This window comes from Oncorhynchus gorbuscha, linkage group LG02 (genome assembly GCF_021184085.1).
Source record: "Oncorhynchus gorbuscha isolate QuinsamMale2020 ecotype Even-year linkage group LG02, OgorEven_v1.0, whole genome shotgun sequence".
In the NCBI taxonomy this organism is placed as follows: domain Eukaryota; kingdom Metazoa; phylum Chordata; class Actinopteri; order Salmoniformes; family Salmonidae; genus Oncorhynchus; species Oncorhynchus gorbuscha.
The window spans coordinates 90,645,174-90,717,262 of NC_060174.1; the positions used below are offsets into that span (position 1 = coordinate 90,645,174).

General features: G+C 42.5%; 3 protein-coding genes across 7 annotated transcripts in view; all 3 read right to left on the reverse strand.

Annotated features, from left to right (window-relative positions):
* LOC124012754 (adapter molecule crk-like) overlaps positions 1-6,544 on the reverse strand; it is an 11,351-nt gene extending 4,807 nt beyond the window's left edge. The window contains exons 1-2 of the mRNA XM_046326694.1: positions 5,704-6,544; positions 3,993-4,579 (exon numbers count right to left, since the gene is read on the reverse strand). Of these exons, the coding sequence (XP_046182650.1) occupies positions 3,993-4,579; positions 5,704-5,923 (807 nt within the window). The 5' untranslated portion in view covers positions 5,924-6,544. The remainder of the gene's footprint in view (positions 1-3,992; positions 4,580-5,703) is intronic.
* An 11,850-nt stretch (positions 6,545-18,394) lies between these two features.
* On the reverse strand, positions 18,395-37,285 carry LOC124012761 (polymerase delta-interacting protein 2-like). 2 transcript variants are annotated; one of them, XM_046326714.1, is made up of 11 exons: positions 36,955-37,285; positions 26,813-26,888; positions 26,471-26,565; positions 26,073-26,175; positions 25,433-25,508; positions 25,231-25,338; positions 24,955-25,091; positions 24,075-24,101; positions 23,508-23,633; positions 23,296-23,375; positions 18,395-19,190 (listed from the first exon to the last, which is right to left on the reverse strand). In XM_046326714.1, exons 1-11 carry the CDS (start codon positions 37,122-37,124, stop codon positions 19,076-19,078), a joined length of 1,113 nt encoding a protein of 370 aa, XP_046182670.1. In that variant the 5' UTR covers positions 37,125-37,285; the 3' UTR covers positions 18,395-19,075. The 2 variants fall into 2 exon arrangements, with proteins under 2 accessions (XP_046182670.1, XP_046182662.1); XM_046326706.1 differs by lacking the exon at positions 18,395-19,190 and adding an exon at positions 20,094-22,337 and having other exon boundaries at positions 36,955-37,263.
* Positions 37,286-42,558: 5,273 nt separating this feature from the next.
* On the reverse strand, positions 42,559-54,903 carry LOC124012772 (smoothelin-like protein 2). Of its 4 annotated transcripts, none has more exons than XM_046326735.1 (13): positions 54,691-54,903; positions 53,671-54,562; positions 47,337-47,412; positions 46,999-47,175; positions 46,680-46,874; positions 46,448-46,519; positions 45,663-46,061; positions 45,467-45,529; positions 44,897-44,942; positions 44,569-44,763; positions 44,038-44,152; positions 43,573-43,724; positions 42,559-43,410 (listed from the first exon to the last, which is right to left on the reverse strand). In XM_046326735.1, exons 2-13 carry the CDS (start codon positions 54,232-54,234, stop codon positions 43,284-43,286), a joined length of 2,181 nt encoding a protein of 726 aa, XP_046182691.1. In that variant the 5' UTR covers positions 54,235-54,562; positions 54,691-54,903; the 3' UTR covers positions 42,559-43,283. The 4 variants fall into 4 exon arrangements, with proteins under 4 accessions (XP_046182691.1, XP_046182683.1, XP_046182707.1 ...); XM_046326727.1 differs by having other exon boundaries at positions 45,467-45,532; XM_046326751.1 differs by lacking the exon at positions 44,569-44,763.
* Between the last annotated feature and the right edge of the window lie 17,186 nt (positions 54,904-72,089).

The window sequence follows — 72,089 nt, forward strand, 5'->3', positions numbered from 1 at the left end:
CATGATGTGAACAGTCTTTAGACAGTTTCAGGCTTTTATTATGAAAAATGAGCGAGAATGATCACATCGCATCAGTGGATAGCTAGGTGTCCCCAGATTTGTGCATGCGCGAGCAAGTCCAGTTGAAATATTATTGATTATTTATTGTAAAAACAACCTGAGGGTAGATTATAAAAAAACATTTGCCATGTTTCTTCGAACTTTACGGATACTATTTGGAATTTTCGTCTGTCCGTCGTGACCTGTGGATCACTAAACAAAACGCGCCAACCAAACAGAGGTTTTTGGATATAAAAATAATCTGTATCAAACAAAACGAACATCTATTGTGTAACTGGGAGTCTCGTGAGTAAAAACATACAAAGCTCATCAAAGGTAAGGGATTAATTTTATTGCTTTTCTGACCAATCTACTTTGCTGCTAGCTGTTTGTAATGTTTTGTCTGCTGAGAGAGCTGTCCTCACATAATCGCATGGTTTGCTTTCACCGTAAATCCTTTTTGAAATCTGACACGCCGGGTGGACTTATGACAAGTTAAGCTGTGTTTTGGTGTATTGCACTTGTGATTTCATGAAAATGTAATATTTTTAGGAATTATGTTTGAATCTGGCGCTCTGCAATTCACCGGATGTTGCTAAAGGGATCGGTGCGCAAAGAGGTTAACTGCTTTGTTCAGGGGCAAAACGACAGATTTTTACCTTGTCAGCTCGGGGATTTAATCTTGCAACCTTACAGAGTTAACTAGTCGAACGCTCTAACCACCTACCTCTCATTGCACTCCACGAGGAGCCTGCCTGTTACACGAATGCAGTAAGAAGCCACGGTAAGTTGCTAGCTAGCATTAAACTTATATTATAAAAAACAATCAATCATAATCACTAGTTATAACTACACATGGTTGATGTTATTACTAGTTTATCTAGCGTGTCCCGCGTTGCATATAATCGATGCGGTGCGCATTCGCGAAAAAGGACTGTCGTTGCTCCAACGTGTACCTAACCATAAACATCAATGCCTTTCTTAAAATCTATACACAAGTATATATTTTTTAAACTTGCATATTTAGTTAATATTGCCTGCTAACATGAATTTCTTTTAACTAGGTAAATTGTGTCACTTCTCTTGCAACAGTCGGGGTATATGCAGCAGTTTGGGCCACCTGGCTCGTTGCGAACTGCGTGAAGACTATTTCTTCCTAACAAAGACAGCCAACTTCGCCAAACGGGGGATGATTTAACAAAGGCGCATTTGCGAAAAAAGCACAATCTTTGCATTACTGTACCTAACCATAAACAGCAATGCCTTTCTTAAAATCAATACACAAGTATATATTTTTTAACCTGCATATTTAGCTAAAAGAAATCCAGGTTAGCAGGGATTATTAATTAATATTTATTAATGTATTTTCGGACCTTCCCTTGGTCGTATTCTCGCGGGGCAGAAATCTCAGAGACGAATTGGTAAACTCTGATTTACCATCCCAAGATATTCCTGAACAATGTCTATTTGCGCCCCTACTGGATGGAAATTACAAATGTAATGGCTGTGCTCAATGCAATGGCACTTAAAAAAATGTAGATCCTTCAAACACCCACAAACAGGGAAATCAATCCCAATAAAAAGTGTTATTACGTGCTCCACTAAGGCAGTTATTTATTTTATAACTTGTCCTTGTGGTAAAAATTATGCAGGTAAAACAAAGCGTGAATTAAAAGTACGTATCTCAGAGCATCGTAGCACCATTAGGTGTAAAAACTTTATTGATAAAACGAGAGGCTGCCTGGATCTTTAATTTAAAGACCCTTGCCGCCTTCGGTCTCAACGTAGACTTTGATCTGAAGCCATTATTGTGATTATTGTGACTTTGCCATTGTAATTGTTTGTAAACTTGTATAGTCAAATTAATCTATGATCGTATGCTATCCATTTGTTTGTATGCTGTTCTTTGTATGACATTTTAATATTTGATTATTAACCAATGATATTAGGCCACTCCTGGCTATGATTACAGACACCTGTGTCTTTTGACACTATATAAACGAGTCATCCCGCAGTGTTTGTGATTATACCCTGATGAAGACAGCTTGGCTGTCGAAACGTTGGTATTACATTTTTGCATCTGAGCTTCTAGAGTGTGCGGCTCTCTTTTATTTTCAAGTTTCCGGATTCAACCATATTAATGACCAAAGTCTTGTATTTATGTGTGTTCTTATGTTATAATTAAGTCTATGATTTGATATTTGATATAGCAGTCTGACTGAGCGGTGGTAGGCAGCAGCAGGCTCGTAAGCATTCATTCAAACAGCACTTTCGTGCGTTTTTGCCAGCAGCTCTTCGCTGTGCTTCAAGCATCGAGCTGTTTATGACTTTAAGTCTATCAACTCCCGAGATTAGGCTGGTGTAACCGATGAGAAATGGCTAGCTAGTTAGCGGGGTGAACGCTAATAGCGTTTCAAACGTCAATCGCTCTGAGACTTGGAGTAGTTGTTCCCCTTGCTCTGCAAGGGCCGCGGATTTTGTGGAGCGATGAGTAACGATGCATCAAGGGTGGCTGTTGTCGATGTGTTCTTGGTTCGAGCCCAGGTAGGGGCGAGGAGAGGGACGGAAGCTATACTGTTACACTGGCAATACTAAAGTGCCTATAAGAACATCCAATAGTCAACAGTATATGAAATACAAATGGTATAGAGGGAATTAGTCCTATAATAACTACAAACCAAAACCTTGTACCTGGGAATATTGAAGACTCATGTTAAAAGTAACCACCAGCTTTCATATGTTCTCATGTTCTGAGCAAGGAACTTAAATGTTAGCTTTCTTTTCATTTTTACTTTCTTCTCCAACACTTTGTTTTTGCATTATTTAAACCAAATTGAACATGTTTCATTATTTATTTGAGGCTAAATTGATTTATTGATATTATATTAAGTTAAAGTGTTCATTCTGTATTGTTGTAATTGTAATTATTACAAATACATTCTCTTCTTAAAAATAAAAAAATGTATAAGAAATATAAAAATATATATATATATATTTTTTTTTAAATCGGCAGATTAATCGGGATCGGCTTTTTTGGTCCTCCAATAATTGGTATCGGTATCAGAGTTGAAGAATCATAATTGGTCGATCTCTATTATCAATACTGACAAATTGGACTCTTAAACTGCAAGCTATGAACTGTGAGGCAACCTTTGTTTGGGCATTTCCATTTCTACTGTACAACTCGCAACCTTCAAACAGCTTCTAATCTTAAAGGGATAGTTCTACAAAACTACATATTTATGTGGAACTGAACTATACCTTTAATAGGTATTTAATAGACGTTTGTCTCATTTTGGCCGTTTGTTTCTCAACTTAATTATACAAGGGGAGTAGAAGAGCACAAAAAGTGTACAGAAAGGGATGAAGGTGAGAGAAATAGAAAGAGAGGGTGCACTTCATCTCTAATCTGTATTTGATAACCAGGACAGTGACCTCTCTGACTCCAGCCAGCCTCATTTATTCATTGTGTTATTATTTTTTAACTGCATTGTTGGGAAGGGCTCGTAAGCAAGTATTTCATGGCCCGTTCTGAAGGTTGGGCGCAGGCGTGTTGACAAAGGGCTGAGCATACTGGCCCGACTCCCCTAGAGGCAGGTAGCAGCTGGGGCACTGCTCCGTCCATAGTACTGCCCCCACTATAATTTATATATTTTTTTACTTTGCTTGTTGTATTTAGCGCATGTGACAGTACTCTCCTCTCGGTCTGCTTTTCTCTATATGCATGAACCCATTATACATGTCATTGTGTATGTGTGTGTGTCTGTGTAAGCATGCAAGTGTGCCTGCCCACATGTGTATGGATGGCTGTGTATACTTACAGGAAAGAGTAAGCAATTACAGCAGCAGCACCCTGGCTCTCTGAGCAGAAAGAACATATAGGGGACATGAAACAGAAAAGAGGGAGAGAGTGCCATGGGGCACAGAGGAAGGCGAAGGGGGTGAACCAATACCTCCAAGGCAAGGGCCGTCTTGTCGTAGGCGTTGGGCACCCTTTTCTGAATGGCGCGGGCATAGACGGGCCCATTCTGCAGGTTGGGCAGGGGAGTGTTGACCATGGGCTGGGCATACTGGCCTGGCTCTCCCAGAGGCGGGGGCAACTGGGGTGCTGCTCCATCTGTAGTGCTACCCCCAACACCCGCCGGCCCTCCCGCCACCGAGGTGGGCGAGGCGGGTCGGTACTTCTCCACATAGGGTACGGGGATCATGCCGGCGCGGCACTCCTGGTTAGCCGCGTTCCACCACTGCTCCTCAGGCTTCTCCAGCACACGCAGCACGTCACCCTTGCGGAAGGGCAGGTCCTCCTCGTCGTTGCCGGGGAAGTCGAAGAGGGCGCGAACAAACTCTGCCTCCTGCAGGGCGCTGCCCGATGCAGTGGGAGGGGCGGTGGCAGCACAGCTCACAAAGCTAGTGTGCTTGGCCTTGCTGATGGGCTCGATCAGCGTGGTGGTGTCCAGGTAGTGGATCTTGTAGAACTCCAGAAGGATGGGCAGGGCGTCAAACTCCTGGTCCCCAATGCGGAACCGCGGAGGGGCCAAACCTGGATGGCAAGAGGATGACAGTTTTATTTTTAAAATTCTCTTGGAACCCCGAGGCTACCGAAACTTAAAGTGGCTCACAGCTGAGCATTCTTCTGACAATCGAGTCCTAACAAAACAATTAGGCTTAAGCCAAGGACTTATCTGAAATAGTTTGTTTAAGCCTCCCACGGCTTCACATACAGCATGTATTCACTCCCTGTTACAACTTTTGCAAGTTTATTAAGAAAAACAATCTGTTCCAGAAGATATAGACCTACTCATTCGATAGTTTTCAATTCAATTTGACAGCTTTGCTAATGGTCACACACTCGCAAAGCCTGCAAGTTAGGACATGTATGGTGAAATTTCCAAAAGGAAGTAGCCTAAACAAATAAAAACGTACTGTGTGTGTGTGTGTGTGTGTGTGTGTGTGTGTGTGTGTGTGTGTGTGTGTGTGTGTAATTAAAACAGGGCAGGACCACATGCATTCCACATACACCATTCGAGAACAGTCATCCTCCAATTGTGACAGCATGTCCATTCATTCATAGGATCAGCCCAATCCGACCACTCACTCACTTTCTACCTGGCTCTTACTACAGACAAAGTACCCGAAAGCCTGCAGCTGACAAAACTAAACAAAGACCTTTAAAAACTCACCATTACTACTGTTACAAAAACCACAGCCAGGTATGTGTAGCAAGGTAAACACACTACAAAATCCCTAAATAAATACTGTATTTCCAAATCTTGGTGACTGTTCAAATGTGAGCTCATTAGCGAGCCCAGACCACGAATATAAGTTAATTGACACAAACTACATGACTGTCAAGTAGTTAACATAACTAGGGGGTTACTCGTTTCTGTGCATAGCCATAGTTTGCCTTCCGTTCCAACTAGCTTCAGTCCGACCGTAACAAGAACGATAGCTAGCTACTGATACTAAGTGTTCATATAGTGTAATACAGTTTTCAAACGTATACTCAATTTTGTTTAGCAAAATAACATTAGCTATGTCTGGTGTAGCCAGCCGAACTAAATGACCGTAGACGTAGTTATGTACCGCTAGCTAGCGCCCGCTAGAACTGGGTCAGTGGCGTTTTCCCACGTTAGCGAGCTAGTATGAGACAGTATCTAATCTTACCTGATCCAGATTGCCGGTTGTTGCTGATGCTGTTGATTATATAATGTGATACTTTTGAGTTCTCTGAGACGGATAGCACGTAGTCCCCGGGACTGGTAATAGAGTCCCTGACGAGAAACACGCCATGTCTCTGACCCTGCAAGAGGAAAACCGCCTCCTGTCGGCTCAACCTTCCCCAGTACCAGCTAGCACGATCCTCCGCATCAAAATTCCCGGCCATTACTGCAAATCCACTCCGAGGCCTTCCCCTTGCCTCTCCCTGTCCACAACTAAGATTCAACTCATACAACTTTGTTTCACTGTAAGAACACGCTCCGGGAAAAGACACGGCATCGATACCGCTTTAAACCGTTAGATGTATATAAATGTAACCGACTACCACAAACAATACTGTCCCCCCTTAATAATTAATTGTTGCAACCAGAACTATATAATTGATTTATCAAGGCGTTTTAAATGAAATCTGAAGTAATTTGCAACGTGAAACTCGGGGGCTGAAATGGCGGATCTTGGGGTAAAGGTTGACTTCATCCCCCTGGATTTAACTGGGCGTAGTTTGTCACGATGGGGCATGTCCGCTAGAGGCTGCCACTGAGGTATGGAATGTCATGATGGGTATCACATCCATCCATTTTGAGAAGGTCGAGAAATGTTGATCAGTCAAAGGTTCACATGCTCTGACTTCAAAACTCAGCTGGCTGCTTGTTAAATATTACAATACCAGGTTATTTCGCCTGGACCGAAATATGTTGTTATTGATAAGTAAAAAAAATAAGAAGACGAATATGCCGTTTCAACAATTTGACACTAGATGTCATTAAAATGTCACTCCTGAACGCTAAGGTAGGTGTGGTGAGAACTCGTTCCGGTGGAATACGAAGACACGAGCGCTTATTTCAAAGAGCGCTCCGTAAGCCACGCCCCAGTGGGTAGAGCTGGACATGTTGAACTGGATCACGTTTTAATACGATTTAAATACTCTCATTTTACAGTGGGTCCGCCATGGTTCTGTGTAGCTAAATTATGCTGGAAACAACAACGATCGAGTCACAGACAGTTCGCAGTAGAACATAACAGAGAAGGGCATCGTTTACTACTTAAAACTACAAAAGCACTCACAAACTTCTACAGATGCACAATCGAGAGCATCCTGGCGGGCTGTATCACCGCCTGGTACGGCAACTGCTCCGCCCTCAACCGTAAGGCTCTCCAGAGGGTAGTGAGGTCTGCACAACGCATCACCGGGGGCAAACTACCTGCCCTCCAGGACACCTACACCACCTGATGTTACAGGAAGGCCATAAAGATCATCAAGGACAACAACCACCCAAGCCACTGCCTGTTCACCCCGCTATCATCCAGAAGGCGAGGTCAGTACAGGTGCATCAAAGCTGGGACCGAGAGACTGAAAAACATCTTCTATCTCATTGCCATCAGACTGTTAAACAGCCACCACTAACATTGAGTGGCTGCTGCCAACACACTGACCCAACTCCAGCCACTCTAATAATGGGAATTGATGGGAAATTATGTAAATATATCACTAGCCACTTTAAACAATGCTACCTTATATAATGTTACTTACCCTACATTATTCATCTCATATGCATACGTATATACTGTACTCTACATCATCAACTGCATCCTTATTTAATACATGTATCACTAGCCACTTTAACTATGCCACTTTGTTTACTTTGTCTACATACTCATCTCATATGTATATACTGTACTCGATACCATCTACTGTATGCTGCTCTGTACCATCACTCATTCATGTATCCTTATGTACATATTCCTTATCCCCTTACAATGTGTATAAGACAGTAGTTTTGGAATTGTTAGTTAGATTACTTGTTGGTTATCACTGCATTGTCTGAACTAGAAGCACAAGCATTTCGCTACACTCTCATTAACATCTGCTAACCATGTGTATGTGACAAATAAAATTTGATTTGATTTGAAATTATTGGGATCATCTGGTTACCGCCAGTGTTTGGAATATGACGAGCTCGTTGACAAAACAGACCACGAGACGCCTTTTTTACACCGATATTTATTTGTTAAAGGTCCGCGGTGGGTCGGTGTAAACTATGTGATTAAATTGGAAGAACGTTTATTGCAGTGAATGTAATCTATTAATGTACTTTTATAGTATTTCTAAGTAACAGCCATACAACAGCCAGGGAAACGTATTGTACTCTAACATTCCGATTTTTCTGCCTGACTGGCGCTCTTTATCTGAATTTATCCATGATTTCCAGGTAATCACAACAAAACTACTTATTTTGCTCAAATAGAGATAATTAAATTGTTTTCTTTGAAAAGATTGGTCAGGCCAGAATACAACATTCTGTTTTCTGCATGAGTTTGGCGCTGTTTATTGCAATTTTCTGGATTGTCTTGTGATCAGAATAAAACGTAAATATTGAAGACTCATCTCTTCAGTAGGTCCTATGATTGAATGTAGTCTGGCCCAGGAGTGTGAAGGTGAATGGAAAGGCACTGGAGCAACGAACCGCCCTTGCTTTCTCTGCCTGACCGGTTCCCCTCTCTCCACTGGGATTCTCTGCCTCTAACCATATTACAGGGGCTGAATCACTGGCTTACTGGTGCTCTTCCATGCCGTCCCTAGGAGGGGTGCATCACTTGAGTGATCTTCCTGTCTGGGTTGGCGCCACCCCCTTGGGTTGTGCCGTGGCGGAGATCTTTGTGGGCTATACTCGGCCTTGTCTCAGGATGGTAAGTTGGTGGTTGAATACCTAGGATAGGATAAGGAATACCTAGGATAGGATAAGTAATCCCTCTCACCCCCCCCTTAAGTTTTAGATGCACTATTGTAAAGTGACTGTTCCACTGGATGTCATAAGGTGAATGCACCAATTTGTAAGTCGCTCTGGATAAGAGCGTCTGCTAAATGACTTAAATGTAAATGTAAAATATCCCTCTAGTGGTGTGGGAGCTGTGCTTTGGCAAAATGGGTGGGGTTATATCCTGCCTGTTTGGCCCTGTCCGGGGGTATCATCGGATGGGGCCACAGTGTCTTCCGACCCCTCCTATCTCAGCCTCCAGTATTTACGCTGCAGTAGATTGTGTCGGGGGGCTAGGGTCAGTCTGTTATATCTGGAGTACTTCTGTCTTATCCGGTGTCCTGTGTGAATTTAAGTATGCTCTCTAATTCTCTCTTTCTCTCTCTCGGAGGACCTGAGCCCTAGGACCATGCCTCAGGACTACCTGGCCTGATGACTCCTTGCTGTCCCCAGTCCACCTGGCTGTGCTGCTGTCCAGTTTCAACTGTTTTGCCTGCAGCTATGGAACCCTGAACTTTTCACCGGATGTGCTACCTGTTTCAGACCTGCTGTTTTCAACTCTCTAGAGACAGCAGGTGCGGTAGAGATACTCTAAATGATCGGCTATGAAAAGCCAACTGACATTTTTTCCTGAGGTGCTGACCTGTTGCACCCTCGACAACGACTGTGATTATTATCATTTGACCATGCTGGTCATCTATGAACATTTGAACATCTTGGCCATGTTCTGTTATAATCTCCACCTGGCACAGCCAGAAGAGGACTTGCCGCCCCTCATGGTTTATTCCTAAGATTTGGCCTTTCTAGAGTTTTTCCTAGCCACTGTGCTTCTACACCTGTATTGCTTGCTGTTTTAGTGTTTCTGTACAGCACTTTGTGACATCAGCTGATGTAAGAAGGGCTTTATAAATACATTTGAAATTTGAATGAATTATTTACTGAACTACAGCTTGAAATAGTGTTTCTTTAAAAAGATGCGCCTGGCTGACATGGACTGTTTCCTTACCTTATTCCCTTTGTGGTTATCCATGGTTGTTGGTTATCTACCAGGTAACAAGTGAAAATGAAACAAGGACCGAAGCAATAGGCTCCTTATTTTACTCAACGAGAGGGTTTCTTTGAAGAGATTGTCCATGGCTGACTTTAAAAATGCATTAAGGGTTAAAGGATCCACAGAGAGGCTGATTATCTTTCTGCACATCTCTTTATGTCCAATGCTGGCTGCCATTGATATCACAGGGGCACAACTTTGATTTTTAAAGTGGGGGGGCATAACCTGGTGAGGATCTGGGGGAGGACTTTTTTTGGCCATCTAAAGCTACTTTCCTGCATTTCTACACAATCCAATATGTTGTATTTCTGTCTGTAATAAAGCCCTTTTGTGGGGAACAACTTTGGCTGGGTCTGGGTGATGCCTGTGTACCTGCCTAGTAATTTGAAATCCTTAAATTAGTGACTGATTAACTTATAATGAATACTTTCATGTGATATCCTCTGGGTCCACATTGGGTGTTATGTATGTCTGTTGCGCAAAATAAATTAAATTGAAAAAAAATCTAATCTTTTAAATGGTTGCATGTTGTTCAGTATAATTAATATCACTGTTGAGCTCTTTTTACTTGCACACAATACAGCTGGATCCACCGCCCTGCAGCACCCCAACCCAACACACCCTACTCAGCTTTAGGATCTTAGTGAAACATTCATTACTGGTTTCAGGTGTGTTACGCCAAGGCCAGAGTGACAACACACAGGACAAGCAGCTAGGGACTGCCTAAATAGATATCTCCCCTGAGATATGTTTTCAATACAGACTCCTTTCTATTGTTCACTGATATTGTTAATATACTGCAAAAGTCACAAGCTCAATAGACTGGTCTTCCCTGGCTGTCTGTCCCTGCTGGGACACCTGTCACCATCTGATTCTGCTTAGACATGATGAGCATAGTGTTGTGTACTGACTGCACCATGACAGTGAAGCCAGTAGAGATGTTAATTACTGTGTTTGAAAAGTAGGGAATTAGCCAGGGAAACTACTGACAGATCAATAACGTTACATTGCTATACTAACTAATATAAATTCACATTGCACTGAAAAAAAATTTGACCGCTGGTTTCATAGTTTGATTCAGGTATAGTGTGATTCAGGAAAAAAAAAATAGCTAGCGTTAGCCAACATTTGTCCAACTCTCTAACGGTACATTAACTGGTGAAAGCTAGCCAAGTTAATTTACGTATGTTGAAACAGGACAAAGCTATGGATAAAAACCATTTCCATGCAAACAGATTTTTAGATAGCGATATGAGGTTATTATTACTATTACTATCTGACATAGCTAGAGGCTAGAGCTGAACTGGCTGTTAGGTAATTTAGCTACTAGCTAGCTCATGTATTAATCTCAGTGAAGAGGGGATGAAACATTAGCTAACATTACATGTTAGTTACACTAGCGAATAGCTCAGCACTGGGAATAAACACTAGTTTAGTTTTTTTCTTTGAAGTTAACCAGCAGTTACCTTGCCAGCTGCATCACTGATGATGATCAGTCAACAAAAGAGTGGCCTATTTCTGCTCTGCTTGCTTTAACAAAACAAAGTGCACAACATACAGACAGCAGCTGCCTCTGATCAATTCTCCTGTGCTGGTCCAGCCACCCTTCCAGAAGCTTTGCCTTTCACACAGCCTGTCCGCCCGCTCTGCACTGTCCTCGTAGTCCTAAATCCAGACTGCTGAAAACTAAACAGCCTACCCGACCGTTCTGAGGCGCCCGAATGGTCCAAAAGCACAACCCAGTATCTCTTCTTGTATCACATTGCAATGATAAAACTGGGAGAGACAAAAGTGCAATTTTAGAATGTGGAGGGGGACATGAACCCCCCCCCCCATCCCCAGTGAAAGTTGCGCCCCCGTTATATCATATGGTTATTATTCTAATGCTTAAGACATGCAAATGTACAGAAAATATGAACATTCCAGATGTTTTCATATACAGTTGGTCTGTTATGTCACCAAAGACCATTCTTCTAAAACTACATGAGATCCAACTGAATCAAGAGAACTTGACCTCGTAAGAATGACTTTCTGGGCTAGAGATAATGAAACTAATTCAATGGGGTAAAATGTACAAGCAGACCAATAGGATAGTCACAGATTCTTAACAAATGTACTGTGCATATAAAAATATACATACTTAAATGGAATAAAAATATTGGTAGTTACATTTGGCATAATGTTTATGCTTAAGCCATGCATAGGCCTATAAACAAGCAAAGCATGTGTTCCATTCTTTTCGTTACTTTGACATTAGCAAACAAAATGACCTTTCTCAGACATTGTAGATCCCCTCTAACTTGGATACAGTGCACGTGGAAAGTATTTAGACCCCTTCCCCTTTTACACATTTTGTTACATTACAGCCTTGTTCTAAAATGGAATTTAAAAAAAATCCCAATCTACACACAATAACCCATAATGATAAATCGAAAACAGGTTTTTAGACAATTTTGCTTATTTATTTAAAAAACACAAAACAGTAATACCTTCTTTACATAAGTATTCAGACCCTTTTGTATGAGACTCGAAATTGAGCTTGTGCATCCTGTTTCCATTCATTGGAGTCCACCTGTTGTGAATTCAGTTGATTGAACATGATTTGGAATGGTACACACCTGTCTATATGGTTGACAGTGCATGTCAGAGCAAAAACCAAGCCATGATGTCGAAGAAATCGTCCGTAGAGCTCCAAGACAGGATTGTGTGGAGGCGCAGATCTGGGGAAGGGTACCAAAACATTTATGCAGCATTGAAGGTCCCCAAGAAAAGTGGCTTCCATCATTCCTAAATGGAAAGCTTTTGGAACCACCAAGACTCTTCCTAGATCTGGCTGCCCAACCAAACTGAGCAATTGTGGGAGAAGGGCCTTGGTCAGGGAGGTGAGAACAAGATGGTCACTCTGACAGAGGTCCAGAGATCTTCTGTGGCGATGGGAAAACTTTCCAGAAGGACAACCATCTCTACATCACTCCACCAATCAGGCCTTTATGGTAGAATGGCCAGACGGAAGCCACTCCTCAGTAAAATGCACATGACAGCCCTCTTGGAATTTGCCAAAAGGAACCTAAAGGACTCTTAGACCATGAGATACAAGATTCTCTGTTCTGATGAAACCAAGATTGAACTCTTTGGCCTGAATGCAAAGAGTCACATCTGGAAGAAACGTGGCACCATCCCTACTGTGAAGCATGGTGGTGGCAGCATCTTGCTGTGGGGATGTTTTTCAGCGGCAAGGACTGGTAGACTAGTCAGGATCGAGGGAAAGGTGAACGGAGCGAAGTACAGAGAGATTCTTGAGGAAAACCTGTTCCAGAGCGCTCAGGACCTCAGACTTGGGCAAAGGTTCACCATCCAAGAGGACAACGTCCCTAAGCACACAGGACAACACAGAAGTGGCTTCAGGACTAGTCTTTGAATGTCCTAGAGTGGCCCAGCCAGAGCCTGGACCTGAACCCGATTGATCTCTGGAGAGACCTGAAAATATCTGTCAAGCGATGCTCCACATCCAACCTGATAGAGCTTGAGGATCTGCAGAGAATAATGGGAAAAACTCCCCAGATAAAGGTGTGCCAAGCTTGTAGTGTCACCCAAGACTCAAGGCTGTAATTGCTGCCAAAGGTGCTTCAATAAAGTACTTAGTAAAGGGTCTGAATACATTTGTAAATGTATTTCAGTTTATAGTTTTTATTTTTGATACATTTTCAAAAGATTATAAAATCTGTTTTTGCATTGTGATTATGGGGTATTGTGTGTATTGACGTCACAACAAAACAATTGCTGGCCTTCTAGGCAGAGTTGCAAAGAAAAAGCCATATCTCAGACTGGACAATAAAAATAAAAGATTAAAATGGGCAAAAGAACACAGACACTGGACAGAGGAACTCCCGGAGTCACCTCTTCACTGTTGACGTTGAGACTGGTGATTTGCGGGTACTATTTTTAATGAAGCTGCCAGTTGAGGACTTGTGAGGCATCTGATTCTCAAACTAGACACTCTAATGTACTTGTCCTATTGCTCAGTTGTGCACCGGGGCCTCCCACTCCTCTTTCTATTCTGGTTAGAGACAGTTTGCGCTGTTCTGTGAAGGGAGTAGTACACAGCATTGTACGAGATCTTCAGTTTCTTGGCAATTTCTCACATGGATAGCCTTAATTTCCCAGAACAAGAATAGACTGACGAGTTTCAGAAGAAAGTCTGTATCTGACCATTTTGAGCCTGTAATCGAACCCACAAATGATGATGCTCCAGATACTCAACTATTCTAAATAAGGCCAGTTTTATTGCTTCTGTAATCAGGACAACAGTTTTCAGCTGTGCTAACATAATTGCAAAATGTTTTTCTAATGATCAACTAGCCTTTTAAAATGATAAATTTGGATTAGCTACAGACAGACAGAAATAGTCCTGTTGCGTTAATATTTTTGTTCAGTATAGATAATATGAAACTGAAGGCCAATCCATACTTGCACTGTGGAACCACCGGTGGCAGTTATCACAGTCATTCATAAATCGAAAAAAGGGGCCATTGAAGAAACCATGTGTACCCAAGTCTCTTTATAAGAGACTACAGTGTTACTGAAGTATGTTGTTTTAATGTAATCTTACACATATAGTTTCTATTGTTCCACCAGGTGAGGCTCTTTCTCCCCATACACCCTGCACACACTGTAGATTGTCTCTGTGGATAGAGACATACAGTGGGGCAAAAAAGTATTTAGTCAGCCACCAATTGTGCAAGTTCTCCCACTTAAAAAGATGAGGCCTGTAATTTATCATAATAAATACACTTCAACTATGACAGACAATGAGAAAAAAAAATACAGAAAATCACATTGTAGGATTTTGTATTAATTAATTTGCAAATTATGGTGGAAAATAAGTATTTGGTCACCTACAAACAAGCAAGATTTCTGGCTCTCACAGACCTGTAACTTCTTCTTTAAGAGGCTCCTCTGTCCTCCACTCATTACCTGTATTAATGGCACCTGTTTGAACTTGTTATCAGTATAAAAGACACTTGTCCACAACATCAAACAGACACACTCAAAACTCCACTATGACCAAGACCAAAGAGCTCTCAAAGGACACCAGAAACTAAATTGTAGACCTGCACCAGGCTGGGAACACTGAATCTGCAATAGGTAAGCAGCTTGGTTTGAAGAAATCAACTGTGGGAGCAATTATTAGGAAATGGAAGACATACAAGACCACTGATAATCTCCCTCGATCTGGGGCTCCACGCAAGATCTCAAACCGTGGGGTCAAAATGATCACAAGAACGGTGAGCAAAAATCCCAGAACCACACGGGGGGACCTAGTGAATGACCTGCAGAGAGCTGGGATCAAGGTAACAAAGCCTACCATCAGTAACACACTATGCCGCCAGGGACTCAAATCCTGCAGTGCCAGACATGTCCCCCTGCTTAAGCCAGTACATGTCCAGGCCCGTCTGAAGTTTGCTAGAGAGCATTTGGATGATCCAGAAGAAGATTGGGAGAATGTCATATGGTCAGATGAAACCAAAATACAACTTTTTGGTAAAAACTCAACTCGTTGTGTTTATAGGACAAAGAATGCTGAGTTGCATCCAAAGAACACCATACCTACTGTGAAACATGGGGGTGGAAACATCATGCTTTGGGGCTGTTTTTCTGCAAAGGGACCAGGACGACTGATCCGTGTAAAGGAAAGAATGAATGGGGCCATGTATCGTGAGATTTTGAGTGAAAACCTCCTTCCATCAGCAAGGGCATTGAATATGAAACGTGGCTGGGTCTTTCAGCATGACAATGATCCCAAACACACCGCCCGGGCAACGAAGGAGTGGCTTCGTAAGAAGCATTTCAAGGTCCTGGAGTGGCCTAGCCAGTCTCCAGATCTCAACCCCATAGAAAATCTTTGGGGGAGTTGAAAGTCTGTGTTGCCCAGCAACAGCCCTAAAACATCATTGCTCTAGAGGAGCTCTGCATGGAGGAATGGGCCAAAATACCAGCAACAGTGTGTGAAAACCTTGTGAAGACTTACAGAAAACATTTGACCTCTGTCATTGCCAACAAAGGGTATATAACAAAGCATTGAGATAAACTTCTGTTATTGACCAAATACTTATTTTCCACCATAGTTTGCAAATAAATTAATTAAAAATACTACAATGTGATTTTCTGGATTTTTTTTTCTAAATTTGTCTGTCATAGTTGAAGTGTACCTATGATGAAAATTACAGGCCTCTCCCATCTTTTAAGTGGGAGAACTTGCACAATTGGTGGCTGACTAAATACTTTTTTGCCCCACTGTATTTCATAATTTTGACATCTATTATTCCACAATGTAGAAAATAGTAAAAATGAATGCCCAGAGATACCGTGACGAGATCCTGAAAACCCCCACTTCAGAGTTAAAATTAGGTCTGCATTTTATCAAACACAACCAACATTTATGCACAATTACTATGACAGGCCATTGGACAAATTCTTCGGTAACTGGCCATCACAGTTGTATGTCGAGACTTACGGACAAAAAGGACAACCAGATATGAAGTCACTTTGACATGTTTATTAGTTACAGAATTACTATAAATCCCATTCAGAGCTATCCTGTATATAGTGTGAAGGAGAAATAGGGCTAAGTTTCACATGCCATGTCGTCTGTTCACAATATGAAAATACATAAAACCAGTTTTTAAAAGGCATCTAATATTTGTCTGTTACACTGCAGTGTACAACAGTTACCAGATAAAAATGGTGTGAGCGTACTGGAGGCTTTGAACCAGTCGCATACACTACAAGCTGTAACCTAGGAGGGTAGTCAAACTGCCCACATCACCCAAGTCAAAAGAACAAATGTCTATTTAAAACACTAGTTAAGTTTATAAGTGCTCTGGGTACTTGATAACATCATGTAATGTTTTCTCATTGTGGCCCTTTAAAATATTCAGACTATTTCTTAATTTCTTGTGGGCAGATGTACAAAAAGTTGTCCGGAGGCCAGCGCTCACGGATGATTCCGAATAGTTTCCGAGATAACTATGACCTAATACAGACTGTCAGCATGGTCAATTAATTATCCCTGATGACATTCAAAGTGAAGAGGCAATTTCCCATGTAACAGGATGCAGCCACATGCACTCCCATGCTGCAAACATCACATACAATTTTAAAACAGCTATAATTCTCAAACCCATGATTTCTTTCCATTGGTTCTTAACCATCTTAAAGATAGAATTCGCAGTATGGTGAAACAGCACCACTGTCTGCCCCACGGCCATTGTTTTGTTGACGAAGCAGAGCTGGGGAGAGTCGTGCATTGTAATAATAACTTTTAAAAATCATCACTACATACAGTAGTGTTCTATTGCACTGTCTATGGCTGTTTGCAGTAACTTTGTTGTAATATCAGGCAGATGTGACAGTTTCACTATTAAGAACTCCAGCTTTAATATCACTGAGCAAGAAATATATTTTTACTGTTAAAATACATGTTGGAGAGTATACTGCACAAGTAGTCACAGTGAGAGAGGTAGGTTTACAGAGGTAAAGGAGGCCCACTGAAGGAACAGAAAAGAAATTGAAAGTGTGCTCATCTTGTCCAAAATTGTAGTTAGTGAAATAAAATAGTTGAAAAGCTAAACTAAAAAAAAAAAATGTAAAAAAAACTTTTCATATATGCTAGATACATTTAAACAGACTATGTAGAAGTGATTTGAGTGTAAAAAAAAAAAAGTGTGGTATGAATCTTAAATGAAAACCATAAATTCTAAACATAATTTTAAAAAGTGTCTGAGTAGTAACATATAATAAAGTAAGCAACGACAGCGTCTTCAGAAAGTAGTCACAGCCCTAGACTTTCTCCACATTGTTTTACAGACTGAATTTTTGATTAAATTGAAATTGTGTCACTGACCTACACACAATGTCAAAGTGGAATTACATATTTTTTTATGAAAAGCTGAAATGTCTTGAGTCAATAAGTATTCAACCCTTGTTATGTTATGCCTGCATAAGTTCAGGAGTAAAAATGTGCTTAACAAGTCACATGATAAGTTACAAGACTCACTCTGTGCTTAACACAATTTTTATACTAAACAAAAATATAAATGCAACATGTAAAATTGTTGGTCCCATGTTTCATGAGCTGAAATAAAAGATCCCAGATAATTTCCATATGCAGAAAAAGCATCTCTCTCAAATGTCGTTTACATACCGGTTAGTGAGCCTTCCTCCGTTGCCAAGATAATCCATCCACCTGACTGGTGTTGCACATCAAGAAGCTGATTAAGCAGCATGATCATTACACAGGTGCACCTTGTGCTGGGGCCAATAACACACTAAAATGTGCAGTTGTCACCCAACACAATGCCACATCTGCAATTCGCATGCTGACAGCAGGAATATCCACCAGACCAGTTTCCAGAATTTCTCTACCATAAGCCGCCTCCGTCATTTTAGAGAATTTGGCATTACGTCCAACTGGCTTCACAAACGCAGACCATGAATAACCACGCCTGCCTAGGACCTCCACATCCGGCTTCTTCACCAGCAGGATCATCTAAGACCTGCCACCCAGACAGCTGATGGAACTGTGGGTTTGCACAACCAATCTGTATTCCCAGTCATGTGAAATCCATAGATTAGGGCCTAATACATTCATTTCAATTGACTGATTTCCTTTAAATTAACTGTCACTCAGTAAAATCTTTGAACAAATTTCAGTGTAAATGACTACCCCATCTCTGTACTGAGTGGCACAGCGGTTTAAGGCACTGCATCTCAGGGCAAGAGACGTCAATAGTCCCTGGTTCAAATCCAGGCTGTATCACAGCCGGCCGTGATTGGGTGTCCCATAGGGCGGTGCACAATTGGCCCAGCATCATCCGGGTTTGGCCGTCATTTTAAGTTTTAAACTGACTTGCCTAGTTAAATAAAGTCAAGGGGTGTGAATACTTTCTGAAGGCACCATGTGCACGTAGTCTTTGCTCCCTCACACTCGGCTGTATGTGCATCTTGCTAGCCGTCACTCAAATAGCAAGGGGCTGAACCTCTTTGGCTAGAACTCAAATTGTTAGGGGGCTGGCCCACGTGGGGGAAAATGTTTTTCTGGAAGATCAGCTCTTTCAAACTCAGGATTTCATAGCTAATTGAGGTAAGACAGTAATTTTGTGCATTGATTATACAGGGATGACCTACACATTGAGTCATCCAGCCCAAAGTGTACAAAACAATTAAAATACTTAGTCGCCAATGTGCCACTGCAGGTCTTGAACAGCTTTACACAACCTCAGTGTGAGGTGTGTAACTTGTCTAATATCAGACCTCTGGCTGCGTGCATAAAGGATTGCCTTAAAGGTGAAAGTGTAAATAAAGTCCCCGAGAAGAGATAAAATACAAATGTGGGGGGGGGACACTGAGCCTGGACCCATTTCCACCATAAAGAAGAGGAGCCAGTATTGGCAGCCTATGTAGCAGTCAGTCTCTCCCAGCAGACAGTCTCTCTCTCTTTCCCCCCTCTCCCTCAGAAGAGGAAGGAGTAGGGGCTGTCCCTACGGCCGTGGCTCTCCAGTGAGAAGGAGGGGATGGCCACCTCGAACATGGCGCCGCCATGAGCCCGTTGGCAAGTAAAAGTCCCCCTGCAGAAGGCGGAAAATACCAATCAGCAGGCGCAGAAAAAAATATTTTCAAAAAACAATTAAATTCAACAAGGATATGGCGGAGCATTCTCTTTTGCCCACTCACTCAGGGGAAATGGCTTCAGTCCCTGTGCTATGAACATTTTTGCTGAGGTACTAGACCAAGGGTGGGTAACTCCAGTCCTCGAGGGCCTGATTGATGTCACTTTCCTCCATCGCTAGCAAACACAGCTGATTGCACATTTCATTCTAAATGGAAGATCATGATTAGGTGATTATTGGAGTCAGGTGTGTTAGCTGGGACAAAACTGACACCAATCAGGCCCTCGAGGACTGGAATTGCCCATCCCTGTACTAGACTGTAGTAGCCTGTACCACTGTTGCCACTAGCCACAGAAATACAGTATCTAGCACAGCCACAGCATGCTGGCTAGTCTTTCAGACTTAAACAGTAAACATCTCACTGAAAAGCTAAATGGGATCTATTCTGCCAGTGCCAACAAAGCATGTTTCCATGTGTGAATCCTGAGTCAAAAAGGCTGTTGATCATTCAACATAAAAATGATAATTGTAAAGTTGAGTGTTATCAACTGTTTTGGCCACAGTGCCATCCTCACATCAGGACCTGCTAGTGGATGTAATGCAGAACAAATGAAAAAGACTAGGCAAAAGCGAGCAGGTCTAATTTTGGGGGAAAACATTTGTAAAATGAGCAAAAGTGGCAGCCGGGCTGTGACTTTTGCACAGAATGAGCATTTGGCTGCTGTCCCTTTTCAGATACTGACTCCAAATGGTCCGCAGTCATTATTATATTATCAGAAATACCCGATTTGTGGTCCCAGTCCGCCCCTAATGCATTCAGATTAAAATGGGAGTACCCTTAGATAGTGATAGACAGAACAATTTCAATGATTCACAGAAGCGTTTATTTAGGATTCCCAAACTGAAGTCCACAAATCCAGTCACTGATTCATTTAGCCAGTCACATTCACACAAATTTGACATTTCCATTCAAATGCATTGACTAATCAGTGTCACTTCAGTCACATTAATGCTATACAAAACTGATTCCATCACATAAAATTGTATGTATATATATATACACATATATACATATACACACACACAAACACACTAAAGTATAAATTAACATTAAGAAATATACACGTGACCTCAGTTGTGGTCACGGTGTGGCAGTGCCTTGCCTTTACTGGAGAAACAGGAAAGTGCCAAAAAGACGAGCAAGAATACTTAAATCATCATGAAATTACTAGATATACAGTAACACATTGACAACAACTTCAAATGTCTGCCATTGATTGAACAATCTAGTAATTGAGCATCTATGATTAGTGACTGGCTATTTGATCAGCAGTGAATCAGCTGTCATATCATAGCAGCACAAATTAAAGCGGGAATCCTTAATAGTGAATCTGCCACGTTCGTTTTAGATATTACAACAAAAAAGTTACTACAAATGAACAAACCGTTTGACGCACCTCACCTCCATTTCATCAACAAAACAAAACAAGTTGCTGGGGCAGAAAGTGGGCTGTTACCCCTAATGCGGATTCCATCATTAAAAGGGGATGTACAATATTTTACAACTTAATGTTAGATCTTGAAAGTAGTCTCTGGCCCAGGAGAAACTATAATCCCTGGTTAAATTCTTTAAACAGCCAACACAAAAATGGAAGCGATAGGGTCATGCAGCATACTTTCAGGGTGAGGAACCATTTAACATTAAGTTGTAAAATACTGAACTTCCCCTTTAACAGCTCATGTGATAAACAAAGCAGCATGATTATAACTAGTAGTCGTGTACTACGTCACAGCTTTGCTGCCTCTGTGTTAGAGGGTTGAGGTCCTGATAAGTACAGCACTGATAGGGAGTAGAAAACACAGATTATGTAGTCACCTCGGTTCTTTTTGGGAGTAGGTCTCTACTATGAGCGGTGTTTAGGAAGATGTTAAGCAACATACTATTATAGGTGCTATGATGTTCAAATAAAACACTATACTCATGTTCCTCATTGCAAACAGTCAACTGCTCTTCTTCATTTGTGTACACACACAGTATGTTGTTGACCGACAAAACATAATAGATAGTGTTTCATTCACAATGAGTTATACTTATTGATTCACTATGGCTTGGCGAGAAATGGGCTTAAAATGTCTGGGGAAACGTGTCAGAGCACAGACTCAAATAACATTTTCTTTTAAACTAACGTACCATTGGAAATGTAAAGAGATGATCCAAAAACAGAACGGGTCACTCAGTAGGATACTGAATACCATGTTTGTGTTCCTCTCAGCCTGAGCTTCTACTCGGTTTGTCCTTTTCAGTCAAACCGGCACTGGCCTAGTTAAAAATAGTCTAACAGTATTAGGCCTAATGGTTTCAAGTGTCTAAAAGTCTTATTCTGGAATAGATGCAAAAGTCAGAATAGTCAGATGGTTTCCTTTCCTCATCCACTGCTGAGCCTGCCCTGCATAAGACTGGTGAAAAACAGGATGGCAGAAACCTAGCTCTCTAAGCCATAGGAGTTGTACTGAAAGGCAGGAGACTGGAGGAGAAAAGGAAGCAATTTAATAGTATTGACTCGTCTAGGCGGCTGACTAAATGTTGGGTAGACTACTTTTCATTAGAGAACCACAGACTGCACCTGTCTTGACCACACTGCCATGTGCTACCAAAGCAAAGGTCACTATTGAAGTGCCACTGTAGATGTAGTGCAGACAAGGTAGTCCCCGGGTATGTGCACAATGCTTAGCTCCACAGGGCTCTCTGCAAGGTTTGGCATAGTCGCATTCACACTTCCCAATGACTTAGTCTTGACATCGATCCAAGAGCCTAGTGCATTTGTGTGGGCAGGAGGGGCTACAGTTGTTGATTAGGTGGTACAGCCTATGTGGAGAAGAGAATGGGTGGTGAGCAGGACAGGGGCAGGCTTTGAAGAGGGTGATGTGAGTGTGGGTGGAGCAGTGGGGCACTTTGGAGGATGGCATGGCTCGACTCAGGCCAGTGAGGTGAAAGGGCCGGGCAGGAAGCCGTTGGGTGTATCGTCTTTCTTGCTTTCGAGGGAAAAGGGAGGGATGCGCACGTCGAAGAAGGTGCCGTTGGGCCTCTCGAGCCGATAGGAACCCCTGCAGGGGTCAAAAGACAACGACAGGCACCGTCAGAGTCCGAGCCCCTTCTGCCCTGCCCAGCCACTGCCCAGTCCAGAGTCCTACAGTAGTACTGCTATGACAAATTTTTTACTACTAGCTTCCCAAGTATTCTACTTCAACTGCTCCTACAATTAGCCTACTTCAGCTTCTACTATGACTAGGGTCATTTTACTACTACTGTTTCCACTGACAATATCCATGCTTTTACAGTATGCTACACAAACATACCAATTTACTTACATATATACACACGCACAGACACACACACACACAGTGTGTCCCTCATCGACTAATACAACAAACCTGGCACAGAGTGGGCAAACCTGGCCAAATTAGGTAAATAAATTGCCCGATATCACAAGTCAGAAAACCTGAGGAAGTTTGCAGAGCATATTAACCACAAACAAACTGTGTTTGTTCATTGGAGCTCAGACCCATACTTGAAATTCCATATTAGGATGATTGAAAAGAGAGATAGCTCTCACACACACACAATGCAGGAGCCAATGTCAGTTTCCATAAAGACAAGAGTCCGAACTACGTGCTGCTAAAGCTCAACCATACTAGTCTCTACTAGGTTTGCAGAATTCGGGTAACTTTGGGGGAATCTGGCATTGCATAGTCCAGATAGGGTGAAAGTTGAGGTACTTTCAGTACATTTTTCTTCTGTTTGGCACCTAATGAACCATTTTACAATTCTGCGTGATGTTTGCTATATGGCACATATTGTCTAATATGTTGATTAGGCTAGTATTCATATTAGGGTGGAAATAAACCCTGCCATCATAGTAGGTTACTTGGACCAGGAGGAACAAAACATGGTCACCACTTGTGTGACATTCTGCCATACGTGTTCTGCTGGTACAAAGTGTCTACTTTTTGACAATGGGCAGGTGTTTCACAGTGCGTGTGTGCGTTTCTTTGCAAGACTCACCACATGTGACCGCTGGGTGCCTGCAGTGAGACGTGACTGCTGTACTGGAAGGCAGGCTGCTCTTCGGACAACACTGGCTCCTACACACAGTGAGGGGGTATCATTTGGTAGACAAGTCTTTACCACACTTTTTTTGACCTTCTCCAATAGATTTTGAAAAGGAGAGGATGTGAGGAATCAGGAAAGATTAATTGAAAGCAGCAGAGACTCACCCGTCCCACCACTCCTCTGCCACGGACCGTCTCCAGGGTGCCTGAGAGGCTGAAGATCCTCCAGTGTCTCTCCCTCAGTTGCACCACCTCCTCCCCCATGTTCTCCAGACGGATACAGTACCGCCACTGACACACACACACACACACACACACACCGAGCAGTGAGCCAACGGAAACCACTCTGGGTTCGTCTGAAATGCCACCCTATTTCCTATGTAGTGCACTACTTTTTACCAGGGTCCATGAGGCTCTGGTCAAAGTAGTGCACTCCAAAAAGAATAGCATGGCATTTTGGATGAACACTGACTACAGTAGTATGCAGGTACGTCGGCACAATCAGCAGTATCTATGGGAATGGGAAGCTAGCTTGTATGGCTAAAATTGTAGCTAGATTGAGATTCTAAAAAATAATGACAGCAACACACAAATATCACTGTTTTTAGCCTAAAGAACAACATGAAATGGAATTAAGTGAATATAATTGTTTCCTCATATCTGACAGTTTGCTAGCACACAGTAACAACAGTCGCTAGGCTACAGTCATCAGTGGCAGCTTCTTTGACTTACCCAATATACGTGGGAATTCTGGGCTTCCTGACAGAGAAAATGACATACATAAGCAAAAGTACAAACAGGTTCTAATCATGACTGGGGCACATTCAGCAGGGCGGAGTTGTGGAACCAGATAAAAATACAGTGAGCTCTAAAAGTATTGGGACAGTTACACGTTGTTTTGACTCTGTACGCCAAATTATACAATGACGTCGAGGTTAAAGTGCAGACTGTCAGCTTTAATTTGGGGGTATTTTCATCCATATCGGGTGAACAGTTAAGAAATTACAGCCCTTTTTGTAAATGGTCTTTCTCACTCATCATTCATTCAGTAGTATTCGTAATCATGGTAGCATATAAATATTGTATTCTTATCTACAATAAAAGTGGCTCCAAAATGACAATGTTGTTTACCATTAATTTCTATTGGGAACAAAATAATCTGAAACACCCAATATAAACCAATGCAGCCAACAGGTTTGTAGTCACAAGCTTGATGTAATCAAGGAATATGGGACCAAATACTAAACTTGTTACTACTTTAATACACACAAGTGAATTTGTTCCAATTAATTTGTTCCCCTAAAATGGGGGCACTATGTACAAAAATAGTTGTAATTTCTAAACAGTTGACCTGATATGGATTAAAATACCCTAAAAAGTATTCACTTTAATCTCATAGTCATCACATCATTTCAAATTCAAAGTACTGGAGAAGAGCCAAAACAAAAGAATTAACTGTCCAAATACTTTTGGAGCTCACTGTATGTTATGTAGAACAACATGCCTCTGACATCTAGAGGGAATCACGGCCGCTCTATTCATTAAATTTCTTCCACAAAGCGTGACCCTGATTCTTTATTCCCTTAGAGAAGTGGTGTGGTGTGGGGCGTACCCTCATGCCCATGTAGAAGGGAATAACAGTAACGCGGATGTTCTCAGTGGTCTCGCGGTGCACGTCCGACAGCTCCAGCCACGGGTGGTTCTTCTCCTGCCACGCCTGCAGCGTGTCCCGTGGTATGAATGGGGGAACTGGAGAACGTGTCACAGTGCAACAGTCACATTTGAAATTTTGGGATTTACCTGCCAACAAGTTCTCATTCATACATACGCATTACGTTTACTGGCTAACTGACTGAATACACTCAAAAAGCCTTTTGGTTTGTAGTACCTTTGGAGGCATTGAACTGGAGGAAACGCTCAAACAGCTCATGCTGAATGGGGACCTGGTCTGTGGAGTTGTAAGGCAGGATGTCTTCATGACTCACATAGTCCAGCCCTGAGAGAGTGAGAACGAGAGTTAGCTCAGTGCATTAATTCCTTTGTGCAACAGTAACTATGTATTAGCAACACTTAAAATACATCTGACTCACCTGGAATGGCATAAAGCGCCCTGCTGTCATCGTGATTGGCCAGAAACGTCACCGCCTCAGTCTGTGATCTCTGAGACTGACCGACACAGACCATTTATAAGGAGACAATTAGGGTTGCAAAATCAGAAGAACCAGGGTTTGTGGAAAACCTAGGAGTTTTGGGAAAGTTACCATAATTTTCCTGTGTGTGATATAGACAATAGTGATGGGGGGAATCTCGTTACACATCTCAATATTATTTTTCTATGAAATTGATTTGAGATTCCAAGTATCTATAAGAAGAGAAAAAAAATATAGGTAGTATTGTTTGCACTAGTCAGGTGTACCTGGGCCAAAATGAAAGTATTTTAAAAAATTCTATAGCTTGTTCTCTAGCTCTTTAAATAGTGAGCAAACGTGTTTACAGCACTTTAATTTCCCTGACTGATAACTTGTTTTCTCATGCTCCCTCATCTCTCTGCAGCGGACATGTAGTGAGCAATATGTTTGGAACACCAAATCACAATATTGAGTCACAATACATATAGAAAGATAATATCACATCATGAGGTCCCTGGCAATTCCCAGCCCAAACAGACAATGCAGAACCAAATCAGAGTACCAGTGGAGGTAGTTGACAGCCTTTTGGTCAGATACTCACAATGTGGGGACAGTCCCTGGTGTCTATCAGAACCTGATAGTATGTGTGAGTTTTCCCTTTCACCTCTTTGGACCGGTGTGCCCCAGGGGGTTCCGTAGGCTTGCTGGGGGCAGAAAGCAAGCAGAGGAAAGGTGTCAATGAAGAATAACCAGTCAACGAGAGCTAGACCACTTCCAAACAAAAACATAACTCCAATCCATTTCCATTACAAACTGCTTGTGAGATGTTTGGATCTTATGGCTACATCGGATATAGCACCCTACTCATTATATAGGTCTAGTGGACTACAAAAGTAGTGCTCTATATAGGGAATAGGGTGGTATTCCAGACAGTGGAAAGCACGCTAAGCAGACAGGTGTTGCGGAGACATGGGTGACCGTGTGAGGTGGTGTCATCACCTCTCCGTCGCAGGAATGACGTCGCGGTCATAGAGGCGGGCGTGCCAGGGGAAGAGCACGATCCCTCTGTAGCCAAACACACTGTGCAAGAATAACTGGGGAGAGAGGCAGACAAACTTAAGGCTGTGTGTGGAATAGCTTGGCAGTGAGTATAACAGTTGATTAAATAGAAAACCCTGCCAGGTTGGCACAGTATTTTGCTTATCATAAAAATTGAATTAGCTATATAATTTGTAATTTTATTGCTATGGTCCTAAGACAGATCCCTGGGGAACCCCCATGTAAAATTGTTAGTCTCTAATGTGGAGTGAAATATGGAGTTGTGGTTGGAGACCCTCTCACCTGTCCTGTTTCATATTTCCCCTGCTGTTTGGGAGCCTCAAACACTCCTACTGTCTCCAGCACCTTCCCCTCTGGCCTGTAGGACAAAGCAAATCAAGACATTAGGAGAAGAACGAGTTAAGACAGACACTGACTTGTGTCATGACTTGTCCTTCCAAAGTTATCCATGTAACTCCCTCAGCCAATTAGTGATCAAGTTGTTGACAGTGTCTTAATTGCAGGCATGATTTGTTCATTGCATAGGGGATCATGTCACTAAAACCAACAGACATTGTCACCCTATCATATACCTAGTTGGAGCAGTGGAGAACAATAAAATAAGTAGACTCAAGTAGGGCTGAGGCAGACATTACATTTTGTCAGCCGGTCAAAAAGATTGCCAGTCTCACCGTAATTGACCGTTAATTAACATAAACACGTTTAGCATCTCCAGGAATACTCGCTGCATATAGTATAATAAATAAATTTGATATACTCATCACAAATCCATTATTTTAGTCAGGTCAAAAGAAACGTATGAAGAACAGAATATGAGTTGACCTACTGTATGTTATCTGGCTATGCTCCATGCCAATACCCGAGTGACGCAGCGGTCCAATGCACCGAATCTCAGTGCTAGAAGAGTCACCCCAGACCCTGGTTCGATTCCAGGCTGTATCACAACCGGACGTGTTTGGGAGTCCCATAGGGCGGCGCACAATTGGACCAGCGTCGTCCGGGTAAGGGTTTGGCTAGGGTATGCAGTCATTGTAAATAAGAATGCTCTTATCGTCGTAACCAGCCGCGACCGGGAGGTCCGTGGGGCGACTCACAATTGGCCTAGCGTCGTCCGGGTTAGGCCGGTAGGGTTATCCTTGTCTCATCGCGCACCAGTGACTCCTGTGGCAGGCCGGGCGCAGTGCGCACTAACCAAGGTTGCCAGGTGCACGGTGTTTCCTCTGACACATTGGTGCAGCTGGCTTCCGGGTTGGATGCGCGCTGTGTTAAGAAGCAGTGCGGCTTGGTTGGGTTGTATCGGAGGATGCATGACTTCCAACCTTCGTCTCTCCCGAGCCCGTACGGGAGTTGTAGCGATGAGACAAGATAGTAGCTACTAAACAATTGGATACCACGAAGTTGGAGAGAGAAAAGGGGTAATTTTGTTTTTTATATATATATATATTTTAAAAGTATGTTAACTGATTTGCCTAGTTAAATAAATAAAAAATACAATTATTTCAATGCAGGCCCTGAAATCTTCATCCCTAACTACAACATTTTCAGACAAGATAGAACAGCCAAATTGGGCATTGTTGCAATCTACTGCAGAGATAGCCTGCAGAGTTCTGTCCTATTATCCAGGTATGTACCCAAACAATTTGAACTTCTACTTTTAAAAATCCACCGCTCTAAAAAGAAGTCTAACCGTTGCCGCCTGCTAAAGACCCCCCTCTGCCCCCAGCTGTGCTCTGGACACCATATGTGAACTGATTGCCTCCCCAGCTATCTTCAGAGCTTGTGCTGCTAGGCGACCTAAACTGGAACATGCTTAACCTTAAGGTATAGAGGGCAGCATTTTCACTTTTGGATAAATAGCGTGCCCAATTTCAACTTCCTGCTACTCATGCCAGGAATATAAGACTGTTTGAATCATGTCTGAGTATAACAGAATTTATGTAGCAGGCAAAACCCAGAGGACTAACTGTTCAGATTTTTTATTTTTGCCTCTGACTGCTCCCTCAGTTGTCTTTGCCAAGGGATATTTGATAGGAACCATTTCAGTTCCTACCACTTCCACTGGATGTCACCAGTCTTTGGAATTTGGTTGAGGTTATTAATTTGTGTAACGAAGAAGAAGCACATCCTGGAACAACGTTACACTATTGAGTCGCGCAAGACGTAAAAAGGAGCATGGTTTGTTTACTTGCTGTTTTGAATACAGAATGCCCCATCTACAATTGTGATCGATTATTCATGTTTAAAAATACATAAACGGAATTAATTAAAAAAATAAGGACCAATTGTGATGTTTATGGGATATATTGGAATGCCAACAAAAGAAGCTCGTCAAAGGTAATGCATGTTTTATATTTTATTTCAGCGTTTTGTGTAGCGCCTGCAGGTTTGAAATATGCTACCCTCTTTATTGACATTGTGCCATCATCAGATAATAGCTTCTTAATGCTTTCTCCGAAAAGCTTTTTAAAATCTGACATGTTGGCTGGATTCACAACGTTGTGTAGCTTTAATTGAGTATCTTACATGTGTGATTTAATGAATGTTTGATTTTATATCATTATTTGAATTTGCTTCGCTGCATTTTTCCCTATTTTTTTCCCAAGTGGGATGCAAGCATCCCATGCAATACCATAAGAAGTTAACACCCCAGCCATCCTACAATCTAAGCTTGATGCCCTCAATCTCACACAAATTATCAATGAACCTACCAGGTACCACTCCAAAGCCGTAAACACGGTATCATCCTAACCAACTTGCCCTCTAAATTCACCTCTGCTGTTTTCAACCAAGATCTCAGCGATCACTTCCTCATTGCCTGCATCCGTAATGGGTCATCGGTCAAACGACCTCCACTCATCACTGTCAAATGCTCCCTGAAACACTTCAGCGAGCAGGCCTTTCTAATCGACCTGGCCGGGGTATCCTGGAAGGATATTGACCTCATCCAGTCAGTAGAGGATGCCTGGTTATTTTTTTTAATACCTTCCTCGCCATCTTAAATAAGCATGCCCCATTCAAGAAATTTCGAACCAGGAACAGATTTTTCCCTTAGTTCTCTCCAGACCTGACTGCCCTTAACCAACAAAAACATTCTATTGCATTCCGCATTACCATCGAACAGACCCCGCGATATGCTGCTTTTCAGGGAAGCTAGAAACCAATATACACAGGCAGTTACAAAAGCCAATGCTAGTTTATCAAGCAGAAATTTGCTTCCTGCAACAAACTCAAAAGTCATGGGACACTATAAAGTCAATGGAGAATAAGAACACCTCCCAGCTTCCAGTTCTCTGCTGCCAATGACTGGAACGAACTGTAAAAATCTCTGAAACTGGAAATACTTATCTCCTTCACTAGCTTTAAGCACCAGCTGTGAGAGCAGCTCACATATTACTGCACCTGTACATAGCCCATCTATAATTTAGCCCAAACAAGTACCTCTCCCCCTACTGTATTTATTTTGCACCCCATTATCTCTCTACTTTGCACATTCTTCCACTGCAAATTTACCATTCCAGTGTTTTACTTGCTATATTGTATTTACTTTGCCACCATGGCCTTTTTTTAGTTTCCTTTACCTACCGTATCTCACCTCATTTGCTCACATTGTATATAGACTTGTTTTTCTACTGTATGTTTGTTTTTACTCCGTGTAACTCTGTGTTGTTGTATGTGTCGAACTGCTTTGCTTTATCTTGGCCAGGTCGCAATTGTAAATGAGAACTTGTTCTCAACTTGCCTACCTGGTTAAATAAAGGTGAAATAAAAATGTAAAAAACGCCACACCTGTCAAGTGGATGTTTGTATTGCCAAAGGAGAAATGCTCACTGACAGGGATGCAGACACATTTCAGAGATCTTTAATTTCAGCCCATGAAACCAACAATTTACATGTTGCGTTTATATTTTTGTTCTGAGTAGTTACGTAAAGGTGACTAGAGATAGTATGTGTGTGTATTGCTGCCCTGACACAATGATCCAAGAAGAAAAAAAACAGCTTGCTTTCAAGGTACTGGCATTGGTCCAATGAAGCTCACACCTTATTGCATTGACAAGGTTACTGGTGTGGCCTAACTTTTGGGCTCCCAATCAACAGTGGAAAACTGTAATAGTGTGTCAATCATTGTCTCATTTCATCAGTGTTGCCTAAACTTTCTATCTACCGGACTTGCACATACACCTAGTGAACAAAACATTAGGAACTCCTTCCTAATATTGAGATGCACCCCCTTTTGCCCTCAGAACAGCCACAATTCATCGGGGCATGGTCTCTACAAGGTGTCGAAAGCATTCCACAGGGATGCTTACCCATGTTGACTCCAATGCTTCCAGTGGTGTTGTTGGCTGGTTGTCCTTTAGGTGGTTGACCATTCATGAGACACACGGGAAACTGTTGAGCGTGAAAAACCCGGCAGCAACGCAGTTCTTAACACAAACCTGTGCTCCTGGCACCTACTACCATACCCCGTTCAAAGAGGCACGTCTTGCCCATTCACCCTTCAAATGGCACACATACACAGTCCATGTCGCAAGGCTGAAAAATCCTTCATCTGTGCTGATTTAAGTGGATTTAACAAGTGACATCAATAAGGGATCATAGCTTCCACCTGGTCAGTCTCATGGAAAGAGCAGCTGTTCCTGATGTTTTGTACACTCATGGCTATGGAACACGTCTTTGCGTGTCAAAAAAGACACGACAAATAACACTGACTAGGTATACCCCTTTCCCTTTGACGTGTCAAATAAGTTTGTTGACCAATCAGGACCTGAATATGACTGCACATCAATTTAATGCGTTCCTACATTTTTTACACCATCACTCGTATTTCATGTCACAACGATACGTATGCTATGATGCTGGTATTGCTGTCTTGCGCATCTACAGTGCTGGTCATAAAAAAAGCTAGCTAGCTGTTCCATTACAAATGTTCTTCCCCAAAAACAAAGCAAAATGACAATCTGTTACAGTAGCTATAGTTAGCTCGCTAACTATACAGCTAGTTGTCATCGAGTAAAATAAACCTAATTCACAAGACCGTTCTTATTTGAAGAATGGTGGTTGGACCCATCTATGTGAAGCTAGCCACAATAAGGATTAGCCACAATAGTGGACTTTGCAGTTAGCCTTCAAACTAAAAGTATGTAATTAACAGTGATGCAAATGAACACAAATCGTAGAATGTCATAATTGAATAGATTTAGCACACAGTGGGTTACCCAGTAGACCTGGTTTATACTAGAGGTCGACCGATTAAATAGGGCCGATTTCAAGTTTTCATAACAATCGGAAATCGAGTATTTTTGGGTGCAGATTTCCCTTTTTTTTAATACCTTTATTGAACTGGGCAAGTCAGTTAAGAACACCATCTTATTTTCAATGACAGCCTAGAAACTTTGGGGTTAACTGCCTTGTTCAGGTGCAGAACTACAGATTTTCACCTTGTCAGCTCAGGGGTTCCAATCTTGCAACTGTACAGTTAACTAGTCCAACGCTCTAACCATTGCACTCCACGAATAGCCTGCCTGTTACGCGAATGCAGTAGAAGCCAAGGTAAATTGCTAGCTAGCATTAAACTTATCTTATAAAAAAACATCATAATCACTAGTTATAACTACTAATCCAGTTTAGCAGGCAATATTAACCAGGTGAAATGTTGTAATTTCAGGGTCAGGGTATATGCAACAGTTTGGGCTGCCTGGCTCATTGCAAACTAATTTTCCAGAATTTTACGCAATTATGACATAACATTGAAGGTTGTGCAATGTAACAAGAATATTTAGACTTAGGGATGCCACCCGTTAGATAAAATACTGAACAGTTCCGTAATTTACTAAAATAATAAACGTTTTGTTTTCGAAATGATAGTTTCCGGATTCGACCATATTAAATCACCAAAGTTTCGTATTTCTGTGCTTATTATATTATAAGACTATGATTTGATATAGCAGTCTGGCTGCGCGGTGGTTGGCAGCAGCAGGCTCGTAAGCATTCATTCAAACAGCACTTTCGTGCTATTGAGGAGCCAACATGTTTGTCGAGTAAAGAATGGATTCCAATTGACTTTGTCACAAGAGAAACTCGCTCTACAGTTCATGTTTGACAAGCAGTGCTCACCCACCACCATTAATGTGTTCGCGGCAGCGATTTCAGCTTGTCATGAGGGTTTGGCAGAGACACCGTCTTGTCACCCTCTAGTGAAAAGGTTTCTATTGAAAACGCAGTGACTTAGGCCAATGCCTAGAGCCATGCTGCCCCAGTGGGATTTAACTTTGGTACTCGAGGCGCTCTGCGAGACGCCGTTCGAGCCACAATCAAATCCCCCTAAAGAAGTTCAATTAAAACCTCTTTGGTGCAGGCGTGCCGCTAGTGACCCACCTCGAAACATCCGGTGAAATTGCAGAGCGCCAAATTCAAACGACAGAAATAGTAATAAACATTAATGAAAATTCAAGTGTTATACATCGGTTAAAATATGAACTTCTTGTTAATCCAGCCGCTTTGTCAGATTTCAAAAAGGCTTTACGGCGAAAGCATAACATGCGCTTATTTGAGGACAGTGCCCCATTTACAAAAGCATACAAACATTTTCCAACCAAGCAGAGGTGTCATGAAAGTCAGAAATAGCAATAAAATAAATCACTTACCTTTGAAGATCATCTGGTTGCAATCACAAGGGTCCCAGGAACATAAATTGTCCTTTTGTTCAATAAAGTCCTTCTTTATATCCCAAAAACTCAAGTTTTGTTGGCGCGTTTTGTTCAGTAATCCACTGGCTCAAAGGCGATCAAAACATGCAGACGAATACACCCTAATAGTACCGGTAAAGTGCATCGAAACATGTCAAACGATGTTTATAACTAATCCTCAAGGTGTCAATTATCTAAATAATCAATCATATTTAAACCGGACAGAGTATTCAAAAGAAAGGAAAAAGAACGAAGGGCGCGCACAGTGACGCAATCCAGTACGGCATGCTTCCCCAGTCCCCTAACCAAAAGGTATTTTTCTTTGTCGTTTTTCAGAAAACAAGCCTGAAACCATGTCTAAAGACGGTTGACATCTAGTGGAAGCCATAGGAACTGCAATCTGGGCCCTTACCAATTACAATGGAAAAACCACTCACATCAAAAAAAATCCACTTCCTGGATGGATTGTCCTCGGGTTTTCGCCTGCCATATCAGTACCATTATATTCACAGACATTATTTTAACAGTTCAGAAACTTCAGAGTATTTTCTATCCAATGCTACCAAGTGCATGCATATCCTAGCTTTTGGGCCTGAGTAACAGGCAAGTTACTTTGGGCAAAAGTTATGACGGCACTGTTGCTTGCTTTGACTACGGCCAAGCGCATCAGTGATTTGTGTGCTCTTTTGACGAGACCCGAGTGCCTTGCCATTAATGGTGATCTGAACAGAGCGGTGTTACGTCCTAATCCGGCATTAATGCCGAAGGTTATCAAGAGCTCATATAGGTCACAGACCGTTAAGCTGTAGGCCTTCTCCTCCTCCTCCCCCACACAGAGCAGAGAGAAAGGCTTCGCCTGTGCCCGGTGTGCACCGTGGCGTGCTAAGTGCAGAGCACGGCGATGATTAGGTCGACGCCTCAGCTGTTTGGGTGTCACGGTGCTAGTACACTTGGTAGACCGCTGTCTCATTGGCTTTGCGAAGGCATTGAGACGGCTTATGAGGTGGCAAGGTGGCCATTGCATCAGGGCATAAGAGCCCACTCCACCCGTGGAGTAGCAGCGTCTACGGTCCTTTTCAGAGGAACACGGGTAGAGGATATTTGTGCAGCGACGTCGTGGTCATCATCGTCTCCCTTTATCAAATTCTACCTGTTAGACATGTCGTCTAGCTCTTTCTCTACTCAGCGTTGCTGAAGGGAGATATTGAGATAAGGATGCAGGGCTATTGGGCAGGGTTCCCATTAGGTCTGCTCTTTTTTCAAGGAGAGAGACATTTGACATGACCTCTGTTTGACACTGTCAGTACAGTAGGGAATGTCTTGACTGCCCACCAGTGTATCACTGTGTTGGGGCTGCGTGATGAGGGAAATAATACTGTAACTAGTGTTACTTTACTATTAGACCGGTCACTAAATTTGATGGAATATTGAGGTATCAACTATCTGCCGAGTGCCCACAAATCATTGGCTTTGCCTATGGATTGAGTGTGGCGGGTTACACTGAGAAATCAGTGAGTAGGTCTTCTAAATTGGTTCAGCCTGCACTCAGCATTGCTGATGGGAAGGCTAGAACTAAGGTGAGAAACGCAGGACCAATGGACAGTTCCCATCAGGTCCGCTTTTTCCTATTAGAATGACTACATGACATCTGGGGTAGTACAGTAGAGTCAAATGTTACATCCGGCCCACAAGTCTATGACTGTGTTGTGGCGGCTGGATTAGGGATATAGTACTGTAATACTAGTTACAGAACTATTAGACCAATCGTAATCCCAACCCTATAAAAAAGGTATATCAAAGGTCCTTACACCTTGAACACGCCGACAGAGTCATTGCGCAAAATGGTACACAACATAATGTGGATGTGTGTGCAACAGAAGTTCACCATTCACCTCCTGCTACCATTTCTGTCAAGCAGTCTATGCAAACAATTTGATGCATACTAGTATACCATATACGGGGGTATTTGGAAAAATCCACGGGATGGTTTTTCAATACTGTCAAAACTATTTGAAGTTAACAAATTTGAATATTTTTTAGCTACTTTTTAATTTATTACCTGCAGTCAACTTGTGAAATACGTTAGGAGATAAAGCAGATTGCATTCTTCATTTCACTTGTCACATTATGAAGCTTACCATAGTTCCCCAGAACAGTTGAGCCAGACACGTGCTTGTTTGTAAATAGCAAAAAGAGTCCATAGCGTTCTATATGTATCAGGAATCTGTTGTGCGACGCACATGAGGTGATGGAAGTTACACTTGTATGCAATCCACTACTTACTACATGTTAGCCATCTGATATCTTATAACTGCTTTCTGACAGAAGTCAAAGAGCTCTGGATGAGTTCTGTACAGTTGCCATTTTTCCATGCTTAGTACAAGTATCCCTCTGCTCCATGTACATGTGTTGCTCTTCCTTCAGAAAAGCATGTACCACAACTTCTCATTTACACAATTTCCCTCATTCACATTTTCATGTAAATGTCCACACTGGTTGAAAATTACATTTGGTAGCTACTAGTTATGCTTGTATAACTTTATGAGCTGGATTTGCCTGCCTTTGTAATTAGTTTGTTCGTTTTCATTTGTTACCAGCATTAGTTTGGGCTAATTTTGTTAGCATTCTGGTACTTGAGGCCCAATGCGCTTTTCTTGAGTTTTTAGTTTTTTATGTTGACATTGGCAGACATGTGTGTTTGAATCAGGAAAGTTTCCTTTCACGACCTCCACAAACCAGAATGTTGAATACACTTACATTTTTACCGATTGTTCTGCGGTTGGTCCTTTTGGCAGGAGGCATGAGACAATATATCCACAGAGAAGTATATGTAGCCTAGTGGTTAGACCGTTGGACCAGTAACCAACATGTTGCTAGATCAAACCCATGAGCTGACAAGGTAAAAATATGTCGTTCTGCCCCTGAACAAGGCAGTTAACCCACTGTTCCGCCATTCTAAATAAGAATTTGTTCTTAACTGACATGCCTAGTTAAATAAAAGGTAAAATTATAAAATGTAAAAAAAAAAGCGCTGGAAGTGCATTCCGATTATTATCACCTGACGCATGCAAAGAACCATAAACCGTGCACGAGCTCGGCAAGTATGCGGACAAGTCCTGAATGTATTTATTTTCTTCGTCCTCACATACTTCAGGTGATAGAAATCTGAAAAAAACAACCAGCGCTTTGAAACGTACTTATACTTTCTTGTGGATATAGTGTCTCACATTTTTACAGCCAAAAGGACCAACCGCACGGACAACCGATAAAGTACATTAAAATATAATTGTATTTAACATGCTGCTTGTAGAGGTCGTGAGTGGACACCTTCCTGATTCACATGTTCATTTCTACCCGAAGTAGAATCCAATGCCACGCAACGTCAGGTTTCCAGTATTGTAATTAACGAAGTTACTATGATACAAAGGATGCAATGACAGTAATTGGGAACTTGACGTGCAGTAGATTCTGTAGTTAAAACAACCTGCGTTCGCTAACCAGCTAATTAGTTAACCTACCGATTTAACATTAGATAATTAAAAACAAGTAACTAGCTAGTTAACAATGCTATTAATGAAAGGGTACTATAACCAGCTTTTGGTGGGGGTTTTTTTTATAGCACAGACGCAGGACAGTAACAACTGTTACAGCTAACTGCTAGTCGGTCAGGCTAAATTAGTTAGCTAACAAACGTGAGCTACCAGCCGTAGCGAGTTAGCTAGATAATATCTAACTTACCTTGACGACATCAACCGTTTCTGTTGGACGTTGAACAAGCTACATGATAAACGCGTCATATTCGGAGTTTGTCTACTGTTTAAATCGACATTTAGTACACTGATGGCGTGTTTTCTATTATATTTGTTAACCGTGGACAACAAGGTCCGACGAATGACACAGGCCGCCATCTTTGTTTAGATCTGCATTGCCCTGGACACCACACGCGCCTACACAGTATTTTTGGTTTGTAGCATTCTTCTTCTTCGATTGTATATTGGCGATCTCTCAATTTAATGTGCATTCCGCCATTTACTGTACAGGATCGAAACAGGATTACCAAAAATATAACAAAACAACTACAAACTAACCACCCACACACATGCACACACCGAAAAAAAAAACGAAATCAAACAACTTTTCTGAAAAATACATTCTAAAATAAAACAGGCTCAAGGGGCACCTGAGTCTGTGTCTTCCAGCTCCAGTGCCCCTTGCAAGTCGCAAAAACCTTTCTGCTGCAGCCACAATAATGTCCAGTTTCTTAGATTTCTGCCATACAGTTTATAACTGTGGCAATTAACGCCACAAAATCCACCTTTTGCCTGGCAGCAAACAAATATATTGACATTTATTTAAGTAGGCATGTCAGTTAAGAACACATTCTTATTTACAATGACGGCCTACTGGGGAACAGTGGGTTAACTGCCTTGCTCAGGGGCAGAATGACAGATGTTTACCTTGTCAGCTCTGGGATTCAATCTAGCAACCTTTCAGTTACTGGCCCAATGCTAAAATCAAATGTATTTATAAAGCCCTTCTTACATCAGCTGATATCTCAAAGTGCTGTACAGAAACCCAGCCTAAAACCCCAAAGAGCAAGCAATGCAGGTGTAGAAGCACGGTGGCTAGGATAAACTCCCTAAAGGCCAGAACCAAGTTTTTATTTTTTTATTTCACCTTTATTTAACCAGGTAGGCTAGTTGAGAACAAGTTCTCATTTGCAACTGCGACCTGGCCAAGATAAAGCATAGCAGTGTGAATAGACAACACAGAGTTACACATGGAGTAAACAATTAACAAGTCAATAACACAGTAGAAAAAAATGGGCAGTCTATATACAATGTGTGCAAAAGGCATGAGGAGGTAGGCGAATAATACAATTTTGCAGATTAACACTGGAGTGATAAATGATCAGATGGTCATGTACAGGTAGAGATGTTGGTGTGCAAAAGAGCATAAAAGTAAATAAATAAAAAACCGTATAAAAACAGTATGGGAATGAGGTAGGTGAAAATGGGTGGGCTATTTACCAATAGACTATGTACAGCTGCAGCGATCGGTTAGCTGCTCGGATAGCTGATGTTTGAAGTTGGTGAGGGAGATAAAAGTCTCCAACTTCAGCGATTTTTGCAGTTCGTTCCAGTCACAGGCAGCAGAGTACTGGAACGAAAGGCGGCCAAATGAGGTGTTGGCTTTAGGGATGATCAGTGAGATACACCTGCTGGAGCGCGTGCTACAGATGGGTGTTGCCATCGTGACCAGTGAACTGAGATAAGGCGGAGCTTTACCTAGCATGGACTTGTAGATGACCTGGAGCCAGTGGGTCTGGCGACGAATATGTAGTGAGGGCCAGCCGACTAGAGCGTACAAGTCGCAGTGGTGGGTGGTATAAGGTGCTTTAGTGACAAAACTGATGGCACTGTGATAGACTGCATCCACTTTGCTGAGTAGAGTGTTGGAAGCCATTTTGTAGATGACATTGCCGAAGTCGAGGATCGGTAGGATAGTCAGTTTTACTAGGGTAAGCTTGGCGGCGTGAGTGAAGGAGGCTTTGTTGCGGAATAGAAAGCCGACTCTTGATTTGATTTTCGATTGGAGATGTTTGATGTGAGTCTGGAAGGAGAGTTTGCAGTCTAGCCAGACACCTAGGTACTTATAGATGTCCACATATTCAAGGTTGGAACCATCCAGGGTGGTGATGCTAGTCGGGCATGCGGGTGCAGGCAGCGATCGGTTGAAAAGCATGCATTTGGTTTTACTCGCGTTTAAGAGCAGTTGGAGGCCACGGAAGGAGTGCTGTATGGCATTGAAGCTCGTTTGGAGGTTAGATAGCACAGTGTCCAATGACGGGCCGAAAGTATATAGAATGGTGTCGTCTGCGTAGAGGTGGATCAGGGAAACGCCCGCAGCAAGAGCAACATCATTGATATATACAGAGAAAAGAGTCGGCCGAGAATTGAACCCTGTGGCACCCCCATAGAGACTGCCAGAGGACCGGACAGCATGCCCTCCGATTTGACACACTGAACTCTGTCTGCAAAGTAATTGGTGAACCAGGCAAGGCAGTCATCCGAAAAACCGAGGCTAATGAGTCTGCCGATAAGAATATGGTGATTGACAGAGTCGAAAGCTTTGGCGAGGTCGATGAAGACGGCTGCACAGTACTGTCTTTTATCGATGGCGGTTATGATATTGTTTAGTACCTTGAGTGTGGCTGAGGTGCACCCGTGACCGGCTCGGAAACCAGATTGCACAGCGGAGAAGGTACGGTGGGATTCGAGATGGTCAGTGACCTGTTTGTTGACTTGGCTTTCGAAGACCTTAGATAGGCAGGGCAGGATGGATATAGGTCTATAACAGTTTGGGTCCAGGGTGTCTCCCCCTTTGAAGAGGGGGATGACTGCGGCAGCTTTCCAATCCTTGGGGATCTCAGACGATATGAAAGAGAGGTTGAACAGGCTGGTAATAGGGGTTGCGACAATGGCGGCAGATAGTTTCAGAAATAGAGGGTCCAGATTGTCAAGCCCAGCTGATTTGTACAGGTCCAGGTTTTGCAGCTCTTTCAGAACATCTGCTATCTGGATTTGGGTAAAGGAGAACCTGGAGAGGCTTGGGCGAGGAGCTGCGGGGGGGCGGAGCTGTTGGCCGAGGTTGGAGTAGCCAGGTGGAAGGCATGGCCAGCCGTTGAGAAGTGCTTATTGAAGTTTTCGATAATCATGGATTTATCGGTGGAGACCGTGTTACCTAGCCTCAGTGCAGTGGGCAGCTGGGAGGAGGTGCTCTTGTTCTCCATGGACTTCACAGTGTCCCAGAACTTTTTGGAGTTGGAGCTACAGGATGCAAACTTCTGCCTGAAGAAGCTGGCCTTAGCTTTCCTGACTGACTGCGTGTATTGGTTCCTGACTTCCCTGAACAGTTGCATATCACGGGAGCTATTCGATGCTATTGCAGTCCGCCACAGGATGTTTTTGTGCTGGTCGAGGGCGGTCAGGTCTGGAGTGAACCAAGGGCTGTATCTGTTCTTGGTTCTGCATTTTTTGAACGGAGCATGCTTATCTAATATGGTGAGGAAGTTACTTTTAAAGAATGACCAGGCATCCTCAACTGACGGGATGAGGTCAATGTCCTTCCAGGATACCCGGGCCAGGTCGATTAGAAAGGCCTGCTCACAGAAGTGTTTTAGGGAGCGTTTGACAGTGATGAGGGGTGGTCGTTTGACTGCGGCTCCGCGGCGGATACAGGCAATGAGGCAGTGATCGCTGAGATCCTGGTTGAAGACAGCGGAGGTATATTTGGAGGGCCAGTTGGTCAGGATGACGTCTATGAGAGTGCCCTTGTTTACAGAGTTAGGGTTGTACCTGGTTGGTTCCTTGATGATTTGAGTGAGATTGAGGGCATCTAGCTTAGATTGTAGGACTGCCGGGGTGTTAAGCATATCCCAGTTTAGGTCACCTAACAGAACAAACTCTGAAGCTAGATGGGGAGCGATCAATTCACAAATGGTGTCCAGGGCACAGCTGGGAGCTGAGGGTGGTCTGTAGCAGGCGGCAACAGTGAGAGACTTATTTCTGGAGAGAGTAATTTTCAGAATTAGTAGTTCAAACTGTTTGGGTATGGACCTGGAAAGTATGACATTACTTTGCAGGCTATCTCTGCAGTAGACTGCGACTCCGCCCCCTTTGGCAGTTCTATCTTGATGGAAGATGTTATAGTTGGGTATGGAAATCTCTGAATTTTTGGTGGCCTTCCTGAGCCAGGATTCAGACACGGCAAGGACATCAGGGTTAGCAGAGTGTGCTAAAGCAGTGAGTAAAACAAACTTAGGGAGGAGGCTTCTGATGTTGACATGCATAAAACCAAGGCTTTTTCGATCACAGAAGTCAACAAATGAGAGTACCTGGGGACATGCAGGGCCTGGGTTTACCTCCACATCACCCGCGGAACAGAGAAGGAGTAGTATGAGGGTGCGGCTAAAGGCTATCAAAACTGGTCGCCTAGAGCGTTGGGGGCAGAGGATAAGAGGAGCAGGTTTCTGGGCATGGTAGAATATATTCAGGGCATAATGCGCAGACAGGGGTATGGTGGGGTGCGGGTACAGCGGAGGTAAGCCCAGGCACTGGGTGATGATGAGAGAGGTCTGTGGTACATCCACTACCTATCTTCACTAGCATCACTTGTTTTCTCAATTATTTTAATAGCCTCAGCATAGGAGATTTGATTGACCACTTTTGCCACCTCAATCTCCTTCACCCTTACAGGGCACTCCAGGAACTCTGGATCATAATCCCCACCACAATTACAACACCGTTTTCCTTCAACACACCGTTCTTCAATATACTCTTTCCGTCTGCACACACTTGAAACATGGCCAAATCCTTTACATTTCTTACACAATGCAATGGTTTGGGAACAAAAACTATTACAGCGTATCTTACATAACCAAGCTTCACATGTGTAGGTATTTGCTCTTTAACAAAAAAACAACTGGACTGACCGACTTTCTTATTTTTCTCCATTCACGAGGTGGGTCAGACGCCGGGCACCAACCACACCAGGAATTCTCTTCAGGAATTCAACCTGAACATCCGTCCTCACCCGTGAGATGATTCCTTTGACTGTTGCTCTACTCTGAAGTTCAAAACTTATGTTTTCTGTATTCTTTGAAGCTCACCGCAATCTTCTAATGTTCTTCAGATATACAATTAATCAAAATAAGACCACTCCTGGTCAGTCTGACAGTCCACTTTCCCAGCGCATACTTCACCATTTTCGACATCTCAAAGGTGTCTCTCACATATAAATCCTTACTCAACAAACGCATCCCAACAAAAAGGGATTTATTATAATTCATGCACATATCATACACTCCACTCACTAGTTAACTAGTTGGTTAAGAGTTGATAAGATGGCAGCCATCCCCTCCGGCGCCATCATATCAACTGTGAGACCTTATATAGACAGGTGTGTGCCTTTCCATATCATGTCCAATCAATTGAATCTACCACAGGTGGACTCCAATCAAGTTGTAGAAACATCTCAAGGATGATCAATGGAAATGTGCTCAATTTCGAGTCTTACTGTATAGCAAAGGATCTGAATACTTATGTAAATGTGATATTTCATTTGTTTTTTTACTTGCCTAGTTAAATAACATAGGAATGATCAATGTAATTCCCACCACCATCTACACACGACACACAATAGTACTAGTCACCAACTCACTCTAGTACCTATTTGGCATCTCTTGCCTCTGTTCACATTTTGGTGTGTGTGTGTATCAATGACTATTTGAGAGGATTTCAACGAGATTCATAGCTACCTAATTCAGAAAGTGATAACAAATAGTGTACATCACTATTATTTTAATACAGTTGAAATAAAAGCTAATCCAATACATTTGATTGACATTGAATACATTTTGTAGATACAGCTATTTATTTGTAACACTGACAATCTGGACTTTTTATTACATAAATCCAGACGTCCTTTAAACATCAACATACCTGAAAATATCATGATCTCACTGCAAGGCAGTCCTTCAAAAATGCCTTGAGTCCAATGGCATTAGCAGAAGGCCAAACTGATTCAAGACCAGTGCTTACAACTAACAAGTTGTTCCTGACACCTTTCTTTGCATTTACACTTCTTTCATTTTCACTTTCTTTACAACTTGAATTTTAAATTGTTTTTCAGGTGTTTTGCTAGCTTCATGCATGACAAACACTATTTTAGAAATCTTGTTTCATTTAGTTTATGATCTACATTGAATTCTAATTACACCACTAAAACATAACCAGCAGGTGGCTCTCTGAGTTAAAAAATATATTTGTAAAACTACAATCTTTTCTCCAATTCACTACCTCTATTTTCTAAACGAGGCAAAATAAGAGCCCCAAACCATATGCACAGCACATTATTACATGACAAGACAAATTCAAATATAATTGTACAAGCACAATCGTTATATACAGTTATCGAGAGTTGAACAAATAGGGAGTAGTGCTTTGGCTCGCTGACAAAGTGTCAGTGTGCCTGGTGATAGGGGTGATCGCCTCTGCACAGGGGTGTCACTCAAACTTCTTGAGGTGGTTGTAGAGGGACTGGACGTAGGTGAAGATACACATGGGGTCTGGTTTGTTACCCATCACCATCATATCCTCTACCTCTATGAGACGCACACAGTCAGCCTGCTCCCTAAAAGAGACAGAAGGAGAAAGATAAAAAAACATTTTTTTAACCCACAATATTTAAAGATAAGGTTTCTAATACATATATATTATAAAACCGTATACCACAGACTTGTCCCAGGATCTCCTCCTTGAGGTATTACCCCCCAACACACACATACACACTTACTCTGCTGTGGTGAAGGCCACTTCAAAGTTGTGTTTGCGATTGGCAGGATTCAGTGTGTTGTAGTCAAACTCCAGGGGGAAGAAGGAGTGGACCAGGGCAGCAAATGCCATTCCATCACACCAGCTGGATGAGAAGTTCTGGATGTCTATGTTCTGATGGAGGAGAAAATGGTAGGAGCCAAATGCAGTGTTAATTCCATAGAAGACCAGTTAAAAATGTAAGTATTCCTATATATTGACTAACTTTAAGGGCCACATTTGCTGGTAAATCTTCCATTAACATAACACACTCCAATTATGAACAAAAGTTAATGGTATGTTAATATGGAGCCTCTTAAGCTGTTTAAATCCCTGGGAAGAACTGAGATGGACAAATTGCTGGAAACCAGAAACAAATCTCACGTGTGCTAGCTAACATTTATCACATTGTGAACAGTCTGTCACAAAGGACTAGGGCTTGACTCACCTGGTAGCTAAAAGTTTTGGATCGGCACCACTCCAGGAGCATTGCCTTGATGCTGCTAGCGCTGTTAAAACTCTGGGAGCGCTGCAGTTTGGGCTTGGAGCCTGCAGCCTTGGACCTGCAGAGTGGAACATAGAGGTGGTCAATTGTGGCTGTGTAGTTCACTTGGTAAGAACATGATTCTAGAAACACCTGGGTAATGAGTTCAATTTCCAAAGGGATTCTTTCCACACACATTACAAATGTATGCACACACTATGCTTTAAGTCACTTTGGACAACAGTGTTTGTGTCTGACTTCTCACACAATGATAGTAATAATATACATGTAATAAAGGGTTGGGGGACATGTACAAATGTGATACAAGGGCCTGTTGGCTTTTATTGACACTCAAAACAAAGTACTGGGTTGATAGGAGTAGGGTTATGGTCTCAAAACCTAGGGTTCAGCATTTACTCAATAGGGAGTAATAGCGAGCTTAGTCGGGCAAGAGAGACAATGGGTGAAGTCAGGGTGACTGGCTGCCTTTTGTACCTGTCACACTCAGAGGCCAAACCCTCAAACAGAGACCGTTTGCTCTGCATCCCGAGGTTGCGAGGCAGCGTTTGTGACCTCTGCAGTTTCCGCTCCCCACCACCCCCAAACTTGTCCAGCCCACCAAGCCTGTCCGGACCACCTAACTTGTTTGGACCACCAAATTTATTTGGACTGCCAAACTTGTCCAGGCTCCTAAAGATTATGTAAAAATGTACATCATTGAGCTTCTGAATAAATACTAAAATGCCAGGTTTACATGGTTGTGATTTACATGTATTTGAATAGTGTCTCATTTGATATGTTTTATAATTCGTCAAGGACTGACCTGTCTGTGCCAGGGGGTGGCACTTTTCTGGGGGGTAGGAGTTTTTCTGCACATCACACAGAGAGAGAGAAAGAGACAGACAGCGAGGAGGAGAGCGAGACAGAAAGAGAGAACCATGTTAACCTGACAATGAACAAAAGACTAAGAGAGGCAAAGGCAGACAACAAAATACACAATGAACAAATATTCACAAAACACTTTACACAAAAACAAGCTTCTTAACAAAAAATAGGAAGTTCATAAGATAATTTGTAAGTGCAAACTAACATTACTTAAGAATTCATTATTTTTCTCACAAACCTCTCAAATATCTTCTAATGAACTTCTTAACTATCTTCTTTAGATGATTGTTGCTAGACAACCGGTCTAGCTAGCAATCTAAAAATGCTAGCATATTTATTACTGAGATGTTCTTGGGTTTAAAATAATCAATACTGAAAATTTCAAGTAAAGCACCTTATTAAGGAATAGCAACTTTTCATGAGTTCATAGTTAAGGAAAAAATGACAATTTAGAAGAACATTATTCTTAAGAATATTTTGCAAATTCGGGCCCAGTTCCTAGTTTTACCTGTGGTTGCTGGGAAGCTCATGCTACGCGTTAGACTCGGGCTCACTGCCTTAACTGCAGGTGCTACTGTAAAAGAAAGAAAGAAGGGGAAAAAACTGAAATAGAACTGGAGGTCAGACAAAGAAATGTGAAAGAACAAAGTCGGAAATGGAAAAGAGGAAAGAGATAGTAGGGAGAGAGTCCTTGTGTCCCTTACCACGTTCACCACGTTTGAAAGGAAATTCTCCCGATGCTTTGGGTGTGGTATCCTCAAATACTGGTTGACTAGGTGTTTTGGGTGCAGGGGACGGAGATGGAGGGGCTGCAGGAGCCTGAGTTGGTGTTGCAGAAGATTGAGTTGGGGTGGCAGGGGGCTGAGTTGTGGCAGAAGGAGACCAAATTGGGGTCGCATGGGACTGAGTTGGGGCAGCAGGAGCCCATGATGGGGGGGCAGTGGACTGATTTGGGGCAGGTGCAGTTGATAACTCTGGACTAGTTCTGCTCAAGGCACTGACAGGGGTATGAGGTGGGGCCAGAGATACAGAAATGTTCTCCTTCTGCACTGCATGACTGCTGACTGGTGACCTCACTTGCATTTGTTGTCCAGAAAAACTCTCTGATTGGGTGAGAATAGACAGAAGAGGAGAAAATGTTTGCTGGTAAAGTTTAGCTTGTATGCAAGGTGTGATTTGAACTAGAGGGTGACATCCGGTCAGATGGATTGTATCAACCAGACCTGAGTTCAAACAGTATTCGTTTTCTATCAAATACTTTAGCTGCACTTGATTGAGCTTGACTGCTGCAATGAAACCAATGGAAACATTGTACATTTGACATTCCAGGCCGGCTTAATCAACAAGTATTTGTATTTGAAAGAAAACAAGTACTATTTGAACCTGGCCAGGTGTCAATGAGAGTAGATGACAGACGCAGATTCCCAATCTGGCAGAAATGACTACATGTTACAATCTAGGCCCACTGAAAGCAAAAAATATGATGTACCTGATCCTTGTGATAGGTCTGGAAGGGTAAATGTATGCATTGATACAGGGGTCTCTCTCTTCAATGCTGGTGCTGAAACAACCAAGACAAGTCAAAAACATCAGCCATGGATATGTTCCTTCATTTACCTTTATTAATAATAATCTTAGGGGGACAGTTCACCCCAAAATTACTATACTTTTGCACAAAATCCAAGGGTAAGGGTAGAGAGTCCAATCCATGTTCAACTCACCAGGACTAAACAGAGCATCAAGTGCTGTTTTGGGAGTGGTGACGTCAGCAATTGGGTAGGTAGGAGACTTTGGTGTTGAAGCAGGAGATTTCCTGGCCAAAGCAGGAGATTGGGCTGGCGGTTTGGGGCCAACCGGGGAGTCGGTTTTGGTTATGGCAGTGCAGGGAAGATGTGGCTCGCCGAATGATGAGTCGTCTGATTTGTTAGGAGTGTACATACAATATGAGGATTACAAAAATATCAATAGCCTGCTTACAAGGTAAGTAAACAAATATGTAACATATAGCTAGCTATATTATATTACAGTTATTTTACTCACCAGATTTAAACAAAAAATCTGGTCTGGCTTTGGGTGAGGTGACACCTGCTAATAAATGACCAGGAGACTTGAGCTCCACTGAGGCTCGTCTGGGGCCAGTTGGTGACTCGGGACAAGTCCTGGTCATGGCACTGACGGGGAGATGAGGCTTGTGCTCCTCTGCCTCCTGACCACTGACTGAATGGGAGGTAGCAGACATGCATGAGAAAAGAGGTGTGTGTGTGTGTGTGTCAATTCAGTTTCAATTCAATTCCCTAATATAAATTGTTTTCTAAAATCTTGAATAGTAACTTAGAATTTTGAACTGAATTGACCCCAACACTGATGTGTGTTTAAACCTTGCTCTTTGTGATGTCCATTCTCCAACACAGCAGCAACATTTCTGTCTTCCGTTTTGTCAACACCTTTGTGACCCTATATAAAAGAGAAACAGAACACACTTAACTACGGCCCCACTACTACACAATAGGCACAATCTAAAAGAATACACAATAAATAAACTGTAAAACAAATGTAAGTTAAATCAGGAACAATAAATGATGTGGGCACGGCTCATGGCCCTGTTAAGAAATGTTATTATGGTTTTTGCTAATGCACACGAATGGCCAACACGCTTCCCGTGGTTACTTTTTTATTGACATTGCTGTGAAAAGCAGGTGAAGGACTTTTGAGTGCTTTGATGGGCTTCCCGCCTCTGCTTAGACTAGTCTGGTGGGAGTATCCAGGACGTATCCAGGACTGAGGCGGGGCTCACTCGAGACAGAGAGGGAATGCTGGTTGATAACAAGTGTGAATGAAAGCTTTATTAACTGGCCCAGTGAACTCGGCAGATGTTGCCCGGGCCAGCAAGCAGCCCTGATTGTCGAGCCCTGCAGTCTCTTTAGCTAATCCACTCCCTGTACTCCATGTCATTTGCCAAATAAAATGTCACCTGCTGGAGAAGACAGACTTTGGTCCCAGTTATCCCTCTTGCTCCCGCCTTGGGCTATAGTAATCAGTGTCATTTTGTAAATGTTAGATCTCTATGGCAAGATATATCACTCGCTCAAGTTATGTCAAAATCTGGCCAGTGTTGTCCGAGATATAGTGTGTGACTTCCCGATTTCATAGTGGGGGACTACAAACTGGAATTTGCTACAGGCCCAAAATGGCACCAGGAACATAGCCTTAGAATCTAGCATTGCCTTAAATGGCCAGATGAGCAAATTGAAAACATGGTCCACCTTGTGGATACAAACAAAAGTACAGCTTTAGGTCTTCTTTAACCCCCCAAAGAACGAAAAAACAGAGCCATTTTGACCCCCCCCCCCGACAATTACAACATTGGGCATTTGGTCTGGGAATGGTATTATTCCTATTCATCTCTGGGTCTCCATAAATCCCAATTGTGACTGTAGTCTTTAGTGGCACTGGGGCCTAGCGAGTGGGTCTAACTGAGAGGTGTGGAGAGACAAGCCTTAAGTCCTGGAGCTATTTTGGATTTGTAATCAGTCACCCCAATGTCCCCCACTCCTCTTACATCCTAATATAGCCCCAAACAGGGCCTTTTGAGATCAGGGAGTTAGTAGTGGGACAGCCAAACTGTTCCAATGCTATCATTCAGTGCCAGAACTCAATACTTCAGAGCCTTCTAGATTGGCAGTCGCACCCGCTATCCCCCATGGCTGCAACTGCCAGCGATAGAGCCACGATGAGAGCCCAGTCAAGTCATAGCAGAGGCTAGGGACACTAGAGACTAGGGATTAGCAGTATAGATGATCTGTGTGCACGGCTCACATACCTACTGTATCATTGTTGCTCTCTATCTGTCTCACCCGGTCTGCTTCTCCATTTAAAAAATGTTCCCGCTCACTCGCTTTCTGAATCTATTTGACTTTTAGTCGATCTCTCCCTTTTTCCTCAGAAACACGCAAACACACATACAGATACATACACACAGAGTCAAACAAACACAGTCAGACACACATTTGCAGTAAATACAGGGTTAGGGTTACAGGGTACACACACACACATTTTAAGATGTAATTTAGATCTACTTTTAACTATAAAGATTATTTTTATTTATTTCCATTGTCCTCCAAGACTTGCTGAATCTCAGGATTACAGGACTATGGTTACAAAGGATATACACACGTACAGATGTAAGATCTTAATTTGATCCCTCTTTTGTTGCTGAGAATTTTTCTGCAGATGAGCTTTGTGATTTACATAAATTCACTGAAAACCTGCACTAACACATATTAACAGTATTGCACTTTTCACGAAGCCTAATTTTGACCAGCTAATCCGTAGGAACACATTTCTGACGTAGTCAGGGTTGATGGGGGAACAGCCAGGTGACATCAGCGCTGTGGAATGTTGGCAGGGTGTGTGTTTCGAGAGGGGAACAGCTGGCAATCCAGCTCAGGGGGATATTGACAGGGAGACGGAATTCTACTTTCGGAATTCTACTTTCCGTCCCGTCAGGAGGCTCAGCTCAGGACTGGGATTGGTTGGACGAAGCACTCCCTCATGTGCTGCTCTGAAGTGAAGAGATATGGAGACCCAGAATAGTTCCTTAAGGGCCTCCACCTGGTACTTGCTGCCCCAAGATAAATGTGTGTGTGTACCACTTGTAAGCCTAACCCTTTATTTCATTGTAGATCCAAATACAAATTCAAGTGTGTATGTGTATGTGTGTTCAGATACGTTAGGGGTGGAAGTCAAATAAGAATAACAACAATCCGTGTCAGACTATCACCTACCACCTATCATAATCCTACCAACCACTAATCCTGTCATCGATCCAACAACCAAACCCTTCTCATTCTCAAAGAGCAGTTGATATGAAATACAAAAATCCTGACCTGTAACCAGCAACAACCCAACATAGCCTTTCAGCTAGCACATAACATTCTGAGAACCATGTTTCTTAGAGCATGGTGAGAGCGTGGTTGTCCTATGGTTATTTTGCATACAACCTTCCCACAACTTTCCCACAAAGCTGCTTGGTTTTGGAACTTTCCCAGCACATTTAAAGGGATACTTCAGGATTTTGGCAGTGAAGCCCTTTATTAACTTCCCCAGAGTCAGATGCTCATGGATACCATTTTTATGTCTCTTTGTGCAGTTTGAAGGAAGTTGCAAACTAGCACTAGCGCAATTGCTAACGAGTGTTAGTGCAATGACTGGAACTAGCAGATACCCATAGACTTCCAGTCATTGCGCTAACGCCAGTTAGCATTGGCTTTCTAAACTACAGTACCTCTAACTTACTATATATTGGACACAAAGACACACAAATTGTATCCACGAATTCATGTGACTCTGGGGAACAAGATAAAGGGGCTCTCTTCTAAACTCTCGAAGTATCCCTTTAAGGAACTTGACCAAAAAAAACCAGAACGTTTCCTAAAAGTTTGGTGGTTACTTTTAAAAACATAGTTACTTTTAATTTAAATGTTGGTAGTGTTCTAGCAAACATCTCCTACTGGTTTGATATTTGGAATTTTCTCAAATACAGTTGAAGTCAGAAGTTTACATACACATAAGCCAAATACATTTGAACTCAGTTGCAGTTGCAAACCGTAGTCTGGCTTTTTTTTAATGGCGGTTTTGGAGCAGTGGCTTCTTCCTTGCTGAGCGGCCTTTCAGGATATGTTGATATGACTCGTATTACTGTGGATATAGATACTTTTGTACCTGTTTCCTCCAGCATCTTCACAGGGTCCTTTGCTGTTGTTCTGAGATTGATTTGCACTTTTCGCACCAAAGTATGTTCATCTTTAGGAGACAGAACGCGTCTCCTTCCTGAGTGGTATGACTGCTGCGTGGCCCCATGGTGTTTATACTTGCGTATTATTGTTTATACAGATGAACATGGTATATTCGGGCATTTGGAAATTGCTCCCAAGGATGAACCAGGCTTGTGGAGGTCTACAATTATTTCTTGGCTTGGCTGATTTCTTTAGATTTTCCCCTGATGTCAAGCAAAGAGGCTCTGAGTTTGAAGGTAGGCCTTGACATACATCCACAGGTACACCTCCAATTGACTCAAATAATGTCAATTAGCCTATCAGAAGCTTCTAAAGCCATGACATAATTTTCCAAGCTGTTTAAAGGAACTGTCAATTTAGTTTATGTAAACTTCTGACCCACTGGAATTGTGATACAGTGAATTATAAGTGTAATAATCTGTCTGTAAAATATTGTTGGAAAAATTACTTGTGTCATGCACAAAGTAGATGTCCTAACCGACTTGCCAAAACTATAGTTTGTTAACAAGATATTTGTGAAGTGGTTGAAAAACAAGTTTTAATGACTCCAACCTAAGTGTATGTAAACCTCCAACATTAACTGTACATTCCATTCTCACCCTCAACGAAATTCTCTCTATCCTCCATCTTAAATGTGTTCAGGTGTGCCCGCTAATTGGCCACACCTGATCTTAATGAGTGCTTGTTTCCTTTGAAATGGGGTCTGTTTGAATAGACTAAACTGAACAGATTTGTATGTTTAAAAAACGTGGCATGCCAGCTCCATCCTGGTGGTGTAGTGGACTAATTCCATGGAGAGACAACAGATGATTATAGGTTTGATTCTCACTGATGCAATGTCACAATAAAATGTGTTTGCATGATTAATGCCTAAGGAAATGAATTTCCATGTGTCCTATCTGTGCTTTGAGTTTAAAAATGTTCACCCAAAATACGCACCAATGAAGGTGCTGGAGAGGGTTGCTGCTATGTCTGTCTCCTATTCCAGCCTTTCTCTCCTCTCTCTCTGTTTCTATACATCCAGATTTGCAGTTATGGGAAGTTATGTTAGCTAGGACTTTGTGGTGCTATTAAAATCTGTCCTGAACCAAGACTGGAAATTATACTTTCAGGTGAAACACACACACACAGCTGAGGACTCAAACTAGCTTGGCGTTGGATTTTAAAAAATGAGGGTTGTTTTAAAAGTTGATGGGAGGTTTAAAGCTCCACACGGAGCTGCTGGACCAGGGGGGTACAGAGCGGTCCCAAAAAGCTCCAACCCAAATGTCCAGGACCAGAGCCATCAATCAGACCTTCCCTGCCAAAAATACATGTGCCCTTTTGCGAGGATGGAAGGAGCGGAGAGAGGGGAATGGAGGAGCAGATAGCACTGACTGGCCTCTTGGCTTAACCGAAAAACACACAGACAGATTTAAATCTTTGGATTCAATGAGAGATTAGAAGTAGTGTACGAGCATCCAGTTAGTTCAAGGTGCACTACAGGGTACAAAAAGTACACTTAAAAATAGCCACGAAAGAAAAATAGATACCCTTACACAGTCTGAATAAATAATAAAACTGTGGGAGCATTCATGTGATACAAGTACAGTATCTTCTTTCAACGGGAGGTACCTAATGACACACAGACAGACAGGCAGACAGTAGGAGGTCCTCTGGATGTCATGCTCATGGTCCCACTGGAGGAACCACCAGCAGAGATGTTACATTGTATGTGTAGGATTTGGGTGTCTGCAAACATGTGTATGTGTGTTATTGTTTTATTTAAATACTTATAATCTGTGTATTTGAGAATTTTCAAATGATGTGGCCCAAATCAACTAGTTCTATTTGATGTACAGTGTATGTGAAAGTATTTTCAAATAATTTCCTATAAATAGCCTACTATTTGAAAGTATATTGAAATACTTATTTTTATTTCAAATACATTATTTCAAACACCGAAACCACTTGGGTTAAATGTTTGGGAGTGTATTTGGGTATTCTCAAATACATACCTTTACTTTCCAAGTGTATTTCCAAATACATTCCACTACTTGTATTTTCTGGTGTGTGTGTGTGTGTATACCACAGGAGGTTGGTGGCACCCTAATATTATAATATATATTTTTTTACCTTTATTTAACTAGGCAAGTCAGTTAATAACAACAAATTCTTATTTCCAATGACAGCATAGGAACAGTGGGTTAACTGCCTTGTTCTGGGGAAGAACGACAGATTTTTACCTTGTCAGCTCTGGGATTTGATCTTGCAACTTTTTGGTTACTAGTCCAATGCTCTAACCACCTGCCGCCCCTAACAGGAAGGATGGGCTCGTGGTAATGGCTGGAGTGGAATAAGTGGAATGGTATCAAATACATCCAACACGTGGTTTCCATGTGTTGGATGCCATTCCACTTACTCCGTTCCAGCCATTATTATGAGCCGTCCTCCCCACAGCAGCCTCCTGTGGTGTACACATAGACGCTTGAATTCGGTTTTTGGAGTGTGTCCAAATGCAAAAAGTGACATGTTTAAAGAAGGTCATTCGGGTGGAGGATGGGCAGCTTGCCCTTGTCCCATTACTGCCTACTGTAGATACACACAGCTTCACACCATTGAATTTATTAGTACTACACTAAGCCAGGAGCTTTCAAATGAATGACCAGGGGCAACACAGCACTTTCCCCACTGAGAGAGACAACAGATTTACAACTTAGCACTGTCTCAATCTCTCTTTCTCACACACACACACACACACACACACACACACACACACACACACACACACACACACACACACACACACACACACACACACACACACACACACACACACACACACACACACACACACACACACACACACACACACACACACACACACAAATGATACTAAAAGGGACAATATCTTCTCCAGTAACAAGGCAATACTCACATTAACCATGTTGTCCTCCATGGGCTCTCTGCTGGAGAGATGGGCTGATGTGGAACTAGAGGCGCCAGAACCAGAAGACCCAGAACCAAGACCAGAAGAACCAGACTCTGATGGTCCATTGGGGACCATGGTGGAGGGACTCCCGTGGCTCCTGTTCACCATCCCCTGGGACAAAGTCATGGGGATCTGTCCCCTACTGTCCCTGTCCTCCAGGGCGCTCCTGTCCACCCCTTTCCCTGTCAGACCCTCCACCAGGCGGGCCAGCGCCTCCAGCTGACTCCGGAGCTGCAGGTTCTCCTGCGTCAGCCGTTGCACCGCCTCGGCCAGGGGCCCTTGGGCTTGACATGCCTCGTCCACCCGCCGCTCTACGCCCCGCTTGAAGGCACTCACGTCCACGTGCACCTCGCGCACCGCCGCCGCCAGCGTGACCTCGAAGCGACCCAGTGCCTCACACACCGTCTCGTCGCACGTGGCATCCCCGGCTGCCGACACGGTGGTAGGAGCGGCATCCATGTCCCCACTAGCAACAGACACCCTCAGCTTAGAGGAAATGGAGCGGTGCATATGTTTAATGGACGATGGCGGCGGCTCTACTGTTCTTTCCTCTTCTTCTCTCCCCGTTTCTTCTGTCTGGGCTACTGAGAGGAGGTGATGAGGGAGGGATTGATCTTTCTCTGATACCACAGAGAGGTCTTAGAAGGGGGGAGTTTTAGAAGGTGCTCTATAACTGTTTCCCAGTACAGTTAAAATAGTTTTCAAGGAGGACTGTGCTGGAAAATAGATTCCTAAGCAGCCAAGTCAATTAACTCCACAGAGGTCTTTCAGTCTCGACACAGTCCGATTCTCTCACTTCCACAGAGGACAAGAGCTATTATTCCTAGGCTCTGTGGTTCTGTTTAAAAAGAGAGATGCAAAATTATACCCTTCAAAATCAAGTTGTCAAGTTGTCAAAATCAAGTTGTCAACTGTCATACTGCGGAGGTTATGGAAAATTTGAGGAGGTAGACATATCAAACAAACCTTTTGAAGAGTCCTGCTGAGGGAGCAGTCCAGTAGTGTAATCCAGTCCCCATGTGTGTATGTTTATATAAGTGTGTGTATGTGTCTGTTTGTTTGTTTGTGTGGATTTCATCCACACACCTCTAAAGTAATGTCATGAGAATTGCTTTATTGTGTGTGTTCTGTATGCTGTGCAGCTCTGCTTTAAACCATCAGCCTTGTGAGTAGATTCATCTCTGTATTAGGGGAATAAGCAGGAGGAGGGAGTAAAAGGGGAGGGTACAGACTTCATGCAGCCTCCTCCTCCTCCTCCCTCCCTCCCTCCCTCCCTCCCACCCTGATGTGGGCCCAACTTGTGCTGGAGTTAAAAGTAAGTGTGTGTGTGTGTGTCAGTGGAGGCTGGTGGGAGGAGCTATAGGAGGACGGGCTCATTGTAATGGCTGGAATGGAATAAATGCAGTGGTATCAAGCGGTATCAAACCATGTTTGACTCCGTTCAATCAATTCCATTCCAGCCATTACAATGAGCCCATCCTCCTATAGCTCCTCCCACCAACCTCCACTGGTGTGTGTGTGTGTGTGTGTGTGTGTGTGTGTGTGTGTGTGTGTGTGTGTGTGTGTGTGTGTGTGTGTGTGTGTGTGTGTGTGTGTGTGTGTGTGTGTGTGTGTGTGTGTGTGTGTGTGTGTGTGCGGTAGGAGAGAAAAGATTACATCACCTAAATATGCCCGATACAAGAAAAGGGAATGCATTGGGAGATTAGAGAATGACAAGCATGAACCAGTGATTTCACATGACTGTATATAGCTAGTGACTGTATAGTTAGTAACTGTATAGCTAGGGACTGTATAGTTAGTAACTGTATAGCTAGGGACTGTATAGTTAGTAACTGTATATAACTAGGGACTGTATAGGTAGTAACTGTATATAGCTAGGGACTGTATAGTTAGTAACTGTATAGCTAGTAACTGTATAGTTAGGGACTGTATAGTTAGTAACTTTATAGTTAGTATCTGTATAGTAAGTAACTGTATATTTAGTAACTGTATAGCTAGGGACTGTATAATTAGTAATTAGTAACTGTATATTCAGTAACTGTATAGCTAGGGACTGTATAATTAGTAATTAGTAACTGTATAGCTAGGGACTGTATAATTAGTAATTAGTAACTGTATAGCCAGGGACTGTATAGCTAGGGACTGTTTAGCCAGGGACTGTATAGTAAGTAACTTTATAATTAGTATCTGTATAGCTAGGGACTGTATTGTTAGGGACTGTATAGTTAGTAACTGTATAGCTAGGGACTGTATAGTTAGGGACTGTATAGCTAGGACTCTATAGCTAGTGACTGTATAGCTAGTGAGTGTACAGGTAGTGAATGTATAGTTAGTGACTGTATAGCTAGTGACTGTATAGCCAGTGACTGTATAGCTAGTGAATGTATAGTTATTGACTGTAAGGGTAGTGACTGTGTAGCTAGTGAATGTATAGTTATTGACTGTAAGGGTAGTGACTGTGTAGCTAGTGAATGTATAGTTATTGACTGTAAGGGTAGTGACTGTGTAGCTAGTGAATGTATAGTTATTGACTGTAAGTTATTGACTGTAAGGGTAGTGACTGTGTAGCTAGTGAATGTATAGTTATTGACTGTATAGTTATTGGGTAGTTATTGACTGTAAGGGTGACTGTGTAGCTAGTGAATGTATAGTTATTGACTGTAAGGGTAGTGACTGTGAGCTAGTGAATGTATAGTTATTGACTAGTGAATGTAGCTAGTGAAGTATAGTTATTGACTGCAAGGTAGTAGTGACTGTAGTTATTGAGCTAGTGAATGTATAGTTATTGACTGCAAGGGTAGTGACTGTGTAGCTAGTGAATGTATAGTTATTGACTGTAAGGGTAGTGACTGTGTAGCTAGTGAATGTATAGTTATTGACTGCAAGGGTAGTGACTGTGTAGCTAGTGAATGTATAGTTATTGACTGCAAGGGTAGTGACTGTGTAGCTAGTGAATGTATAGTTATTGACTGTAAGGGTAGTGACTGTGTAGCTAGTGAATGTATAGTTATTGACTGCAAGGGTAGTGACTGTGTAGCTAGTGAATGTATAGTTATTGACTGTAAGGGTAGTGACTGTGTAGCTAGTGAATGTATAGTTATTGACTGCAAGGGTAGTGACTGTGTAGCTAGTGAATGTATAGTTATTGACTGTAAGGGTAGTGACTGTGTAGCTAGTGAATGTATAGTTATTGACTGCAAGGGTAGTGACTGTGTAGCTAGTGAATGTATGACTAGTGAATGTATAGTTATTGACTGTAAGGGTAGTGACTGTGTAGCTAGTGAATGTATAGTTATTGACTGTAAGGGTAGTGACTGTGTAGCTAGTGAATGTATAGTTATTGACTGTAAGGGTAGTGACTGTGTAGCTAGTGAATGTATAGTTATTGACTGTAGCTAGGAATGTAGTTATTGACTGTAGTAGCTGAATGTATAGTTATTGACTGTGTAGTGATGTAGTGAAGTTATTGACTGTAAGGGTAGTGACTGTGTAGCTAGTGAATGTATAGTTATTGACTGTAAGGGTAGTGACTGTGTAGCTAGTGAATGTATAGTTATTGACTGTAAGGGTAGTGACTGTGTAGCTAGTGAATGTATAGTTATTGACTGTAAGGGTAGTGACTGTGTAGCTAGTGAATGTATAGTTATTGACTGTAAGGGTAGTGACTGTGTAGCTAGTGAATGTATAGTTATTGACTAGTGACTGTGTAGCTAGTGGTTATTAGTGAGCTAGTGAATGTATAGTTATTGACTGTAAGGGTAGTGACTGTGTAGCTAGTGAATGTATAGTTATTGACTGTAAGGGTAGTGACTGTGTAGCTAGTGAATGTATAGTTATTGACTGTAAGGGTAGTGACTGTGTAGCTAGTGAATGTATAGTTATTGACTGCAAGGGTAGTGACTGTGTAGCTAGTGAATGTATAGTTATTGACTGCAAGGGTAGTGACTGTGTAGCTAGTGAATGTATAGTTATTGACTGTAAGGGTAGTGACTGTGTAGCTAGTGAATGTATAGTTATTGACTGTAAGGGTAGTGACTGTGTAGCTAGTGAATGTATAGTTATTGACTGTAAGGGTAGTGACTGTGTAGCTAGTGAATGTATAGTTATTGACTGTAAGGGTAGTGACTGTGTAGCTAGTGAATGTATAGTTATTGACTGCAAGGGTAGTGACTGTGTAGCTAGTGAATGTATAGTTATTGACTGCAAGGGTAGTGACTGTGTAGCTAGTGAATGTATAGTTATTGACTGTAAGGGTAGTGACTGTAAGGGTAGTGACTGTGTAGCTAGTGAATGTATAGTTATTTGTACTGTGTAGCTAGTGAATGTATAGTTATTGACTGTAAGGGTAGTGACTGTGTAGCTAGTGAATGTATAGTTATTGACTGTAAGGGTAGTGACTGTGTAGCTAGTGAATGTATAGTTATTGACTGTTATTGAGGGTAGTGACTGTGTAGCTAGTGAATGTATAGTTATTGACTGTATAGTTAACTGTAAGGGTAGTGACTGTGTAGCTAGTGAATGTATAGTTATTGACTGTAAGGGTAGTGACTGTGTAGCTAGTGAATGTATAGTTATTGACTGCAAGGGTAGTACTGTGTAGCTGTGAATGTATAGTTATTGACTGTAAGGGTAGTGACTGTGTAGCTAGTGAATGTATAGTTATTGACTGTAAGGGTAGTGACTGTGTAGCTAGTGAATGTATAGTTATTGACTGCAAGGGTAGTGACTGTGTAGCTAGCCTCCCATGAGTCCTACTCTTATTTGATGGAGCAGGAACACGAGTCAGAATGAGAGTGCAATCTCTCCACCGGGAATGAACAGGCCCCAGACTTCACTAATCTTTGTAGGTTCATCTGTACTGTTGAAACACAACGGGATGTTATGGAGGCGAACGTTTTTAGAGAGATATCCCACTAAGCATTTAATGTCAGGCGACGTCTTTTTTTGGTATTTTTTGATGTGATCCGGACCAGCCTTGACTGCACCTTCCACGGACATTGATTTTTGGTCCGGACCGGCCTATATTTTACCCAAACAAAGACGTTTTGATTAGGTCCCATCAGGACCGGCCTATATTTTACCCAAACAAAGACGTTTTGATTAGGTCCCATCAGGATCGGCCTTGATTTAGCCCAAACATAGACACCTACTGTATGTTTCACAAGTTTGGACAGCATAGGACAGCACAGTACCGTACACAGTACAGTACAGTATAGTACAATAGAGTACAGTACAATACAGTAGAGCACACTCGAATAAAGTATAGAAAAGTATAGTGTACTGTATTGTACCCTACTCTACTGTACTGTACAGAATTAAAACTATACTATTACTACACTGTTCTCTCATCAATCACTCGTGTTTAATTGCTATATTGTAATTACTTCGCCACCATGGCTTATTTATTGCCTTAACTCCCTTATCTCACCTCATTTGCACTCACAGTATATAGATTTTTTTCTACTGTATTATTGACTATGTTTAATTATTCCATGTGTAAATCTGTGTTGTTATATGTGTCGAACTGCTTTGCTTTATTCTTGGCCAGGTCGCAGTTGTAAATGAGAACTTCTCAACTAGCCTACCTGGTTAAATAAAGGTGAAATAAATAAAAAATAATACTAAAAAGAGTTGAAATTTGGCCATAGAACCAATGACTGAAAAATGACATATTTTAAACTTCTAGAAAATACATATTTGTACCTTTCATTTAGCATCTAAAATGCACTTGATTTCTATGTCCGAAAAATACGTATAACTTTTCATTCTGCACCTGGAAAATACGTCTAAAATCCATATTTTCAAAGTCATTTTGGTTACTGGGGTCTAATGTTTCATATAGCCCTGATGTCGACCCACCACACCATGTAAGTTCACATAAGATACAAACAGACACCTGTATAGACATATCCCATGGGTGCTATAGAGAAAAATATGCACAAACAGTCAGCTAGACACACTGGAGACACCAAAAAACAGCTTCCTTCAATGCGTCCACAAATAACTATAAAAAGTGTCTATCGACGATGGATTGATGTCGGTGTCTGTTCGGTCTCTGCCGTGACATCACGGTTGCTATGAGAGCCGGATTTTAGAACCAAACAAAACATTGTGCCAACATTATGATATCATGGTTCTTTGAAAAGAAACACCTAATCAGTCAGGAAGGGTGGGTAGAGAGGTTGGTTAAAGTGATTTATTATTGGAGGTAATACAAGGTATTGTTCATATTGCTGGTGGTGTTTCTTCAAGTGTGGAGTGATTTGGCCCTTGGTCCAACAAAAACATTACAGGCTACATTGAAAAGTATGCAAGGACACTCATCTGTTTGCCTTAGCCCTCCCATGGCAGTACTAGTAGTATGAAGAAAGATTGGACTTTAGAGTCTTTCAAAGAGCTTCAGCCCTCTCTGAATCTAGCAGGAATCTAAACGGAGCCCTACCGCTTACAGAAACAGGTATAATGTAGATCTCAAATGATTAGACGGTTATTAGCTGTATTACTGCTACCTTACCATATTCGGTGTCATTATTGCTGTTTTGCTGGCACCATTTAATCTCTCTAGATCTAGAAAGGTTCCTAGTGGGTAGGCATTAGCGGCCATTTTGGAATTGGGACACTATGGGGTTCTCTCATTTGGGCAAAAGTCTGTCCTCCGTCCTCTCTCCTCCGTGACCCAGTTAGTAGGCACATTTTTGATTCTGGTTTTGCACACCAGCTTCAAACAGCTGAAAATACAATATTTCACAGCGGTTTAGATAGTACAATGATTATCTACACTACAGTTGCTTTTTTTTGTCACAAACAGAAGTTAGGTGAACCATTAGAATTTTAGCAACCAGGAAATTGCAGAGCGATTTCTGCATTGTGCATCTTTAAAATCTGCCAGATCCCTTTGAATCAGCTATATTTTTCTCAATGGGAAAAGAATGGAAACATTTAAAAACGATATGCTACGTATCCTTTTATCAATAAAATGTCTTGCATAACTAGCTAAATTAGTTTGTATCACTTTATACATTTATTTTGGAAATCTACCCTGTAAATATCATTTGCCAAATGAAGCACGATTGTAGGAGAGTCCCAATTCATACAAGTGCTTTTTTCCCCCCACTTATCCTCAATTACTTTTGAGCTTTTTCAAAAGGAGGCCAGAGAGGATGCAGGAGTTGAGCAAATCAAATTGACCCTGTGACCTGTCCTGTACATGTGTCCCCGCAAGTGCCACCACAGCCTGACCCTACTCTTTTAACTTTAACACACACACCGACATGGACCGAGACATAAACATGATATAGTTTAACCTGACTCTGTGAGAAGGAACAGAGCCAGTTCCAAATCGCCCTCCCACCTTCTCCTCCCCAGCCCTGACCCTTTAATGTGTGCTGATCTGTCAGGTGGAAGCAATACGGTGGAAGCTTCAACACTACACTGCTGATATATATCCAGGCCCATCCCACATGCTAAGATCAAGCGGTTAGGGCCAAGGGGGAGGGATAGGGAGCAATTTCGGACTGGCTGATCCGACAGACAGGTCATGAATTCAAATGAATATTTTTTTTATAGGACTATGTTTCCTCTGCGTAATGGAAAGCTGCTAAGTGGCATTTTAATGGCTCAACTAGATAAGTATAAACCCAGTAGCCATCAAAATAAAAGCCTTAGACATTTCAGATCAAACTGAGAGAGACAAGTGACATGAGATAACTCTCTACAGTGATACAGGATAACAAGAGCTTCGGGACCAAATAGAGCTGCCTTATAATCGCCATCTGCTCCACCAACTGTCCAGGACAGAGAAATGGCCTTTCTCATTGCATCTGCTCTAGCAAACTCCAACACTCGCCTCATGCAACCTAGTTTGACTGACGAGCCATGCACAAATCATGTAAAATCATCTATTGATGGTAACTGGAGACCTGCGAGAAAATTTGAGTTAAGTTTCGAGATCTGAAGGTGCCTTATTGTGTTGCGTGTGATTGCCATCTGCTGGTTTTAGAGAGAACATTTCATTTTCTAAAGGAATGTGGCAGCCTGGTCCCAGATCAGTTTGTGTGGTCTTTGTTGTTTTTCTAGCGCAGGGATCATCAACTAGATGTAGCTGCAGGACGATTTTTTTCTTGATCTGACGGTCAGGGGGCCGGAACATAATTACAAATAATTTGTAAACTGCAAATTAACCGCAAGAAGCACAAACAGATAAAATATTTGACTAAAAATATAATAATTTCAAACCTTGCTTGCATTTGTATACGATCATATATATCTCTCTATTATGTGTGGGGATACTTTGGCACATTTTCAAAATTAAAAATCAGTTGGAGCTGATTATCTGGTGTTTTTGCAAAAAAAATGTTTAGGTCCAATAAAAAATGTAAAGGACCTGTTGGGGAACTGTAACGGCGTTCGTCTGTTGTAAGAAGAGAGTCGGACCGAAATGCAGCGTAGTGGTTACTCATGACTTTAATGAAGGAAAACGGAACGATACATGAAATAACTCATAAATACAAAAACAACAAACGGAACGTGAAACCTATTACAGCATATCTGGTGAACACTACACAGAGACAGGAACAAACACCCACAAAATACAAAGCGAAAGTCAGGCTGCCTAAATACGGTTCCCAATCAGAGACAACGATAAGCACCTGACTCCAATTGAGAATCGCCTCAGGCAGCCAAGCCTATACAACACCCCTAATTAGCCGCGATCCCAAATACTACAAACCCCAATACGAAAAACAACATATAAACCCATGTCACACCCTGGCCTACCCAAACATATAACAAAAACACAAAATACAATGACCAAGGCGTGACAGAACCCCCCCACCCCTAAGGTGCGGACTCCCGGACGCACCTCAAGAGCATAGGGAGGGTCCGGGTGGGCGTCTGTCCATGGTGGCGGTTCTGGCTCAGGACGTGGACCCCACTCCATTAATGTCCTAGTTCCTCCCCTTCGCGTCCTGGGATAATCCACCCTCTCCGCCGACCATGGCCTAATAGTCCTCACCCAGATCCCCACATAACTGAGGAGCAGCTCGGGACAGAGGGGCATCTCAGGACAGAGGGGCATCTCAGGACTGAGGGGCAGCCCGGGACAAAGGGGCAGCTCGGGACAGAGGGGCAGCTCGGGACCGAAGCAGCCCGGGACTGAGGGGAAGCTCGGTACTGAGGGGAAGACCGGTACTGAGGGGAAGCCCGGTACTGAGGGGAAGCCCGGTACTAAGAGGAAACCCAGTACTGAGAGGAAGCCCAGTACTGAGATGAAGCTCAGGCAGGTAGTAGGCTCCGGTAAATCCTGGCTGGCTGGCAGATCTGGAAGAGACTGGTTGTCGAGCAGATCTGAAAGAGACTGGTTGTCGGGCAGATCTGGAAGAGACTGGTTGTCGGGCAGATCTGGAAGAGACTGGTTGTCGGGCAGCGCTGGGCTGACTGGCGTCACTGGCGGCGCTGGGCAGACTGGCGGCGCTGGGCAGACTGGGAGCACTGGCGGCGCTGGGCAGACTGGGAGCACTGGCGGCGCTGGGCAGACTGGGAGCACTGGCCGCGCTGGGCAGACTGGGAGCACTGGCCGCGCTGGGCCGACTGGGAGCACTGGCCGCGCTGGGCAGACTGGAGACTCCGGCAGCGCAGGAGAGGAGAAACGCTCTGGCTGTGCTAAACAGGCGAGGCGCACTGGAGGGTTGGTGCGTGGTGCTGGAACTGGTGGTACTGGATCGAGGACACGCACAGGAAGCCTGGTGCGTGGAGCTGCTACCGGAGGACTGGTGTGTAGAGGTGGCTCTGGATAGACCGGACCGTGCAGTCGCACTGGAGCTCTTGAGCACCGAGCTTGCCCAAGCTTACCTGGCTCGATGCCCACTCTAGCCCGGCCCCTTCCGTTTCTTCTGTCCCTACTTCTCAGGAGGAACCTGGCGATTTGACAAGTGCGGTGTTAGGAAGAGCTGGTATGTGCCGCACCGGGCTATGCTCCCGCACTGAAAACACCGTGCGCTCCATAGCATAACACAGTGCCTGCCCGGTCTCTCTAGCCCAACGGTGAGCACAGGGAGTTTGCGCAGGTCTCCTACCTGGCATAACTATTCTCCCTTCTAGCCTCCCCCCAATAATTTTTTTGGGCAGCTTTTCAGGTTTCCTTGCCAACCGTGTTCCCTCGTATCATCGGCTCCTATCTTCCGCTGCCTCTGCTCTCCTTAGTGCCTCCACCTGTTCCCATGGGAGGCGATCTCTTCCGGCCAATATCTCCTCCCAAGTGTAACAACCTTTACCATCCAACACGTGTACCATCCCATGTCCATTCTCCGAATAATTCATCCTCCCTTTGCTGCTCCAGCTGTCGCTGCCTGTTTAAACCAGCGCCTCTCCGTTTTAGCCGGCGTGTCTTTTTCTTTGACTCGATTCGCCTGTAGCCCTCTTCGCACTGCTGAAGCGAATCCCAGGCGCTCTCTGGGTCGGCCGCCCACCTGTCAATTTCTTCCCACGTCGTATACTCCATTAGCTCCTGCCAGTTATCTGCGTCATTGCCAGTTACACGCTGCTCGGTCCGTGAAGGGTGGGTGTTTCTGTAACGGCGTCCGTCTGTTGTAAGAAGAGAGTCGGACCGAAATGCAGCGTAATGGTTACTCATGACTTTAATGAAGGAAAACGGAACGATACATGAAATAACTCATAAATACAAAAACAACAAACGGAACGTGAAACCTATTACAGCCTATCTGGTGAACACTACACAGAGACAGGAACAAACACCCACAAAATACAAAGCGAAAGTCAGGCTGCCTACATACGGTTCCCAATCAGAGACAACGATAACCACCTGACTCCAATTGAGAATCGCCTCAGGCAGCCAGGCCTATACAACACCCCTAATTAGCCGCGATCCCAAATACTACAAACCCCAATACGAAAAACAACATATAAACCCATGTCACACCCTGGCCTACCCAAACATATAACAAAAACACAAAATACAATGACCAAGGCGTGACAGGAACCCTGCTCTAGTGGTTTTACGACTATAGGAGTTGGCTATACAGCACTAACAGATCTGGGACAAGGCTAGGAACGTGGGATGAAAGAAACAGAAGGTGCATCTCAATAAGCTTAAGTTGCATCCTCTTCTACTCTCCTTCATCTGTACTGAAGACATATGGAAAATGATGCCTACCGGAAACCAGCTTTCACTTGTCCAGATCTTTCTCATCTGTTACGTCAAAGGACCAGAGTAGAAGACACTGCAGACTTCAGAGATGCACCCAGAGTGAAACAGAGACCAGAGATGCGTTTAGTTTAGTTCAATGTTTTCTACGTTGTGTGGCGGCTTGTACTGAACATGTTTCCACAAAAATGTGCACACCGTTCTTCAACAGCCTTTGAAGTAGTGCTACGCTTGCTCCCGTTTGGTGGGTGTGACGAGTTGTAGCCTGATCAATATGGGAGTGACCATTAGAAATCACAAAACTCATGCAGCCAACCGTACACGATCGCCCTCTGGGCCACCATAATCACACCGTTCTTCTACTGGTCGTTCAGTACAATACCTTTTCCATTAAATCAAACAATGTTCTGTCATTTCGAACACAACCCTGGGTGGTGTTCATTGAGTCCCACCATAGAAAAACAATAAACGTTAATGAGTGTTTCTTCTTGGACAACTTCAGATAGTACCTCCCTGTTTCACTCCGTTTTGGAACATTTTCTCAAATTTTGTAGCTACTAAAGAAACCCTAGAGTTCTCTGTGCAAATTGAGGAAGAGGCATGTACAGCAAATAACAGACTCTGGTTCAAAATAATTGATCAAATCAGTTTTATTTGTCTTTAAGGGGTGTCTGATTTCACAAGTTGCAACAAAATATTTCCTCTCAATCAATGCTTAGTTTATTTAATTAAAGAGCCCATTCTCTTCTCAGATAAGAAATTCCTCAAAAAGGGCACACTACAAACAAACAAAAACATATATGTATATATCAAAGTAGATACATAAATATATATGAAAAAATCAGATAATGTTATCAAAACAATAACAGGAGGCAGGGAGTGTTGAAGGTTGTGAATAAGCTGCATATGGTAACTTACACAGCCAAGATGGGACATGAGATGACAGACACTATTGTATATATATATAAATAAATAAAAGAGAGAGAGAGAATATAATTTGAATTCAAAAACAACGAAGCACAGCAAACTAATTCTGAACTGGAGTATATAAAAAAAAAGTACAGAATCGTGACGAAGGAAGAGAGAAACACATTGGAAGACTCCCTGTAGGAGTCGACAAACACCCTTTTGTATTAAGAAAATGAAGATAAAAGTTTGGGGGATTTTTGAATACGTGTACAGTGGTATTGTACTAAGAGGACGATGGGAGTGCATGCAACGGATAAAACTGCTGCCTCCTCGTTTGATAAATGCCCCAAGGGTTTGCTTTCATTTTCGTTTTTTACCGAAAGTTGGAGTTGACCCAGAAAGAAAGACAGCCACAACCTGTAAATGCCTGCCAACTCTGTTATCGCGCCGAGTTTTGTGGGTATCACAAAGGCAAGGGATACCAATTTGGTTCACTATACCCAGAGTTCCAAATTAAATCAAATTTTATTTGTCACATGCGACGAATAACCCAACAGGTGTAGAACTTACCATCAAATGCTTACTTACAAGCCTTTAACCAACGATGCAGTTCAAGAAATTGAGTTAAGAATATATTTACTACAAACAAATGATAAAATCAATCTGCACCATACATTTGCCCAAAAGTTCTAATCCATTTTTTTCCCTTGATAGTTTTTTAATTTTGAATTAATTTCATCAGCCCAGTTCTACTAATATAACTCCCTTCCCTCTTGTTTTGTTACAACCCGATTCAGTCTTAAATTGGAATTTAAATCCACTGGCCAGCCAGTCAGTGGGCCATACCCTCAATAACCCTCCAGGCCCATATGTCCCTTGATAGGAGCGACTGGCCCTGTATGGATGTATGAAATCAAAGCAGCAAAAATACTGGAAATGTAAGTCTGCCACCTCAACACAGCCATTAATCCTGATCACACTGGCCATGCACACCTCACGGTCCACCCCACCGATGTTCCTGCATAGACTGGATGTGGATGGATGGTGACCTGGGATCAGGGTTGTGTTAGTGGGGGAGTGGAGACACTGCCATGCAGTCTGGTTGGTAAGGCATGCACTCCCAGTCCTCATTCCTCCCTGGCCGGGTGGGGGTAGGCGGGTGGTTCAGCCTACAGAAAGCCCAAGAGGGTAAGCCCTCTCTTGAGTATGAATAGTGGAGAGTCCCCCCTGAAAAACCAGGCTGGAGGAAGGAGGAGGATGACAGTGTGAGATGAGATGACACACTGAGGGTGGTGGGGGGTGGGTTCTAGATCTGTGCTACAGTGGTTTGGAGATTAATGTTAATGATTCTATGATAACATGGTTGACTAAAGTGCCTGACAATCTTTGGTCTACCAACCCTACTGGTTGCGATACCACAAGCCATGCCAGAACGCATTTGGAAGAAAGCAAAAAAACAACAGAACAAGCAGGAGAAGACAGCACGACATTCCAGGTATTTTCATATTTCAGAATCCATCAATTTCATCGAAACTCTTGTTTTACTCACAGTTTCACAAATGTTAAAATAAATCTAAGCTATACAGATATATGTTAACATTTTCTTCATCAAACCCTGAGCAAAGAGAGGAACCTCCAAGGAGGCCGAACATAAGACTTCATACATTATTGTAAAAATTAAAAAAATCTGTCCGGAATAAGAATGAATATAAAGAGGATTATCAGGATATGTGTTTTGAATGCTGACCCTTGAACCGCGGGATTCAAAGGCTCTGGATTGCATGTCAGGGAAGGGGGATTGCACTTTAGCGACACATCGAGGTGCCCTAAGTTTCAAAGTGTAGAAGACTACTGGCTCTCTATACTCCGCCTCAAACCTCACAACAATGACATTGAGCTAGCAAGAGACAAAGGGACATTTTAAACGTAAACCATAAAAATCCCTAAAGCCATCACTGTCACCTTTACTATATCAGGCCACACCACATATGTCATCGGCTTAAACATCAAATCAATCAATAACAACCCATATGAGAACAACTGAACACTTCAAGATGGGGGCAAATATCTCTGAAATGTCGATTTAAACCATAAAAGGCTCCTCACAGTGTCTGTGCTGCATTGAGAGGACATTAGTGGCGTCGACTTGTGAGGGCATGTGTATTCTGCTCTGGTCCAATAGGGTTCTGGTCAAAAGTAGTGCACTATATAGGGAATAGGGTGCCAGTTGGAACAGAACCCATGTGTACAGATGATGAGTCTGTCCTTCAGGCATCTCACTGTGTGCTGTGGACTGACTCAGGAGAGCTGCAGACTGCAGGGAGCAGCACATCCAGAGAGCCTTTTTAAAGCCATAATGGCCTCGTTAAGAAAGGGCCCATGTATCGCAATTAACCCTGTGTTCCCTGGACTCTGAGCTGCTGAGTAGAGACTGGACACCTGAAGCCAGTGGCAGTGCATCTAGACAGGGTACGAGGAGTGAGCGAGAAAGATGAAGAGACATGAAGGGAGAGAGAAAGTGTAACAGACAAAGAAAGAGGGAGGGCAAGAGAGTGCATGGCAGGGTATCCTAGTGGTTAGAGCGTTGGACTAGTAACCGAAAGGTTGCAAGTTCAAATCCCCAAGCTGACAAGGTACAAATCTGTCGTTCTACCCCTGAACAGGCAGTTAACCCACTGTTCCTAGGCTGTCATTGAAAATAAGAATTGTTCTTAACTGACTTGCCTAGTAAAATTAAAATAAATAAAAAAGAAGGCCTGGGATGTTTCTAGAAGGAGTGCTGTGGTTGTCTCAGGCAGACAGACAAAAGACTTGAGTTGAGGCACATTGATAGAGCTAGACTGAGCCTCACCACTCTCTGCCTCGGAGTCCTGGCCAAACAAGCCCATCATTTAGCAGTAGCAGCATTCAGCTTTCCTCCTTCCCCAGCCTCCTGCCTGCTCTCGCTCCAGTGGTTACAGAACAACCTGTCTGCCAGAAGGCCCGCAGTGCACTCATCACTTTCACACACGACTGCCCCGGGAAGCAGGGTCCAACATTAACTTTTTTTTCTACTGGACCGAACAAAATTTCTACTGGCCCAAACATGGGGTAGTTTATAAATGTATTAGGGTCATGGCGGGACTAGGTTGACCTGCTTTCACTCTATTCAGCAAGTAAGAGACAACATTTGGGTATTAGTGTATATATTAAAAAGCTGTGTAATATAATTTAGCAATGTAAGACATTCTATTCTTTAAAATGGCATTGTATTAATTGTTTTTTGTTTCTAAAATAGGAGATTTGTTTTCTCAAAATAGGACGCTGCCACGTTAAGACAACTGCTTTTCAAAAGATATCTGGCTACAGTAGGCTAGCCAAGATGAACACTAGGTGTCTTTTTAGCATTCTTTTTGCAGACTAACAGTAGCTACTAGCCAGTCTATTGCTAGCATTTTTGCACTATTAAAAGGTTTACTTTTGTGATTCACTTTTCCAAAAATAAAAAAGCTCAGTGAGTGGATTGATGAGTGCTTGTGTGTGCAGTGTGAACTCAACTCATTTATTGAGTGCTCGAGAAGTTGTAACTCACGAGGAACGTGGTTGAATGAATAGCCAATCATATTGCTCAGATACAAATAATATGACTTCTGTGTGCAGTCTTCAATAGTTTGCTATGGCAGACTGCGATACAGCAGATAAATGTTCAATTGGAACTCCAAAATGCACTGAGAAGTTACTGACCCGACAAATTTTTGTTTTTTTCACTGGCCCTGGGCCTGCGGGCCATCGTTAATGTCGGACCTTGCCGGAAGCACAGTGGCCGGTTTAGTTTGGGCCCGGTTTGGCTCTGGACTGGAGTGTTTTCTGCAGAAAACAGCGGAGTCCCCACAATGCAACTGTCCCCTATAAAGTAAAGCAGTCCCCACAATGCAGCAGTCTTCTACACAGGAGAGCAGAACCCACACAATACAGTAGTCTCCTACAGAGAGCAAAGTCCCCACAATGCCCGGAAGCACAGTGGTCCGGTTTGGCTCTGGACTGGAGTGTTTTTCTGCAGAAAACGGCTTTGTCCCCACAATGCAGTAGTCTCCTACAGAGAGCAAAGTCCCCACAATGCAAGCTTGAACTTGCAAACAGAATTTCAGGGGACAGGGACACGTTGACATAACTGACGCAAAGGAGCAGAACGAGGGTCTGTACATAAATCACCTTTGTTGGATGTGCCACAAATAATGCATCCTTACTAGGGACCACTACTTATTAAAATAGCCTCCAAGACCTGATAATGTTAATTAAAATCATTATGATTAACTCAAGCTAAAATGTAGTCGGCGCATGTAGGTTTGAAGCAAAGTTGTTTTTATTACCACACAAACTCCCCTCCTTTCTCAAATGTATTCAATTGCCTAGGTCAGCCTTTTTATGTCTGCTCAGCGTTAAAACTAGAATCATGTTTTGAGTTTGAGCAGAAATATAGTGTGTACACATGATAAAATGTGCCGCTCAAGTGCAGTTGGATGGTTTCAGACTTTAAGTGCTAACAGAATCTACAGAAGCTTCTAATTAAGGTTGTCATCATTAAAAAAATTGCGTTCATTTGGTAATGGTTTCTCTAAAAACACATTTTGTTATTATTATCCTGTATTTACAGCCCTATGATTGGTGCTCCATGCTAGCAGCGCTGATGCCAACACAAACGTCACTTCCTCGTTGCCATTATAAACACATGCCATGGACGGGAACTCTGGTTAAAATCATTAGCACTTAAATTTAGCTGTAAATTTGTAATAATTATCTACACGTTAACATGATTTAATTCATTTATACCGAATTATTGCCTTCAGATTGGAAGGCTAAGGAGGAATATTTTTTAAGAGAATAACATAAAACTCAAGGCTGTATGGGTTTTGTGACCAATATGAGGTGGATCACATTTGAAAAATTGTGCATTGTATAAGTATGGGGTCATTTCTGTATATTTCTGAATATACTGTATAAGTATGGGGTATGGGGTCATTTCTGTATATACTGTATAAGTATGGGGTCATTTCTGTATATACTGTATAAGTATGGGGTATGGGGCCATTTCTGTATATTTCTGAATATACTGTATAAGTATGGAGTCATTTCCCACCTAGCTGACCTTTCCTAAGGACCCAACCAAGTAAGGGACAAAATCAAAATTCATTCCCACAACAGGAAATCATAAGGGAAAGTAGAATGTATGAAATGAGAGTGTCGCGACCACCAAGACTTTCTTCTTCTTCTATCCCACAATCTTTGTGAAAACAAATCATTTTGGAGCAGGGTCGCATGCAGCTGTGTAGTCATCCTGCTCAAGCATCATGCTAGGAACCTTACTGTTTTTCTATCTAAACATCAGGTTCATCTATTCTACGTGGGGTTTTACATTGTCCTCGCCGTTTTCAACCTCGTTTTATTGCTCAAACTCAGTGGTTCCCAACTCCAGTCCTCAACAGTCCCCAACAGCACAAACTGTTGTTGTAGCCTTGGACAAACATATGTGATTCAACTCATTGAGGGCCTGATGATTAGTTGACAAGTTGAATCAGGTGTGCTTATCTGGGACTACAATAAAAATGTGAACTGTTGGTGGTACTCGAGGACCTGAGTCGGGAACCAGTGCTCTAACTGGCGCCTTGTGAGCGGTCCCCGTTGGGCACCATTTGACGTTAAAGAGGAACTGACAGCGTTTTGGCACCATTAAATCTCATTCAAATATGGCGCATTTCTTTACATTTTGTGACAAGTGAGCACATAGATATGGTCATTTCACGTTTTTATACATTCATAGAATGTTTGGGGATGACGTTGAGTCGGGTATTTGTAAAGATTCTATAGTAATATGAGTGGGAAAGTGGCTGTGTGTCTGAGCAATTAATAGACACAGCATACCGCATTAAATAAAAACAAATAAAAACTTGTCAGTATTGTCCCGGATCAGAATCTTCACAGACCAGTACGCCGTACCTAATCAGAGCTAGTCGGCCTATATGCAAATAAGCCATTGCCATATGGGGATAATGCCATTCACTTTTAACTGTGTTTACAGGCAGTTACAACAGCACGACATTAGGTCATAGAAAGCACTCAGCAAAACCCACAAAATACACCTGAATGGTTTTCTTTAAAAGGGGCAGTTCAGTCAAAAATGTGATTTCCAGTTTTTTTTAAATGATATTCCAACACTATAAAGGCTGAAATAACACTCTGAAATGGTGAAAATTATGATAATAACCTTTTAGTAAAGAGCTTTGTGGAAGACAAAAAAACATTCTTGGAATTTCAACCT

Bases quoted from the DNA above. Each gene is read 5' to 3' on its own strand.
- LOC124012761 (XM_046326706.1), bottom strand. From the start codon at position 37,124: ATGGCGGCCTGTGTCATTCGTCGGACCTTGTTGTCCACGGTTAACAAA. The intron at 23,376-23,507 runs GTGAGTCTCTGC...CACTGTGTGTAG, and splicing joins GCAGAGGAGTGGTGGGACGG to GAGCCAGTGTTGTCCGAAGA. The intron at 22,338-23,295 runs GTGAGTCTTGCA...TGACCCCTGCAG, and splicing joins GCACCCAGCGGTCACATGTG to GGGTTCCTATCGGCTCGAGA.
- LOC124012772 (XM_046326727.1), bottom strand. From the start codon at position 54,234: ATGCACCGCTCCATTTCCTCTAAGCTGAGGGTGTCTGTTGCTAGTGGG. The intron at 46,062-46,447 runs GTACATCATATT...TCACCCAATCAG, and splicing joins AGACCTATCACAAGGATCAG to AGAGTTTTTCTGGACAACAA. The intron at 44,153-44,568 runs GTACAAAAGGCA...TCCACTCTGCAG, and splicing joins TTGGCCTCTGAGTGTGACAG to GTCCAAGGCTGCAGGCTCCA.